Below are 72,089 nucleotides of genomic sequence, written 5' to 3'. Positions count from 1 at the left end.
GGTTGCATTCATCCCTCGTTGAATTTTTCAATCGAAACCTATAATAATGTATGGTCGACTATCGCTTTGATTCTGCTTGTGCATATGCTTAAAACGAACTATTTTATTTATTATTTTCCTCTCCCATATTCGAGCGAGATCTTTGCTGGTTCATGAAAAACGCACAGATGGTCCTTGTCTCATATTGTCAACTTGTGAGAAAATTTTTCATTGCGGAACTATTCGATGGACATGCAACGAGAAATTCTTCAACGTAATTCACGATAAATTTTTAATCATATCGATAAGCTTTTCCTTATCATTATCGCACAAAATGTCTAGCCAACGCGTCGCCAACCACGAACATAATCATCATAACTGAATTGAATTCCCCGATGGAAATGAGTCCAGCAAAGTGCAACGGCATGAAATTCCGGGAAATGAAGGAAAAAAAAACAAATCTATAATTTATTTCACAACTCGCGCATTGCATTTTGTTGCATGGAACGACAGGACTCGTCAAGTTTTTCATGTCCAACGACGCTAAACACGTTATTTATGGAGCCCAAATTAATTTTGAATGAGATTGTGGCTTCTATGTTTGAACGACACGAAAGACATTTACAATTTCTACTACGTTCGAAATCCCTCGTGAATAACTTTTTGTAGTTTTTGTGGAAAAATACCTTTGAACGAAGAAGAAAGTAATCGAACAATCGCGTGGCAGAATCAATTTGTAGAAAAGAATTTCTTGTCATCATCTCTTCGTCTTCTAATTGATTTCATTCGTTTTGTTTTTATCGTTAAAACGTAGTTAAAGCAATCGATTTTGGAGCAGGTGAAAATGAAAGGGAAAACAATTGTGAGTCATGTTTGTTCAACATTTTATGATTCATTTGTACTAAATTTAGTTCAACGCAACGCGGAAAATTGCACGTGATGAATCATCGGGACCGAAAATAGAAGTTCATATCGAAAAGTGATTCATTTTTTTTTTTGCACATTTCTTATATGGCAAGATTTTTTACGAGATAAATGTTTGATTGATGATGATTTTTTATGCTCGGACAGAAAATTGAAAAGGTTTATTGAAGATATAAAATTTGTTTTCAATTTCCTGTCAATTTTTGATATTTTTTTAACATTCAAAGGTTTTTTGGAAATCTTAAAAAATTTCGTAAAAATAACTTTTTTAATAAAATTTTAAGTTTTAAAAAATTTAAAAAAAATAATTAAAGTTATTTTAAATAAATTTTTTATGTCAAAAAAAAATTCGAAAAAATATTAGAAAAAAATTATTTTGAACTCAGCCTCTTAAAAAACAAAAAAAAAACCAAAAACATGACTTCAAAAAAGATTTATAAAATTTTTTATAAGTCATTTTTAATTTTTTTTTAACATTTTGAAATTTAAAGAAATTCAAAAAAATTATAAAATTATAAATCATAAAAAATTATAAAAGTCATTTTTAGCTTCTGGTTAAATATTTTAAAATATTTTTTTTTAGCCAAGGCCCTAACTAAAATTTAAAAATTTTGCTCTTAAAATTTTTAAAAATTTTCAAAAAAAAAAAAATAAAATAATTAATTTTTATTTTTTCTAAAAATCTATAAAACTCTAACTCAAAAAGTTAAAAAATTTGAAAATCGCTTTATCGCTAATTCAACTTTAAAATTTGAAATTCGCTTTCTGCTAATTCAAACTTTTCTTATTGACTTTTTGTATCGAAGATGAAAAATTATCAAAGAAATTCTGTTACAAATTATTGTCAAGATTCAATTGAACTCGTAATTAATGACTTTCGAAATTTATCGGATGTCTTTGTACGCTTCGTCTGTTTCTGATGTCTACAAAAAATGACAAAAGTTGCCAATTCTTTATCCTCCTCCGACATAATGACATTTTTATCAAAGACTGTAACACAATTGTAACCCTAACAAAATTTTTCTCCTATTTCGCTTTGCTTTGTTTCGGAAAACAAAAATCTAAATCCCGTTCAATGTTCATTCAAATATATGCAAGCGGCAATTATATTTCTCGTTGATCATTATGATTGCCAATCTCTCACAGAATTTACTCCTCATGAGAGGATAATTGTCGTTGTAGAATTCAATTATTTCACATGAATTGCTTCAAATGGGTTCTCACTGGTCGTTTTTCCTCCCTCGCAAAAGAAATGACAGTGAAATGCTTCAAAAAATGAAGAATAGATCACAGAACCGCTTCCGGTATCCTTAAACATCTGCATTTCTCACCGTTTTTTTTATTTCACGCAATGCATATAATTACGATAGGTGAGCTAAAATTTCGTTACACGCTCAATAATGCATGTAAACGGAAATGGAACAAAGTGGTTTTCATCATTAAAAATTTTTAATAATCATCGTCATCATAACCAGTAGTTTAGTTGTTGGTTAGGTTGGTTATAAATTCATCAAAAAACTACCCTCGCAATGTTCGAACATTAATCAATTTTTCACTATCATCGCGTCGCGTTGCATCATCGGACTTTGCATTTATCTATGGGAATTGTGTCCCTTCGTTTTATTTGTTTTTGTTAACGGTTTCCTGAAAATAGTTCACAATTTCAGGCGAAAAAATGATACAAAAATATTTTCACCCCTTTTTCTGGTCGAGTTTTGTTTGAACTTAATTACGAAATTGTATCAAATTACTCACATATGATCTCGGTATTGATTAAAACCGAACGAAATTCTATCACATGCGGCGTTATCACATTAAAAAAGGGGAGAAAATGACCGATTACTGAATGTGACAAGCCGAGATGTCGGTTATGTGAAGCACGTTCGAGACATGAATCAATGCAGCAGTGTTTATGCAGTTTACGGATGGTCTTGAATGTTAATGAACAAAAAAGTAACTGTTGATCTATTTCTAATTCTGCGATTTAATGAAGAGCATTAACGATGAGAATTTCAGTCAAGGTTGAGTTCTTGAAACGATCGAAGCTTAAAATGAAGTTGTTTCAATTCACAGTTTTTTTGATCGTTTTTGTCTTATCAGTAACTTTTGGAGACAAAGTCGATGATAATTTAGCAGCAGAAGTTACAGATGCGAGTTTTGAAGTTGATCTTCCTCCCGAATCGGATAAAAAATCAGTTTTAGGATGCAGTGCTGAGATCTGTTTCGGCGTTTGTTTGTTGCAGGGACGTTATGGAGGTTGTCGACGTGATAAGTGCAAATGTAAAGGAAAGTTTCCTTAAATTGTGAAGACTTGTTTGACAAAAAGTACAGAATAAAGCAATGTAAAATTTTGTATCCAATTTGTAAAAATCACAGCAAAGTTTTTTAATCTACTTCTTAAGCCTTGTTTCTTTGTCGAAGATTCGAGAATGTCTTCATGTTGAGTAAAAGCCTTAAGTTGTCGAAAAATCTTGAGATTGTACTTCAGATTCCATCAAATTTTAGTTGTTTTTAAATTTCTCAGATATTGTTGAATTTTGAGCCTCTTTGATTTTGTAAAATATTTCTGATGCAAATAAATTTGGAATTTCAATTTTAAAGCTCCTGAAAAAAAATTAAAACTTACCTATATAAAAATTTTGATATGAATTTTTTGAATTGTCTCTTACGTTTTTTTCCTACAAAAAAGGTAAATTCTTAAATTAAAAAAAAAAAAATTTTTTCGACTACTTTTAATTTGAAAGCTTTGAAAAATGAATTTTCGTTTTCAAAACCTTAAAGAAAAAAAAAAATATTTACCTTTGAATGCTTTGATCGATCAACTTGCCAAAAAATTTCATTTCAAATTTCTACTTTAGAGCCTTAAAGCTTCACATTCAAACCATTAAAAAGCGAAAGTGACACAGGTGCTTTTTTTCAACTTGTCTTAACCAATTCTCCTCCAATGGTGTCAAAGTTCTTCTTCTTCGAGAAACCTACAATTGAAAAAGAATATAATTAAATAAAGAAACGACAACAAAAACTTACACACAATAAAGCGGCGTTTCAACGAAGACACGATAATTTTTAGGGGTGAAAACTATTTCCCTTTTATTCCGACACTAACACAAACGAATCCTTAAGTACGGGAACGTATGCCGTAATAATAAATAAATATCGTGCACAATATAAAAATGTTTGAAGTAATTCATGTGTAACGAACTTTTTTTTTCGCTGCCATGCTATTTGTTACGCTATACAAGACGTGGTTGTTTAAAAATGTTTGTGATTTAAAAATGAATCAAACGCATTCAGGGGTCGTTCATGCATTTCCATCGGCAGGACCTTTAAATGCATCGCGTGGTTACGAAATACCCTAACACTGCGACATGAACGAACGAACAGTTGTTTTGTTGATTTTAGAAAGGGGTGCATTTCAGATTTATTTTTATAAAATAATGTTAATTCAGAGTTCTGAGGAAAAAAAATGCATAACAATTATTATACTGTTATCATTACTGTTTTAAATTTTTATATAAATGCATGACGACGATATGCATTATAATGCAGTTTATGTGTCGCCAGTGAGTTAGAGAAAACAGGGAATGCAGCGATAGAGGAATGAATATTGTAATTATGATAGTTTTGTATGTAAATTATTCACGAAAGTCTTTTGATGGAACCCCTTTGTAGGATTTTTTGTTGTTGTTTGACATGAGGATTTTCACGTCGCCGTTGGAAAAGTGTGACAAACTGGTTTTTTAAATGAGCAGATGAGATTTTAAAACTCTTTTGATCTTTTTTGATACGAATTGAAGCAAATTTTGATTTGACATGTTTGATCTAAATCTCAGTTTTGAAAATTTTTTGATTTTTTAAGTTTTTTTTGACACCTGTCAAGATATGAATTTCCGAATATTTTTAAATTTTTCTTTATATAAAATGATTTTTAGTTGTTTTCTGAACAATTTATTCTCAAAACAAAGAAATTTTAATAATTATCACAAAACAAGATAAAGAAGCGCGAAAATTTTGACATTAGGTGACGTTTTCCGCTAAAAATAACTCACAAATTTTAAATTTTTTAATAGATGAAATTTTAAATTAAAATTTTGAACAAATATCTACAATTTTTTTAAATTAAAATCCTAAAATAAAATTAAATAAATTTAAAAAAAAAATCATTAAAACTAAATTGATTAAAATTGAATAAATTAATTATTAATTAATAATAAAATAATAATTATAAAAAAAATAATTATTTTATAAATAATTAAAAATAATAATTAATTTTTTTAAAAAATTTGGATCAATTCAAACAAAAATTTAGTTAAAAAAATTTAATCTATCAAAATCTCTTAAAAACTTTACCTAAAAAGTCCCATTTGGTCAATTAAGCATTCTCTTAATGCCAAATCCATTCATTCACTTTAATGTGCCATTTAATTTCGTCTTGTGCCAAAATTAACCCTTAAGGTAGACATTTTTCATGAATAAATAAATAAATTAATATCCTCCTTATTCCTGCTTTTTTCCTTGTTCGTCTCCATGCGAAGAGCTTAAGTGAATTACCAAAAGTACATGCCTGTAAATGACTCTGACATGACATTGAGAATAACATCAAGAACACTAATCATAAACATTCGTGCATGCAAATCGAATGGCGCCCCTTCTTTTTCAAAGAACGAAAAAAAAATTATATGGCCAAAAAATTTCCATTTCCAAGATTTTACGCACCTTATGTCTTGTTCGTTCAGCGGGTGTAAATATTTTTATATAGTATGAGTCATTGAAGAAGACGACGACACGACGACTCTTCTACTGGAATGTTGAATGACTTTGTATTTGGGTTTATTTTGTGAATGAATGTCCTTCCTGTGTACACAACTCCCCGCATAGATAGAGAATCGTCTTCCGATATGTCTACTTCATTGTTGTTGTTTTCAGTGTAAAAATTTCGTAAGAAAAGGGGTGCAAACTTTCTGTACGTAAGCTTCTGACTCAACTAAGTAGTAAATGGAAACCTTAACCTTTAAAATCGTGACTAATGTATATTTTCTTATCCTTCGAAATCTACAAGGGAATGTTAGGCAGTTCAGTTTTTCATTTCAGTTCAAAAAAATTATTAAGAAAAGCTTTAAGAAACGCTTCCCTCTGTAAGTCTTCCCTCATAAAAATAAAAAAAAAAAAAATAAGAAAGGGGATTTTTATTTACGACACTTTGCTTACTTACACACATTTAAAGTAGTTGCGAATGAATAGCAAAGTTATTTCTTTGTAAGGTTGCGTAGTAATGTTTATTGTAGGAACTTGTTAAGACATTTAAGGGGCAAAGAAACGTGAAATTAATAAAGGTACGCATTCGTGTGCAAGGTGCCAGTAAGGTGCATTTTTGTTATTTTTTAATGATTTTCTTAAGTCGGTGCGGTGCGTAAGAAGAAGGGAAAATGACATTAAAGAAATAAAGGGTTGAATTCTTATAAGAAATGCGGGTGAGTAATTAGCAGTTTCGTGGATTGTTGAAAGAGATCTTTTAATAAGATTATGGGGAATTTTGTTGACAATCGATTTATAGATAAGAAAATGTAACTGACAGATTTTTTTTTAATGTTTCAAATTCCCTTTTACATTTTTACATTACTTCAAAAGCTTTTTTGAAACCTTAAAAATTTAACTTTTACAATATTTTCAATTTTTAAAGATTTAAATTTAACAAAAAAAAATGAAATCTAAAAAAAATTATTTAAAGGAAAATTTAGTTCAAAATTTTTTGAAATACGAATTTGAAATGTCAAAATATCGAAATTTGTAAACAATGTGAGTCATTTTCGATGGAAAATATTGTTTTTTATCAAATTTTTCGCGGAAATTTTTGAAATTTGTATAATTTTATTTATTTCTTTAAATTTAATACTTCCAAATATAAAATCAAATTCATATCAAAATCAAAATATATTCGATTTTTAATATAATTTTTATTCGATTTTAAATTTTATTTAAAATTTTTTTTTATTAAAAACAAATTAAAAAAAATAAATAACATCGATTAAAATTAAAATAAATTTTTATATAAAAAACTTTTTTTTTTAATTTTCTAAAATTAATTTTTGATAGTTTTTAACTTTTTAAAAATTAAAAATAATAATAAATTTAAATGATAAATATTTAAAAAAAATAATAAATTTCTTGAAAAAAATAAGTAAAAATTAAATTTTTGCTTAAAATAATTTCTATTTAATTTTAAAAATAAAAATTCTTTTGATGAAAATTAATTTTCAATAAATTCTAATTTTTTTTATTTTATTTTTCGTTAATTATTTTGAATAAAAATTTAGTAAAAATTTTATGCGATTTTTTAAATTTTTCATTTAATAATTTATTTATTTTTTTTTTAGAATACAAGCAAATTATTTTTTTATAATTTTTAAATCTAAAAATAAATTAACCTTATTTGACCTTAAATTAATTAAATTATAAAAAAAAATAATCATAAAAATAATTTATAATAAATTTTAAAAATTATACAAAAAAAAAAATTAAAAAATAAAGTTTGAAAAATAATTTTTATGCCTTTAAATAAATTCTGTTTTAAGAAACAAATTAAAACAATAAAACAATAAACAATTTTCTAAAATTATTTTTTTTTTTGAAAAATTATTTTTTTTAAATAAAAATTTTCCGTAAAATTTAATTTCGAATTAATTAATAATAACATTAAAATTAATTATTAAAATTCGTTAAAAATTATTTTTTCTCTAAAAATTTTCCAAAAAATAAAAATTAATTAAAAAAATTTGAAATCTGAAGTTTTTTTGAATAATTTGAATTTTTTTAACAAAATCCAAGCAAAAAACTTTTCAGATTTACAAATCATTGACCTCTTGAGCGTTCGTTACCTGATCGTCAAGCTGCAGAAAAAACCTAAAATCATCATTATCAAACCCTTATTTATTTTTACTCTTTTTTTTATTTATTTTTATTATTTCAGATCCGCACCAAACTACAACCAACTAACGCAACGCCGTTCTTTCACGCACACAAACACAAACACACGCAATAAATGTCACACACAGGACTCGGAATATTCCAATGACTGTTACTATGTTACGATACTATCGAACGCATTGTAACAAAAAAAAATTATTAAGGTAGGAACGATGATTCATATTTTTCTTGTTCGAATACGAAACGAAGATAGTTTCCCTTTTTCTATTCAGACGAGTGGAAATTTGTATTACGAACGAGAACAAAAGCGATCGTAAAAAAAGGGAATTTGAATGAACCGCACGTGCTTGCATCGAGAGTCGCGTGTCTTATATACTTAAAATGTTCATGCATTTGTTCCATAAGGCACACATGCGATATAGGAGGGACGCAGTGTCTATTCCGGTACGCATGCGTAACACCATTGGCTGGCTGGCGCATCGCATAGGGGAGAAATGAACACTTGTTTGTGCACAAAATGAGCTTGGTTTGGATTAATTGGTATAAAAGCGGCGAGTCCTGATTTGTATCGAGTCATTCATTACCTGGCAGTTGCCGGTAGAGGACCTAAAAAATAATTTTTTAGTATTAAAAATAATATTTATACAAATTAATATTAAAAATTTTATATAGAAATATTTAATAGTGTTAAAAAAATATTTATAGTGTGAAAAAAAAATTATTTAAAAAAAACAAAAAAAATTTAGAGTGAAAAAAAAATAAATAAAAAATATTATGAGATGGCATCATCCCAATATCGAGTACAATCAAAGGTCGTAGGCCTTCTTACAACAATAAATTCGCTACCACCGAGTTACAAATCGCATTACAACACTGCCAATAGCCAACAAACCAGCTCCAATTCTGCCAACAATCATCATTTCGTCACAGATCATTCGTATTCCGAATATTCGCCGCTCGATCTTTCGCGCAAACCAATTTTCCAACCTCTTGTTCCTCTCATCACGCCGCCAAGTACGCCTTCGCCTTTGAAGAAACGTTATCGCGAACTCGAATTTCGCGACGAAAACACAGAAAACAAACCAAAAATCTTCAAAGCCGAATGCCAAGTGACAATAAAACCTGAAAAAACGGAAGAAATTCCTATTCAAAAGAAGGAATTAGAAAAAACTCCGAATAAGCCGGTGAAAGGAGTAAGTGCTCACAAAAGCAGTAAAAATCCTCCGCTACCGACGAAAGATTCGAATGGCAAAAAGGCAAAGGCATCGAGAAAACTCAAATTTGATGAATGGCAATCTTCGCCAGTTTCGGGCACGATAATTAGACCGTTGGAGGAAATAACGGGAAATACAGATCATCAGTCGGGTGATATTGATCCGGAATATAATATTGTTGAGGCTACGGATGAGGCTCGTGCGGAAATTGCTACGATTCCGAATGTTATTGGAGATTACAAATGCAAATTGTGTCGCACGGATTTCGAGGATGTTTTTGAGTTGGCGAGACATCGGTGTTCGTGCATTGTAAGTACAGATTTTTTTATTTCTGAAGGATAAAAAAAATAATTTTTTAATTAAAAAAAAATATTAGTGAAATTTTTTTTTTTTTAATTAGGTATTTAAATTTTATTGTCAATTATTTAAAATTAAATTAAAATATATTTTTTTTAATTAAAATTTTATCAACAAAAAAAAAATTAATCAAAAATTATTTTAAAAAATATTTTTATTTGAAAAAATCATAAGTGAAAAAATTATTTTTAAAAATATATAATTAATTTTTTTTTTAAATTATTTAAAATTAAATTAAAAGAATTTTTCATTAAAATTTTATTTACAAAAAAAAAATTATCGAAAATTATTTAAAAAAAAATATTTTTATTAAAAAAAAGTAAAAGTGAAAAAATAATTTTTAAAAAAAAATATTTAAACTATTTTTTTTAATTATTTAAAATTAAAAAAAAAATCTATCAACAAAAAAAAATAATCGAAAATTATTTAAAATATTTTTTTAATTAAAAAAATCATAAGTGAAAAAAAAAATGATTTCAAAAATATTTAACTTATTTTAACTTAAATTAAAAAATGTTTTTTATTTAAATTTTATTAACAAAAAATATTAATTAAAAAAAAAATTATTTTATTACAAAAAAATCATAAGGGAAAAAATTATTTATTTTTTTTTTGAACTTTAAAAAATATTTTTTTTTACAAATTTAATAAATTATTGTGAAAATTTTAAAATTTTATGAAAAAATTTATTTGAAAAAATGAAAAAAAAAAATATTGTTTTTTTTTTAATTTGGAAAAAAATTTATAATTTTCCAATTTAAAATATTTGAAAAAAAAAAATTATTTAATTTTATTATTTATTTTTAAAGTATAAATATTTTTTCAATATTAAAATTTTCACAATAATTATTTAAAATTTAAATTTAAATAAAAAATAATTTTTTTTAAATAATTAAAATTTTATTAAAAATTTATTAAAATTTTTTAAAAAAAATAATTTTTTAAAAAAATATTTTTAAATTTAATTTAAAATTTTTAAAAAAATTATTTAAAAATTCATTAAAAAATACTTTTCAATAATAAAAAAAAAAATATTCTTAAAAAAATTTCATAACTTAAAAATATTTATTTTTTTAAAGGTCCTTTTGGAATACCGTTGCCCCGAATGCGGCAAAAAATTCAACTGCCCCGCCAACTTGGCATCGCATCGTCGTTGGCACAAACCACGCGATCAAGTCTCGAAGAAAAGTGAAAGTAGCAGCGACGAAAACCAATTTCCCTGCACGGAATGCAACAAAAGCTTCAAACGCATGGCATACCTGAAAAAGCATCAAGCAACGCACAAAAACCCAAAAAATATCAAACTGAAAACGGATCCCGCACGTCAACGTCTCATATCGCACAGCGACGACTCCTATTCCAAAGACTCAAATTACAGTACAACGAGCAGTAGTGTTAATAACAATAATTACGGGCAATTCGGTGCGAAAAGTATCCCGACAATGTCTGACATCGTGTTCAATTTTACAAAAGCCGCGGCGCAACAAAGAATCGACGAGGATGAAAGTAGTTGTTCGAGCGAAGATTCGAATCGACTACAGATCATCGCCGATCGATTCACGGAAGACGAAAATATCGCCGCTGCAGCATTAGCACATTTGAGACATGGATCTTCGGTGATCAAACACACGACAGCCCTGCACGCCGTGTGATTAAATGTGAGATTTTGAGTTTAAATTTTCTTTTAGTTTTAAAGTTTTTGAGGCACAAGCAAGTGAAAAATTTTAAAAGTGATGAAATTTTTTCAAAAATCGCAAAATTTTATTTTTAAATATGAATTTTCGCGAATTTAGTTGAAAAATCGACAATTATTTGAACAAAAAACATTCAAATAACGGTCTTAGGCAGTAAGTTATCAAGTAAGGCTGTAAATTTGCGACAAAAACCCACAGGAAGACATTCCAAAGAAAGAGATGAGTAATTATCTAGTCATTTTAGCGCGTAAGGACAAACACCAAAGATGGTCACTTAGTCAATAGATTTAAGGTTAGGGTACTGTGCTTTGCTAGTCACGATGCTTTTGCATCAAAATCTACGAATTTTACGTAAAAAAATTTTTAAGGCAAATTTTTTTCAAAAAAAATTTCCGTTGATCAAAGACTTTTTAGACGTAAGAGTCAAAGACTCATTTTGATAGAATTTTTATACACAAATCTAGTCATTTTAGTCGAGTGTCAATTCTAGTCAAAAAAGGAATGGCAATAATGTAAGAAAAAATGGCGAAAAACGCGCCTTTTTTTCGGAAATCATAAAATTTCGCATTGGGATTCGATCAAAAAATTAAAAGATCGAATCCCAAGGCAAATTTTGATCATTTCCGAAAAAGGCGCGTTTTTTCCGCCATTTTGTAAAGAGGGATAGCGTGCAACTTTTTCATTTATTTGAAATTGGGGCAATTGGGAGAATGTTAAGTAATATAATAAGAAATCGAGAAAAAAAAAACAAAAAGTGCCATACTTTTAATTAAAATTAAGATTTTCATCTGAAAAAAGCAGGAAATAGTTTATAGGAAATATTGCAGTATTATTTTTAAGTCAGGAGAGCCAAAAGACGAGAATACTTAACTACTTTAAGAGTTTGAGTGAAAAAAGAAGAAAATAAGACTGCAATATATCAAATATATAATTTAACTCATAAGATAAAAAATAAAACAAACGAATAGAGGTTAGAGGTTTCATATCCAAGGAATTTTGTGCCATAGTTTTATGAAGCAATCTTTTGTCTCTATATTTTTTTTAGAGACGCAGCTTTTCTTACATTTTTTTCTACTAAATATTAGACAATAACGCACAATTTTTGCACATGTATATTGAAAGGACTTAAGCCTCGTACTTAATGTTTAGTTATAATCACAATTTTCACCATTCATAGTCATCAAGATCTAGTCATGCTAAATTTTAAAAAAAATAATTTCATTTAAATATTTTGACAGTTATAAAATTTAAAAAAATAATTTTAGGTTTTTTTTAATTATTAAAATTGAAAAAAATTAAAATAATTTAAAAAAAATATAAAATTAAAAAATAACTTGAAAATTAAGTTTAAAAAATAATTTTTGAATTTTTTTTTAATTAAAATTAAATTTATTAAAAAAATATAAAAAAATAATTCAATTAAAAATTTTTATTCAAAATCGATTTTAATTTTTTTTAAATTTTATTAAAGTTGTTCAAAAATTAAGTTTAAAAAAATAACTTTTGAAATTTTTTAAAATTAAAATTAAAATGAAAAAAAAAAATTAAAATTTAAAAAATTATTCAATTAAAATTTTTTCGATTTAAAAAAAATTTAATGTAAAAATTATTAATTTTATTAAAATTATTTAAAAAAATAATTTTTGAAAATTTTTTAAATTAAAATTAAAATAATTGAAAAAAAAAATAAAAAAATTAAATTTTTGAAATAAATAAAAAAATAATTTCATTAAAAATTTTTCATAAAAATCGATTTAAAAAATTTATTAATGTGAAAATTTTTTTAAATTAAATTAAATTTAATAACTGTCAAAAAATTTAAATGAAACAACCAAATCTAGTCTAAAAGTCAAATCTAGTCATTTTCTAATCATATTTATAAGTTATATTAGTTTGTACATATAAACAAAAGTCCGACAAATAGGGTATTATAGCAGTTAAGGTATCATCGAGCTTTCAACTTGATCTCATTTCATACCAAAAATTCATTTTCATAATTTTCATTACTATCATCATATTCATTATTCATTATCATTACTAACAAATCATTAACATCAATTTTCTTGATTTTTCGTTCAGTTTCTATTTTTTTTATGTCAAAAAAGTTTATTGACATTGTTTGGAATTTTCTATGGTTTCCCGTTTATGTTAACAATCGATAATTTTTTACTCAGGTCTTTTGATTTTTTTACATTAACATTTTTTTTCATTATATATAACTTGTTTATTAACAACATATATGTTTTCATTCATTTTAACTTTTTTGTTAAATCGAGCATCAAAACGCTTTAATTTTTTAAATATTTCATGTTCTTATTCATTCCATTAAATAAATTGTTTGAAATCCATGAGTATTCCAAAAATGTATATGTTAACATTATTTTATATAATTTTTAACATATATATTTTATATTAACTTTTAATGTTTAATGTTAATATTCGTTCATTTTTATAAAAAAAATATTTTTTAAACAGTTTTTCATTAAATCTCACTTAAATCAAGATTCCATCCATTATTTCATTAAAAATTTTCATTACATCATTATCATATATCATCATCATTCAACTAACATTACTAACAAACAATCGTCTTTCATACTAAAACTAACTTTAATAATCACATTAATTTTAAGAATCAAACTTTGTACATTTAAATGCACCTAGAAGCTTAACAAACCAAAGAAGTCACTATTTATAATAAAATAATATAATATATAACATATATTTATTTAATATAACTTATTCATATACATTAAAAATCATCATCATCAACAAAAAATTCGCAAAAATTCATATTTCATTATAAAAATTTAACATTTTTGACTAACATTCATCACTTTTGTCATTTTTTTCATTATTTCATTAAACATACATATTATTCATAAACAATCATTATCATATACAATAATTCATAATCAAACTTTGTACACAAATAATTAAAAATAACGGTTGAATCAGGAACAATTTTTAATAGTTATAGAAAATTAATTATTAAAAAAAGGCCCATCTTGGAAAAAAATATATCAAATGTTAAGATTTTTGTGCTTATTGCTGCAGGCTTTTAACTTTAATTAATTAAAACAAAAAAAAAATACTAATTAATAATAATTAATGATTACCTGCTATTATGCCTTGAAAAAACAATAAAAAAAATAAAAGTAAAAAAAATAATTTAAAAAAAATTAAACAAAAGGCCCAAAAAATTAGTTTGGTACGTAATAAAAAAAAATAAAAATTATTAATTTAATTTAAAAAAAATATTTGGTTTCCTTCAATTAATAAATAAAATTATAATTATAACTTTTGTACTTTTTATATAATTTTAATAAAATGTATTTTAATTTGAAAAAAATTAATTTAATAAAATAAATTATTTTTTAAAAATAAAATTATTATTTTTTTTGTATTAATTTTATTATTTTTTTTAAAGTAAATAAATTTTATTTTAAATTATATAAAAATTTAATTTATTTATATAATTTTAATAAAATATATTTTAATTTAAAAAAAATAATTTAATAAAATAAATAAATATTTTAAAAAAAAAATAAATATTATTTTTTTAAAGTAAATAAATAAAATTATTAAAAATTTAATTTATTTTTTTAAATAAATAATTTTATTTAAAAAAAATTAATTAAATAAATAAATTTTAAAAAATAATTATTTTTTTAAAAAAATAAAAATTTAAATTAATTTTTTTAATATAAAAAAAATGAAAATTAAAATTTAAAAAAAATCAAAAAATTTCATTTTATTAAAAAAAAAGAAGAAATTTAATTTAAAATTAATTTAATTAAATAAATTATTTTTTTTATTTTTCAAAAATAAAATTTTAATTTTTTGTATTAAATTAATTTTATTTTATTTGATTTAAAAAATTAATTTATATTTTTAAAATTATTTAAAAAAATAAATAAAATAAAAATTATTTTTATTTAATAAAAAAAAACAAATTTTGTACCAAATTATATAAAAAAGGCAAATAAATAAAGATATATTTAAAGATTTTTAATAAAAAAAAATATTGACTTTTATTTAATTTAATTTTTTTTACATAATAAACAAATCCGAAGCTCCAAATAAAAATTCTTTCCTCCTCAAAAAAAATTCTCTCTCTCGTTTTCATATGTTTCCATACATTCATACGTCTCCATATGAGTAACTATGAGAGATTTTGCGCATGACTCAATTTCAGTCGGCAAATTTTGAAACACACTTCACATTATTCCCTCATTAAAAATAAAAATTTCTGCACTTACCTCATCCAATAATTCTCGAATTGAGGAAATTCCTTCCTTTTATCCACTTTTGCCTTCATCAAACTTCCTCATCGGCTCCCAACATTGCGTGAAATAACAAAAACGAACACGTAGAAGCAACGCAAAACAAAAATCATCATCAAAGTAGCAGCAGAGAGACATTCCAACTTTATTGCAGTAGATATCGCTTTGCCTCCTACAGTGCTTGACGTTTTTTCGGTGTTGTTACAAGAAATTTACTCAAAGCATTTAAAATCCAAGCAAAAATGGGCTTGAAAGACTGTCAAATTGTTCTCGACAATCAATGGAACACTTACTACGCTGGACAAACCGTCAACGGGCACGTTGAATTCACATTCGATAAGCCCAAAAAAGTTCGAGGTGAGAATTTTTTTCTATTTTTCTACGTGTAAATATGCTAATGAGCCACAGAAACCGAAAACGAAGATGAGTTCAATCAAACATAATGAGATGACGTCATTTTCCCAAAACGAGAAAAAAAATTTTTTTTTGAACTTTTTGTCAAGGTTAACTAACTTGACTCGTTGCATTCCACACGCGTACTTATTAAAAATGTATACAATGATGTTCCAATTTATTTACCGTTCATTACTTGAAATTTTTTTTACGAAATAATCGTCACAATGTTGTTGATGAAAACATAAAATGTTTTGAAACCGGTGTCTATTTTAAGAATCTGTCTTTTGAGTCGCGTAGTTTTTAGTTGTGAATGATGATCTAATCAGCAAAAATGTGTCTTTTGCGGTTATCTTATTGTTTGTTGCTTGGTTTGGATTAAAAAGTAATTGTTTATTTTTGTCTCTGAGATTAAGTCTCATAATGAAGCGAAATTACTAAATTGCATAGTAAGAGTTGAGTTTAAATAAAAAAAATTTAAATATTTAAAAAAAAAATTTTTTTTTTCGTAATTTTTTTTTTATTTGCTATTTTTTATTTGTCATATAAAATTATTTTAATTTTTTTTTTTCAATTTTTAACAAAAAATTATTTTAATAAAAAATATTTAAAATTAGAGTTCAATTTTTTTTTTAAATATTATTTATAAAAAAATTATTTTTCATAAATTAATTTAAAAATTAAATTTAATTTCAACTATTTTTTTAATTAATTAAATTAATTTTAACTTTTTTTTAATTTAATTAAAATTTAATTTTAAATTTATAAAAAAATTTTTTTTTTTCAATTTTTTGCTAAAAGAACATGATTTTTTCTATTATTAAACAATTATTTTTAAATTATTTCTCTATTTATTTTATTTTAATAAAAAATATTTTCTACTCTATTAAAAGTTCAATTTTTTTATACTTAATTTTAAAATTAAAAATTATTTTTAAAAATTTAATTTTAACTATTTTTTAGTCAATTAAAATTTAATTTTAAAGTTAATTAAAAAATATAAAAAAAATAGAATTTTTTATTAATTTATTGAAATTATTTTTTTAAAGCTTCTTAAAAGGGAAAATTTTAATTTTTTTAACGAAAATTAATAATTTTGATTAATTTTAATATTTTTTTAATAATAATTTTGCTTCTTTTACAAAAATTTTTTTTTTTTGTTAAGAAATTAATTTTTTTTAAATTTTTTATTTTAATTATAATAAATAAAATTAAAATAATAAGTATAAAGTAAATTATTATTTTTAATTAATTTTTATAAAAAATTATTTAATACGCGTTATTTTACGAATTTATAAATTTTTTATTTTCAAAAATATTTTTAAAATATAATAAAAATATATTTGACTTGAATTTTCATCGTGAAAATTACTTATATAATTTAAAAAATTTAAGAAAAAATTAATTAATGAATAAATAAATAAATTTGTTTTTTTTTTAATTTTTTAATTAATTTTAATATCAAATTTTAATTGATTTAAAAAAAATTTATATATTAAATTTAATTTTAGTTATTTCTTTTAATTAAAGTTTAATTTTTAAATTAATTCATTTTCTTTTTTTTTTTAATTATTTTTAAAATTAAAAAAAAATTAAACAAAATAAAATAATAAAAATTAATTGAAAATAATTAAAAAATTTAAATTAATTAATTAATTTATTAAAAAAATATTTTTTATGAATTTTATATTAAAAAAATAAAAATTTAATTAAAATAATTAAAAAAAAATTGCTTAAAAATTCAAAACTTACAATTTTTCCTTTCAATTTCAGGCATCATCGTAAAATTCACGGGCGAAGCGCACACGGAATGGTCCGAAGAGGAAACAAAAAAAGACCAAGAAGGCAAAGAACACACGGAAACGACTGCCTTATCGGGTCACGAAGAGTATTTTACCATCCAATATTACCTACTTGGCAGCAAAAATGCCAAAGAAACGGAAATCGAAGCTGGCACGCACACCTACCCTTTCACGTGTGCTCTTCCTCCGACTCTGCCATCCTCATTCGAGGGCAAATGGGGTCATGTTCGTTACACAATCAAAGTAACACTCGATCGCCCTTGGAAATTCGATCAGGACACAAAAATGGCCTTTACCGTAATTACTCCCGTTGACTTGAACAAAACGCCAAAATGTCAAGAACCCGCAAAACTCGATTTGGAGAAGACTTTTTGCTGTTTCTGCTGCAAATCGGGCCCATTGAACGTCATTGTGCATCTGCCAGTTACGGGATTCGTGAGTGGTCAAGTGATGCCGATCACGGCGGAAGTCGATAATGCAAGCAACGTCACTGTGGATGCCTTAAAGCTCTGTTTGCGGAAAAATATCAACTTTATGGTGCAACAACCGCGAAGTGCGCGCAAACGTGAAGTCGAAAAAATCGACGAACTCACCATGGGCCCCATAGAGAAAGGCGGATCGCGAACATGGGAACAAAAGATCGAAGTGCCTGCTTTGCCGCCAAGTAATTTGGTCAATTGTGGCATCATCGACTTGGATTACGAGCTTTTCGTTGAAGCACAAGTGAGCGGATTGCACAAAAATTTGAGCGGCGTGATTCCAATTACCTTGGGAACTGTTCCGTTATCGAGCTGGAAGCCTCCCGTGCCTTATACCGACAAACCAGCTGTCATCGATATGCCGGATCAAGATCCCTCGATGTTACCAACGCTTCCTGCGAGTCCTTTGACGCCCGAAAATCCTCCGCAAGGGGGCGCTATCGGATGGGGCGTGCCTGAAGGAAATAGTTTGTATCCACAAATTCGTAAGTTTTCTAAAAAAAAAATTTTTTTTTCATTAAAAATATAAAAAATTTTTTTTTTAGCTCCTCCAACCTTCGCTGAAAGTCAATACAAAGCCAAAATCCTCGGAAAAAATGATTCCGAATACACACGCACTCAAGATTATGCTCCGCGTTATCCAACGTACTCGTTTACGCCAACAGCACCGCCAAGTAATTATTAAAGGACCTTTCTCGAATATTGCTCTTAGACGCACACGACGACGATTCAACATGAAAAATAAAGAAAAAATAACCACAATTTATAGCTTTTGTACGTCAAATTGCTAAATTTCTCAGTAGTAGATGATTCTCCGTAGACAAGTTGCTTCTTCTTCTCTTTAATCTCCTTATGAGTACGTTAAGTTTCGCTAAAATTTAATATTTGTTACAAAAAAAAATGTGTGATTTTATGAGAAAATTGAGTTTTATTAATTTAAATTATTTTTTGAAAATGTACAGAAAATATTTTTGACGGTTATATAAATATTTGATAAATTATTTTTTGTAAAGATTTAAAATAAATTTTTTTTTCATAAAATAAAGAAAAAAATAAATTATAAAATTTAATTAAATTTTATAGAATTATTTTTTGTTATTTTAAAAAAAAATTAAAGAAAAGAAAATTAATAAATAATTTAATTTATTTTTTTTTTAAATATTTTTTATTATTGAATATATTTTTAACTTATTAATAATTATAAAAAAAATTCAAAAGGTTTTTTTTTAATTTTTTATAATTTTTTTTTTTTTTTTTTTTTTTTTTTTTTTGAATAAAATTTAACTGTCAAAAATTTTTTCATACCTTGAAAAGACACAATAAAAAATTTTTCATCAATATTTTTGAAAATTTTCTCATAAGATCACACGACAGCTTTGTTGCTTCTTTTTTCTAGAATACAAAAGCTAAATAACAATAAAAACATGAAAATTGTTAAAAATAAATAAAATAAAATTTTTTTATTTAAAAAAATTCAAAGAAAATCTCAATTTTTGATGTCGATAAATACTCCTGCTTCGTCTCAATTTTAAAATTTTCTCGTAAAAACTCGAATTTTCGCTTTGCTTTTCTTTAAAATTATTTTTTTAAATCCCATATTTTGAATTAATTAAAATTAATTAAATTATTTCATTAATTAATTAATTAAAAAATTATTTTTTGATTTAAAATCATGAATAATATTTGAACAAAAATCGTTTGGATTATTTTTTATTTTCAAAAATTTAAAAAAAAATCTAATTTCTTATCAATTATTATATTATATTATTATTATATTTATTTTATTTTGAATTAATTAATTTTTTTATTTTAATTTATTTATTTATTTTATTAATATTTTTCAAAAATATTTGATTTTTTTTTAAATTTTTTATTAAAAAATTTTTTGAATAAAATTAAACTGTCAAAATTATTTTCATACCTTCAAAAGATATAATTTTTTTATCTTATAATTCATTAAATTAAATTTTATTCATTATTTTTAAATTAATTAAATTAAATTAAATTTTTCTCTTAATACTTTTATACTTAATACTTTTACTAATACTTTTACTTAATACTTAATACTTTTATTTTCAATTGAAATTCTCATAATTTTATTAAATAAAAATTTTAAAATCTCTAAAATTTTAAGACTTATACAAAAGCTAAAAAATCGTAATAAAAATATAAAATAAAAATAAATCTGTAAAAAAGCAGTACAGAGTCCGCTAGGATAATCAGTATTTCATGTACATATGTCTATAATTGTCTCGATCATTTTATTTACTAACAACTTCAAGGTCAATCACATATAATAACCAAGCGGTGAATTTTATTAAGAATCTAGCGAAAAATAAACATTATCAGTTGTACAGTTTGTCAGGTTCAAGCACAAAAAAACTTCCTAATTTTACTTTCAAATAAAAAATTGAAGGTAATTTTATTTTTAAAAAATCTTTGAGATTAAAAAGATTTTTTTTCTTTAAAAAATTATTCATATTAAAATAACGGCTTCAAAAAAAAAATCGGTTGAAAAAAAAAATAAAAGTAATCTCAAGTTGAATAACTCTTGTATTGTTCGTTTCAAAATATTCTATATAAGTAGCAATGTCTTAAAAAGAACATGTTTATTCTTTGTAGATACTTTGAGTTTTAGATTATCAAATAATATTGCATCTTTAATAAAAAATTATTAAAAAATGAAGATTTTTATATTTTTGCTTTTACTTTGTTTATTTGGAATTATTCAAGGATCGCCAACTGCATCAGGTATATTTTTTAAAAATTAGTTTATTATTTTTAATTGACATTTTTTTTCAATTTAATAAATATATTTTAATAAATAGCGAAGGAAAGAAGACGAAAGCAACGATATAATGACATATGCCGTTTAGTAAACCTGAGTTCATTTAGTTTTCCGAATCAAGTACCGGCAAAAGCACACTGTCCTTATTAATGGAATACTAAAAAATAAATTTAAAATAATGTAACATTAAAATTTAAATAATTGCTTAATTAATAATTTAATTAAATAAATAAAAAATATTTTCTTATAAATAATAATTTTTTTTGAAATAATTTTTTTTTCAAATTAATTAAATTGATTAATTAAATAATTTAAAAAAATAATTAAATTTAAATATTAACAAATTTTCGCCCCAACTAACATTTTGAAATTTTCCCCAATGCACATTAAAAAATTTTGCCCTAATGCACATTCAAAATTTTTTAAAATGAGCCAATTTTGAATTTTTAATCCAATTTACATTTAAAAATTTCTCTTCAGTTGACTTTGAAATTTTTAACCCAATGCACATTATTAAAATTTTCCCAATGCATATTTTAAAAAATTGCCCTAATGAACATTCAAAATTTTTTAACATGAGCCAATTTTGAATTTTTAACCCAATTTACATTTAAAAATTTCTCTTCAGTTGACTTTGAAATTTTTGACCCAATGCACATTCCTGAAAATTCATGCAAAATTTTATTCTTTTTCTTTGCAAAAATAAATAAAAACATGAAAATTAATCTTAAAAATTAAATTTATTCAAAAGTTTTAATCAAAATTTCAATTTCTGAGTTTCCTAAATAATTTGCTAAATGTCTTGTTGATCCATAATCTAACGTTATTTCATCTTCGCTCGCTTTTTTCGCATAAACTTGAATTTCATCCACATTTCTTAAAAGTTCTTGTCTCTCGTACGCCATTTTGAAAGCTGCTTCAATAATTTCCCCGTAATTCGGAAACTTTCTCGCCATTTCTTCGAAACGCTCTTGATGACAAAGCGCAATTTTATCCAAACCCGTTTTGTCTTTCATCACAAAATCGTACAAATTGACTCCTTTCAGTACAATTTCTTGCTTCATTTCTGTCAACTCCGATAAACACGTGTTCAAATACTGATCGAGAGTACCCGTGTTGCCACTATTGAACCAACAGATCATTTTATGCCAGGCAACTTCGTTCACAAGTTTTTGATAATTATCCAATTTGTCGCGTAAATTCATCATGAGCTCATATTTCAGCTTGACTCGATATGCGGAAATGTGTTCTTGCAAGTCGTATTCTGTCTTTGTATCGAATTTGGCGGGATCTTGCAACCACATGCACGAAGCGACGCCATTACGGAATACTTCCTTGATCAGATTCCAATTGTAGAGGGCGCTGTGATCGATTTTTGTGATATTTCGAATACTGATGAGACACTTTTCGTTGGTTTCGTCGACAGAAATTACTTTTTTGAGTTTCGTGATGATTTCTTGGACGATTGGATTGTCAACTGGCAATAGTTGGAAACACTTGAGATTTTCTTTGGGAAAATGGGCGCCACAAATTTGACCCCAGATGTCAGCACGTAATGACCTTTCCATTTTTTGAGGTTAGTTTTTTTGTTTGTTGTTTACTTTCGAAAGTTTTCTTATCGAATGATGATAAAATTTTGTAATGCAAGAGTTTTATACTTAAATGTGAGTCATAGCGAATCCCTAACTGACAAAAAAGGGAAAAATAAGGAAAAACCAATTTTTTTCTTTAAATACTTTTGTCTATTTATTTTTCAATCCTTTTGCTAAATTTGAGCGGCCAAATATTTTTCGTGAAATTTTTTTTTTCGTAATTTTACCGCAAATTCACTAAAAATTTTAACTAACAGAGCTTTCTTATACTTTTTTCTTCTTTTTCTGATATATATTAATTAATTAATAATAATTATATTTTTTTTGTTCAGATAGATTATGTTAGATAGAAGTCAACTTTGATCTCGAGAGTACTATTTTTTAGTAGTAGAAGGTCAAACAATTCAGCTAAATGTCAATTTTTGTGCGTGCGACGACTAATAATAGGCTCGACGGGGATTGTTCTGTAAGAAAAAAGATGAGAAAAGATAAAATTTAATTAAATTTATTAAAAGAAAAATTCGTAAATGGCTATTTTGGAAATAATTTTTTAAAAAAATTAAGTTTTTAGAAAATTTTTAATCAAAATTGAGAATTTAAAAAATTATTTGAAGCAAAAATAAAAAAAATTAATTTTATTTATTTTTTTTAAATTAATCATTCGTAAAATTTTAGAAGCAAATTATTTTTAAATTGCTCAAAAAATAATTTAAAAATTTAAAATAAATAAATTTAAAAAAAAATAATTTTAAATTTATTAAAAATTTATTTAAAAAAATCATTCGTAAAATTTTAGAAGCAAATTATTTTTAAATTGCTCAAAAAATAATTTAAAAATTAAAAATAAATAAATTTAAAGAAAAATAATTTTAAATTTATTAAAAATTTATTTAAAAAAATCATTCGTAAAATTTTAGAAGCAAATTATTTTTAAATTGCTCAAAAAATAATTTAAAAATTAAAAATAAATAAATTTAAAAAAAAATAATTTTAAATTTATTAAAAATTTATTTAAAAAAAATTAATTTTAAATTTATTTAAGAAAAATATTAAAATTTTTTTAAAATTGAATTTTTTTTTTTATATTCGAAAATAATTTTTTTCTTCTTAAAAAAATAAAATTAAATAGGTAAATTTTTATTTAATTAAAAATTAATTTCAAAAATATTTTGATGATTCAACTTGAAAAAATAAAAAAAAAAATTTTTGGGATTTTTTAATTTAATTTTTGACACATTTTAAATAATTTTGAGTAAAAAATCGCATAAAAAAATTCAAACTGATTTTTTTTATAACTTCAAAGGTCAAAATTTTATTTCTTCAAAACACGTTGCATCACAACGAACACTCAACTCACCAATGGATTTGGTCGAAATCGATAAGCAAGCATCATTCTCTTGCGATAAGCATCGTATTCGTTATCATCGGCTTCCGGTGCATCGACTTGTTGCACGCCTAATCCCTGATTTTGTGAACGTTGAGTCGCTCTAAAAGGCAAAATTTCATTAAAAAATTGAAAAAAATCACAAAAAATCAAAATTTTTTACTTGTTAATGGGCTCTTGAATTCCGCTGCCCGACGATCCAAGTCCCGTTCCCTCTTTCCAGCCGAGTTTTTGCAACATTTGAAAGCCCACGTTGTCTTCCTTGAGTTTGTATTCTTTGTAATCGCTGAGGTCCGGCGTTTTATTCTGCTTTTGTGCTTCGTACTTTTCCATGAATTTCTTCAGTTCTTCGGGCGGTAAAAAATCGCCGATGTGATGTTTGCCTTGCGACGACTTTGTGAGCGCATCGGCCCACAATTGCGTCGCTTCCATCTCTTGTTGCCTGAGTTTGTGTTCCCACGTGCCTTGCGTCGTGTCTTCGTCGCTGTCATACTCGTATTTGTTCTTGCCTTGTTGATGAAGGCGGTCGATTTCCTGCCGTTTTCGCAACATGTCTTGGTACAAAAGGTTGATTTTGTAATGATCTTCCGCCTTTTTCCAATCTTCTTCACTGAGATTTGTCGTCCCGAAGTTTTGGATTGCGTATTGGATCAGAACGGGATCGGTTCTTTTGACTCCTGATAGTTGAACGGGAGCCTAAAATAAAAAAAAAAAAAATTGACAAAAAAGGCTTTTAATTAAAAAATTTTTGGAGAAAATTAAAAAAAAAAAATAAATTTCGAAAAAAAAAATTTAAAAATAAAAAAAATTATAAAAATTTAAAAAAATAATTAAATTTTTTTAAATATAAAAATTTTTTTTTTAGTTTTTGAAATTATTTTTTAGACCTCAAAATAATTTTTTCATCTCAAAATTAAATTTTTACATCTCAAAAAAATTTTAAAAATTTCGAAATTAAATTTTTGCATCTTGAAATGAAATTTTTTGTTAAAAAATCTTTTTTTTTATCTTGAAATATTTTTTTTTCCGATCTCGAAATTATTTTTTAAAATATGTTTTCAGATTTAAAAAAAAAAAAAATTTCAATCTAGAAAAAAATTTTTAGATTTTTTATATTTAAGATATCGAAATGAAATTTTCATTTAAAAAAAAAATATCTTGAAATTTTTTTTACGATTTTAAAATTATTTTTTTTAAATAATTTTTCAAATTTCGAAAAAAAATCTATCTCGAAAAATTTTTTTTTTAAAATTAATAATAACTCGAAATAATTTTTTTCATTTCAAAATTTTCAGACCTCAAAAAATTTTTTTGGATTTTGAAATTAATATTTTAATTTAAAAATTCAATTTTTAGATCTCGAAATGAAATTTTTATTAAAAAAATTATCTTGAAATATTTTTTCCGACCTCAAAAAAATTGCCTTTGTAACTTATTTTCAGATTTCAATAAAAAAAATCGAAAATAATTTTTTAAAACGAAATTTATTAATTTAAAATTGATTTTTAATTGAAAATATTTTAAAAAATTACCGTTTTCGCTCCAACCTGCGGCGTCGTCGTTTGCGACGAATTTGGTTTCGGAAGAATGGGCTGCAAATCGCCCCATCTCGATTTTCGACACTTTTTCGCGGGCGGTTGTTGCTGACTCGTACTCGATTCCGATTGCAACTCCGACTTTGAATGATTCGAACTTCCCGACTGACTTTCATCCAAATTTCCTTTCCCCTCATTACCTCCCGTACTCGACTGATGATTCGAACAATCATCATCCGACGAATCTGTCGAATCCGCACTCGACTTCACTTGTTTGTTCGGATAGAGCGCCTTCCGTTTGAGCGACTTTAGATTTCGTTCCTTCGCTTCGCGCCAACATTCCGTATCGCTATCGGAGCTATCTGACTTGTCGATGGATGCATAAACCATTTTCTCGCCGGGAGGCAACGAAATGGGGGCTAACGGCGGGGGAGGCACGTTCAAAATGGATTTTTGGGGATTTTTTTCGATTTCCTCGAACTGGTTTACCGGATCGTACTTGTTTGTGTCCTCTAAAAGTCCCTTTTCGCGACGCCGATCCTCGACAGCTGCACGATATCGACGATACTCGTCGGATTGGTGGTCGAACAAAAACCTATAGAGACAAAAAAATAAACAAAAAGGAAGATAAAAGGACGTTAAAATGTAAAAAAAGAATTTTTTTTGAATTTTTTTCAAATTTTTGGTGAAAATCGACGAGCGAAGAAAAAAAAGTGGGCGTTGGAGTAAATTACCAAAATGCTGAAGGTACGTCATTTTTTCTTAAACATATTTTCTCTTCGTAAATGTCGCCAATCGCAGCTACACTATCGATTAGCTGTGACAGAGTTGTGGGTAATTGATCATCAATGTCTGAAAAAACTAGATGAAAATTCATCAAACACAGCTCAAAAGTCGAAAAAAATCGCGTCTCGTACGAAAATCGAGCCTCGCGCTTCTCTACTGACCTTTGATGTTCCGGATATCGAGTTCAGGTAGCAGGGCGTTGACTGTTTCCGGCGGCGGAGGAGGCACATGTGTATTGAAGATATTTACATTGGGGATTGTGGCGCCCGCAAACGCAGGCGGAGGCACAGAAAACTGCGGCAATTGCTTTGCTTCGTCCCCGACTTCCGCCGCAACGACATCCGTTTGCTTCATTTTTGCCTGCACTTGTTCCGAAATCTTCTTGAAATTCTCCAGAAACGAGCCGTCGTTGTTGAAATTGTTCAGTGCTGTCGTCGAATCAACTGCCGAACTGCAAAAAAATTCAAACAAAGAGACGAAAGTGAGAAAAAAATGATGTAACTCTGCAAAAAAATTCAAAAACTCACGAATTACTCGCAGCTGCTGCCAATTGTTTCGTCATTTCCTGCTTCCGTTGCTTCTCGAGAATCTCTTGCTTCTTTTTCTGGATAATTTCTTCCTGCGATCGCATCTGCTCGATTTTGCTGTGTTTTATTGGGCGAGCCATTGTAAAAATTACCCAAGACACAGTGACGAGACAAGATGACGAGAAAAGATTTCGGGCGTGCGAACGATTTCAATTCACGTTTTTTTTTTTTTTGGTAGAAATTCGCCGAATTTTAATACTTTTTCCACATTTAGTGTGGATTTGAGGGAGTTAGAAGTGCACAAAAGTAGTTTTTTTGTGAGTCTACGATTTTTTTAAAAATTGAATTAGCGAAAAGGCAATTTTTAGGAAATTGATGTCAACAAATTTTTGAAAATGTGCACAAGTCCTGCAATGATGAGTCGTTCAAAAGTGATATTGCCCATGTCACAATTGGAAATTTGTTCACGACCCAAGGCACAGACGGTAAAAATTTTCAATTGTGCACTGGGCAATCTGTAATTTGCGGGAAATTTAAATTTTTTAACAAAAAGGGGAAATTTTATTTTTATTTTTGTTTAAAATTTTATTTTGATTACTTTTTTCAAAATTTTTTTTTTTATTTTTCAATTTTAAAGCTTGAGAACCATCCAAAAGTCATCCAAAGACATTTTTTATGACTTTGGTTCAGTTTGAAGCTTCAAAACCATCAAATGGGCCTTCTAAATAAAAATTACGTATTTTTTATTTTTTTTTTTAATTTTCAAGCTTGAGAACCATCCAAAAGTCATCCAAAGACATTTTTTATAACTTTTGTTCAATTGAAGCTTCAAAACCATATTTATAAAAAAAGACATTTTATATGACTTTTGTTCAATTTGAAGCTTCAAAACCATCAAATGGGCCTTCTAAATAAAAATTACGTATTTTTTACGTATTTTTTATTTTTCAATTTTCAAGCTTGAGAACCATCCAAAAGTCATCCAAAGACATTTTTTATGACTTTGGTTCAATTTGAAGCTTCAAAACCATCAAATGGGCCTTCTAAATAAAAATTACGTATTTTTTACGTAAAAATTACGTATTTTTTTACGTATTTTTTATTTTTCAATATTCAAGCTTGAGAACCATCCGAAAGTCATCCAAAGACATTTTTTATGACTTTGGTTCAATTTGAAGCTTCAAAATCATCAAATGTGCCTTCAAGATAAAAATTACGTATTTTTTACGTATTTTTTATTTTTCAATATTCAGTATTTTTTATTTTTCAAAAAAACCATCAAAAGTCTTCCAAAGACATTTTTTATGACTTTGGTTCAATTTGAAGCTTCAAAACCATCAAATGGGCCTTCTAAATAAAAATTACGTATTTTTTACGTAAAAATTACGTATTTTTTTACGTAATTTTTATTTATCAATGTTCAAGCTTGAGAACCATCCAAAAGTCATCCAAAGACATTTTTTATGACTTTGGTTCAGTTTGAAGCTTCAAAACCATCAAATGGGCCTTCTAAATAAAAATTACGTATTTTTTACGTAATTTTTATTTATCAATTTTCAAGCTTGAGAACCATCCAAAAGTAATTCAAAGACATTTTCCGTAATTTTTGATGAGTTTCAAGCTTAAAAATTATAAAATAGACTCTCAAAGTCAAAATTACGTTTTTAATTTTTTTTTAAATTTCCCGCAGCTCATGGGCGAGTTCCTTCACAAAATCTTACTCCTCAAAGTAACTCAGAAAAATGTAAACAAACTTTAACTGTAGAAAAAATTTTTTTTTTGTATCAAATTTTAAATTAATTTAAGCTCATGGAAACCGAAGACGGCACAATTGTCGTCGAAATCGAAGAACAAACCACTGACGAGCCTCAAGTAAATAAAATTTTACCATTTTTCGACTAAATTTCTCATAAAAATCATTTTTTTCTTCTAGGATGTCGAAACTTTGGAAACATTTTCCGAATGGCATCAATGCCCGCTTTGCGAGGAATATTTCCGCATATCCAAATCCCTGCTCGAACACATGATCCTCAAACATCGCAGCGAAAAACAATGGAAACTCTCGGAAATGCTGAACATCATCGAGTCCCGCGAGACAATTTACTCCTCAGACAGCGACTGCGACTACGAAATTTCGATCGAAATCACAAAACGACCCGTTTCACGAGCAGTTTTCAAGGAAAATCTCCGAAAAATGCAAAAACAAACGGAACCTTTGCGGATAATTGACAGCAATGAACGCTCCGACGACGATTTAAGTGACGAAACGCGCGTCAAATGCCCAAAATGCGACGTCACATTCACAACTCGCAAAATTCTGCGATCTCACATCAAATTATTTCACGTCGAGGAAATGGGAATTGTGGATTACGAGCTCGGGGGACGCGAAAAACTCGAATGTCCCGAATGTACGAGAGTTTTGTGCGATCCGCGAAATTTGCGGAAGCACGTGAAGCTTTGTCACAACAAAAATATCCGGTTCAGGGACGAAAAAACGGGAAAATGGGGCAAATTGTTGACTTTCACAGCGGAAAAAATGAAAACTTTACAAAATTCATCGTCTTCAAAGGACTTTCCCATCGTTCGAGGGACAGATAAAGACACGGGACGAATAATTTTCAAATGCGGTTTGTGCGGTTTTGGTCCATTTTTGTGTCCGCGAGCGATAAAAAGGCATCAAACGAAGGAACATGGCCGAGAACCGTTGAAAGTCGATACGAAAGACGAGATTTTCCGCTGTGATCAATGCTCGAAGGAGTTTTGGAACAAAGATAACTTGATGCGTCACATGAAACTTCACTCCGATGCCAAAAATTACGTTTGCAACTTTTGTGGGAATGCGTACAAGACTTCGGCGGTGCTGCGGAAGCATCGTTTAGCGCACGTTCATATCAAATGTTTGCTCTGTGGCGAAGAATTTTACCTGAAATCCGATTATAAAGCGCATCACAAGGCGCGGCATGACAACGAAGAGAAAAGTTTCGAGAGCAGGGAGCCAGATATTGAACCGATTCAGAAGAGGATGCCGCATATCCCGAAAAAAGTCGAAGATCCGGTGAAATGTGAGCGATGCAAACGAATTTTTGCGGCAATGTGCGGCTATAAAGTGCACAAATGTGTGGAAAATGAGAAAAATGTCTGTAATGTGTGTGGAAGTAAATTTCGATCGAAAAAACGGTATCAGGCGCATGAATGTCCGGGAGTTTTAGGAATTAAAATTGTAGAAGACGAAGAAATAGAAATAGAAGAAGAAGTACTTTAAGCAAACTTTAAGATAAAAAATAAATTAGAATTTTAAAAAATATTTTTAAAAAATAATTAAAAAAAAATTAAAAGAAAATTATATTACAAAAAATTTTACATGATTTTTTTTTATGTTAAAATCTCACAAATTTTAAATTTGAAAAGGTAAAAATTAATTTTAAGCATGGAAATTTTTTCAACTTAAAAAAACTTAATTCATTAAGTATTAATATTCAAGTTTTTTTCCTAAAAGTATTAAAGAAATAAAAAAAACAAATTTAATTTAAAAAATCAAGTAAAATAATTAATTTATTTAAAGAATTAAAAAAAAAAACAAATTAAATTTTTTAAATTTCTTTAATCTTAATTCTTACAATTTTCAAAATTTGGTTGAAAAGTGACTTGAGAAAAAAAGTACGATTTTTGCTCCTCATATGATAAAATCGTACTTTTTTTTATTTCATCAAAAATCGATCAGATATCAATGGAAATCATCTTTAGAATGAATATTTATTAATTTTTAGCTTTGAAACCCATCAAAAATTGACTTGAGGAAAAAAGTACGATTTTTGCTCCTCATATGATAAAATCGTACTTTTTTTTATTTCATCAAAAATCGATCAGATATCAATGGAAATCATCTTTAGAATGAATATTTATTAATTTTTAGCTTTGAAACCCATCAAAAATTGACTTGAGAAAAAAAGTACGATTTTTGCTCCTCATATGATAAAATCGTACTTTTTTTTATTTCATCAAAAATCGATCAGATATCAATGGAAATCATCTTTAGAATGAATATTTATTAATTTTTAGCTTTGAAACCCATCAAAAATTGACTTGAGGAAAAAAGTACGATTTTTGCTCCTCATATGATAAAATCGTACTTTTTTTTATTTCATCAAAAATCGATCAGATATCAATGGAAATCATCTTTAGAATGAATATTTATTAATTTTTAGCTTTGAAACCCATCAAAAATTGACTTGAAAAAAAGTACGATTTTTGCTCCTCATATGATAAAATCGTACTTTTTTTTATTTCATCAAAAATCGATCAGATATCAATGGAAATCATCTTTAGAATGAATATTTATTAATTTTTAGCTTTGAAACCCATCAAAAATTGACTTGAGGAAAAAAGTACGATTTTTGCTCCTCATATGATAAAATCGTACTTTTTTTTATTTCATCAAAAATCGATCAGATATCAATGGAAATCATCTTTAGAATGAATATTTATTAATTTTTAGCTTTGAAACCCATCAAAAATTGACTTGAGGAAAAAAGTACGATTTTTGCTCCTCATATGATAAAATCGTACTTTTTTTTATTTCATCAAAAATCGATCAGATATCAATGGAAATCATCTTTAGAATGAATATTTATTAATTTTTAGCTTTGAAACCCATCAAAAATTGACTTGAGGAAAAAAGTACGATTTTTGCTCCTCATATGATAAAATCGTACTTTTTTTTATTTCATCAAAAATCGATCAGATATCAATGGAAATCATCTTTAGAATGAATATTTATTAATTTTTAGCTTTGAAACCCATCAAAAATTGACTTGAGGAAAAAAGTACGATTTTTGCTCCTCATATGATAAAATCGTACTTTTTTTTATTTCATCAAAAATCGATCAGATATCAATGGAAATCATCTTTAGAATGAATATTTATTAATTTTTAGCTTTGAAACCCATCAAAAATTGACTTGAGGAAAAAAGTACGATTTTTGCTCCTCATATGATAAAATCGTACTTTTTTTTATTTCATCAAAAATCGATCAGATATCAATGGAAATCATCTTTAGAATGAATATTTATTAATTTTTAGCTTTGAAACCCATCAAAAATTGACTTGAGGAAAAAAGTACGATTTTTGCTCCTCATATGATAAAATCGTACTTTTTTTTATTTCATCAAAAATCGATCAGATATCAATGGAAATCATCTTTAGAATGAATATTTATTAATTTTTAGCTTTGAAACCCATCAAAAATTGACTTGAGGAAAAAAGTACGATTTTTGCTCCTCATATGATAAAATCGTACTTTTTTTTATTTCATCAAAAATCGATCAGATATCAATGGAAATCATCTTTAGAATGAATATTTATTAATTTTTAGCTTTGAAACCCATCAAAAATTGACTTGAGGAAAAAAGTACGATTTTTGCTCCTCATATGATAAAATCGTACTTTTTTTTATTTCATCAAAAATCGATCAGATATCAATGGAAATCATCTTTAGAATGAATATTTATTAATTTTTAGCTTTGAAACCCATCAAAAATTGACTTGAAAAAAAAAGTACGATTTTTGCTCCTCATATGATAAAATCGTACTTTTTTTTATTTCATCAAAAATCGATCAGATATCAATGGAAATCATCTTTAGAATGAATATTTATTAATTTTTAGCTTTGAAACCCATCAAAAATTGACTTGAGGAAAAAAGTACGATTTTTGCTCCTCATATGATAAAATCGTACTTTTTTTTATTTCATCAAAAATCGATCAGATATCAATGGAAATCATCTTTAGAATGAATATTTATTAATTTTTAGCTTTGAAACCCATCAAAAATTGACTTGAGGAAAAAAGTACGATTTTTGCTCCTCATATGATAAAATCGTACTTTTTTTTATTTCATCAAAAATCGATCAGATATCAATGGAAATCATCTTTAGAATGAATATTTATTAATTTTTAGCTTTGAAACCCATCAAAAATTGACTTGAGGAAAAAAGTACGATTTTTGCTCCTCATATGATAAAATCGTACTTTTTTTTATTTCATCAAAAATCGATCAGATATCAATGGAAATCATCTTTAGAATGAATATTTATTAATTTTTAGCTTTGAAACCCATCAAAAATTGACTTGAGAAAAAAAGTACGATTTTTGCTCCTCATATGATAAAATCGTACTTTTTTTTATTTCATCAAAAATCGATCAGATATCAATGGAAATCATCTTTAGAATGAATATTTATTAATTTTTAGCTTTGAAACCCATCAAAAATTGACTTGAGAAAAAAAGTACGATTTTTGCTCCTCATATGATAAAATCGTACTTTTTTTTATTTCATCAAAAATCGATCAGATATCAATGGAAATCATCTTTAGAATGAATATTTATTAATTTTTAGCTTTGAAACCCATCAAAAATTGACTTGAGAAAAAAAGTACGATTTTTGCTCCTCATATGATAAAATCGTACTTTTTTTTATTTCATCAAAAATCGATCAGATATCAATGGAAATCATCTTTAGAATGAATATTTATTAATTTTTAGCTTTGAAACCCATCAAAAATTGACTTGAGAAAAAAAGTACGATTTTTGCTCCTCATATGATAAAATCGTACTTTTTTTTATTTCATCAAAAATCGATCAGATATCAATGGAAATCATCTTTAGAATGAATATTTATTAATTTTTAGCTTTGAAACCCATCAAAAATTGACTTGAGGAAAAAAGTACGATTTTTGCTCCTCATATGATAAAATCGTACTTTTTTTTATTTCATCAAAAATCGATCAGATATCAATGGAAATCATCTTTAGAATGAATATTTATTAATTTTTAGCTTTGAAACCCATCAAAAATTGACTTGAGAAAAAAAGTACGATTTTTGCTCCTCATATGATAAAATCGTACTTTTTTTTATTTCATCAAAAATCGATCAGATATCAATGGAAATCATCTTTAGAATGAATATTTATTAATTTTTATTCAAAAATTTTTAGCTTTGAAACCCATCAAAAATTGACTTGACTTGAGAAAAAAAGTACGATTTTTGCTCCTCATATGATAAAATCGTACTTTTTTTTATTTCATCAAAAATCGATCAGATATCAATGGAAATCATCTTTAGAATGAATATTTATTAATTTTTAGCTTTGAAACCCATCAAAAATTGACTTGAGGAAAAAAGTACGATTTTTGCTCCTCATATGATAAAATCGTACTTTTTTTTATTTCATCAAAAATCGATCACCTCATATGATAAAATCGTACTTTTTTTTATTTCATCAAAAATCGATCAGATATCAATGGAAATCATCTTTAGAATGAATATTTATTAATTTTTAGCTTTGAAACCCATCAAAAATTGACTTGAGGAAAAAAGTACGATTTTTGCTCCTCATATGATAAAATCGTACTTTTTTTTATTTCATCAAAAATCGATCAGATATCAATGGAAATCAACTTTAGAATGAATATTTATTAATTTTTAGCTTTGAAACCCATCAAAAATTGACTTGAGGAAAAAAGTACGATTTTTGCTCCTCATATGATAAAATCGTACTTTTTTTTATTTCATCAAAAATCGATCAGATATCAATGGAAATCATCTTTAGAATGAATATTTATTAATTTTTAGCTTTGAAACCCATCAAAAATTGACTTGAGGAAAAAAGTACGATTTTTGCTCCTCATATGATAAAATCGTACTTTTTTTTATTTCATCAAAAATCGATCAGATATCAATGGAAATCATCTTTAGAATGAATGATAAAATCGTACTTTTTTTATTTCATCAAAAATCGATCAGATATCAATGGAAATCATCTTTAGAATGAATATTTATTAATTTTTAGCTTTGAAACCCATCAAAAATTGACTTGAGGAAAAAAGTACGATTTTTGCTCCTCATATGATAAAATCGTACTTTTTTTTATTTCATCAAAAATCGATCAGATATCAATGGAAATCATCTTTAGAATGAATATTTATTAATTTTTAGCTTTGAAACCCATCAAAAATTGACTTGAGGAAAAAAGTACGATTTTTGCTCCTCATATGATAAAATCGTACTTTTTTTTATTTCATCAAAAATCGATCAGATATCAATGGAAATCATCTTTAGAATGAATATTTATTAATTTTTAGCTTTGAAACCCATCAAAAATTGACTTGAGGAAAAAAGTACGATTTTTGCTCCTCATATGATAAAATCGTACTTTTTTTTATTTCATCAAAAATCGATCAGATATCAATGGAAATCATCTTTAGAATGAATATTTATTAATTTTTAGCTTTGAAACCCATCAAAAATTGGTTGAAAATTGACTTGAGAAAAAAGTACGATTTTTGCTCCTCATATGATAAAATCGTACTTTTTTTTATTTCATCAAAAATCGATCAGATATCAATGGAAATCATCTTTAGAATGAATATTTATTAATTTTTAGCTTTGAAACCCATCAAAAATTGACTTGAGGAAAAAAGTACGATTTTTGCTCCTCATATGATAAAATCGTACTTTTTTTTATTTCATCAAAAATCGATCAGATATCAATGGAAATCATCTTTAGAATGAATATTTATTAATTTTTAGCTTTGAAACCCATCAAAAATTGACTTGAGGAAAAAAGTACGATTTTTGCTCCTCATATGATAAAATCGTACTTTTTTTTATTTCATCAAAAATCGATCAGATATCAATGGAAATCATCTTTAGAATGAATATTTATTAATTTTTAGCTTTGAAACCCATCAAAAATTGACTTGAGAAAAAAAGTACGATTTTTGCTCCTCATATGATAAAATCGTACTTTTTTTTATTTCATCAAAAATCGATCAGATATCAATGGAAATCATCTTTAGAATGCATATTTATTAATTTTTAGCTTTGAAACCCATCAAAAATTGACTTGAGAAAAAAAGTACGATTTTTGCTCCTCATATGATAAAATCGTACTTTTTTTTATTCGATCAAAAAACTATTGCTATAGAATGAATATTTATTAATTTTTAGCTTTGAAACCCATCAAAAATTGACTTGAGGAAAAAAGTACGATTTTTGCTCCTCATATGATAAAATCGTACTTTTTTTTATTTCATCAAAAATCGATCAGATATCAATGGAAATCATCTTTAGAATGAATATTTATTAATTTTTAGCTTTGAAACCCATCAAAAATTGACTTGAGGAAAAAAGTACGATTTTTGCTCCTCATATGATAAAATCGTACTTTTTTTTATTTCATCAAAAATCGATCAGATATCAATGGAAATCATCTTTAGAATGAATATTTATTAATTTTTAGCTTTGAAACCCATCAAAAATTGACTTGAGGAAAAAAGTACGATTTTTGCTCCTCATATGATAAAATCGTACTTTTTTTTATTTCATCAAAAATCGATCAGATATCAATGGAAATCATCTTTAGAATGAATATTTATTAATTTTTAGCTTTGAAACCCATCAAAAATTGACTTGATTGGAAAAAAAGTACGATTTTTGCTCCTCATATGATAAAATCGTACTTTTTTTTATTTCATCAAAAATCGATCAGATATCAATGGAAATCATCTTTAGAATGAATATTTATTAATTTTTAGCTTTGAAACCCATCAAAAATTGACTTGAGAAAAAAAGTACGATTTTTGCTCCTCATATGATAAAATCGTACTTTTTTTTATTTCATCAAAAATCGATCAGATATCAATGGAAATCATCTTTAGAATGAATATTTATTAATTTTTAGCTTTGAAACCCATCAAAAATTGACTTGAGGAAAAAAGTACGATTTTTGCTCCTCATATGATAAAATCGTACTTTTTTTTATTTCATCAAAAATCGATCAGATATCAATGGAAATCATCTTTAGAATGAATATTTATTAATTTTTAGCTTTGAAACCCATCAAAAATTGACTTGAGGAAAAAAGTACGATTTTTGCTCCTCATATGATAAAATCGTACTTTTTTTTATTTCATCAAAAATCGATCAGATATCAATGGAAATCATCTTTAGAATGAATATTTATTAATTTTTAGCTTTGAAACCCATCAAAAATTGACTTGAGGAAAAAAGTACGATTTTTGCTCCTCATATGATAAAATCGTACTTTTTTTTATTTCATCAAAAATCGATCAGATATCAATGGAAATCATCTTTAGAATGAATATTTATTAATTTTTAGCTTTGAAACCCATCAAAAATTGACTTGAGGAAAAAAGTACGATTTTTGCTCCTCATATGATAAAATCGTACTTTTTTTTATTTCATCAAAAATCGATCAGATATCAATGGAAATCATCTTTAGAATGAATATTTATTAATTTTTAGCTTTGAAACCCATCAAAAATTGACTTGAGGAAAAAAGTACGATTTTTGCTCCTCATATGATAAAATCGTACTTTTATTTCATCAAAAATCGATCAGATATCAATGGAAATCATCTTTAGAATGAATATTTATTAATTTTTAATGAAAAAAGTACGAATATGATAAAATCGTACTTTTTTTTATTTCATCAAAAATCGATCAGATATCAATGGAAATCATCTTTAGAATGAATATTTATTAATTTTTAGCTTTGAAACCCATCAAAAATTGACTTGAGGAAAAAAGTACGATTTTTGCTCCTCATATGATAAAATCGTACTTTTTTTTATTTCATCAAAAATCGATCAGATATCAATGGAAATCATCTTTAGAATGAATATTTATTAATTTTTAGCTTTGAAACCCATCAAAAATTGACTTGAGGAAAAAAGTACGATTTTTGCTCCTCATATGATAAAATCGTACTTTTTTTTATTTCATCAAAAATCGATCAGATATCAATGGAAATCATCTTTAGAATGAATATTTATTAATTTTTAGCTTTGAAAAAAAGTACGATTTTTGCTCCTCATATGATAAAATCGTACTTTTTTTTATTTCATCAAAAATCGATCAGATATCAATGGAAATCATCTTTAGAATGAATATTTATTAATTTTTAGCTTTGAAACCCATCAAAAATTGACTTGAGGAAAAAAGTACGATTTTTGCTCCTCATATGATAAAATCGTACTTTTTTTTATTTCATCAAAAATCGATCAGATATCAATGGAAAGGAATTTTTTTCAGTTTTAATTTTTTAACAGTTTCGAGTTGTAAAGTCAAAAATTAGCAAAAAAAATTTTTTTAGGAATAAAAAATAATTAAAAAGGCAACAAATTTCAGGGTTAATTTTACGTTTTTATTGAATTATTTTGTTTTTTATCATTAGTTAGCATCCTAAAATCTACGAGAGAAATAAAACAAATACATAAATTTTATGACAATGTCATACAAAAAAATGCTTCATTTCCGATTTTTTTTTTGTTCTTTGTTCGAGCTCATTCTCCTCATTTAGAATCTTCCTCCATTCATTCCTCCATATCTATCTCCGGGTCTGACGCCTCCGCTGCTCGGCATGAACGATTGCGGTCTCGACTGATCCATGAAACCACTCGACTGACTTTGCATCTTGCGCTCGTTGTACGTTCGATCGTAACGATCTTGCCCATTGTCAACGGCGCCCCATCCTCGATTATCGGGCATACCCCCAACAGCAGATGCCATTGAACCAAATGACGTTTGTTGTCCGGACCAAACGTTAGAGCCGGAGGAACGATCCGAGTAACTTGCTTCCATGTAACGCGATTTGCTCGAGGCGTTTCTGTCGTCGACAATTCCGCGTGACGATGAACTGCTTGACGTGCGATAATCCGAGGAACGGTTGTCGTAACGGGAATCTTTGCTGGAAACAATTGGGGCAACCGCTGCGTTGCGATCATATGAACCGCCTGAAAATTAAAAAGAAAAAAAATTATTAAAAATGTTAAAAAAAATATATTTAAAATTTTTTTGAGATATTTTTTTGACACAAGAAAATTAAAAAAAATTAAAAAAAAATTTTAAAAAATTTTAAAAAAATTTCAAAAATATTAAAAAAAAAAATTTTTAACATTAAAAAAAAATTAAAAAATAATAATTAAAAAGAAAAATTGTTTTGAAACGTTGAAAAAAATACTTTATAAATTTTTTTGAGCAATATTTTTTTTTGTGACAAAATAAATTTTTTGACATTAAAAAAAATTCAAAAATTAGAAAAAATCAATTTAAAGAAAAATTAAAATTTTTGACATTTTGTCTGAAAATAAATTTTAACTTTAAAAATTATTCAAAAATTATATGAAAAAAAATTGCTCAAATATAGAAATTTTTTAAAATTTTGACAGCTGTCAAAAATTTTTTAAAAATTTTTGAATAAATACTCAAGATGCAAAACTTATGTAAAAAAAAATAAGAAAATTAAAATTTTAGAAAAATTTTGACATCTGTCAAATAAAATGTCAAATTTTTTATTTTTATTTTATTTTACGATGAGCCTTGAATAAATTTAAAATTTTCTTTAAGGAGATTTTTTAGAAAAATTTTAAATATTTTTCTTATAAAATTGCTCAAAAATTAAGAATTTAACAAAAATTTTGACAGCTGTCAAATTTTTATCTGTCAAAATTTTGACATTTTGAATTTTTTTTTTGAGCAAATTTAATTTTTTTGCTTTTTGAAATTTTTTAAATCATAATTTTAAAATAAATTGCAACAAAAACATAAAAAATCCTCGAAAAATTAAAAAATTTTCGTTTAAAAGAAATTAAAAAAAAAAAAAATTCAACTCACTCGAATGCCGCGAAACATCCATATCGCGTTTGTACGAATCTCTCTTGTAATCATCTCGTTTCACGACTGAACTTGTCGTATTTCCGCTGCGATACGAATCACTGGGACGCGTTATTGCGCTATCAAATCTCGGGGGAGGCGGCGCCTCAAATCGCCGATCTGTCGTCGACCGCTTTCGATCAATTTCGTCATAACGATCGTCAGACGGGCGCTTAATTGCCCTCTTTGCTTCTTCGATCCTACAAAAAGGCACGGAAAAAAAATAAAATTAGCAAAAATTTAAAAGTTTTTACGCTAAAAAAGCGAATTAACGCTGAATTATTTCAAAAAAGATAAAGAAAAAACTAAAACTAAGTGTAAAAAAGAGAAACATCATCCACGGTAACAGATTTTTTTTTACATTTGATGCGCTTCTTATTCATCTGATTAGGCGAGAGGGATGGAAACTGGTTCAAATTGGGATAAAAAGGCAACGAAGGAACTCTGAAAAGGGCTTCTCTCGTCTTTTGGGCTTCTTTGGATGGCTTCCTTCCTTCAATTTGGCGATTTTTGGGCATCTTTTTGATGTTTTTCTTCATTTTTTCCTGGATTTCAGCTCGTTTTGTTGTCACAAGTTGCTCAGAGTTTCCGTCGTGGCCTTTCCCGTGTCAAAAAATCAGATGAATAAGAGCTTTTGTGAAATTTGAAAATTTTTTTTTTATGAAACTTATCACGTTCGATCAATTTTTCGTGTGTTCTGTGGGGGAAAAAGCATTATTTTTTTGATCAACCGTACTTTCTTTGTTGCCTCTTGAGCTCCAGGCGTTCCAGTTCGATCTTCTCGCGTTCCAGCTTTTGCCGTTCTCGTTCGAGACGCAGCAATTCGGCCTTTTCCTTCTCGATGCGTGCCCTCTCGAGTGCCAATTTTTCGCGTTCGCGTGCCAAACGATGCTCCTCGTCACGTTGACGGCGTGCAATTTCCCTGCGACGACGTTCCTCTTCGCGCAATTCTCGTTCCTTCTCCCGCAAGCGTTGACGTTCTCGTTCCTCGCGGATTTTCTGGAAAGATAAAACATCGCGGGGTCTCGAACGTGGTCTGCGATTACGATCGCGTGACGTTGTGCTGCGTCGATCATCTTTATCGTCCTTTTTACGACTTACGGAACGACCTCCGTCTCTCGATGACTTGACAGATTTTGTGTCGCCGTCAGTTTTGTTGCCATCTTTGTTCTCGTCGGACGACTTTTCCGCAGGTTTTTCGCCATTTTCCGCCTTTTCGCCGGATTCTTCGGTTTTTTTCGCCTCATCTGATGCCTTTTCGTCGGATTTTTCCTCCTTTTTCTTGTCATCTTTGCTGCTGCTGCTCTTCGACTTGTCGGATGATTTTTTGTCGCGATCGCTTCGACTTTTGCCCGATGAGTCACGACGATCCGAACGACGATCCTTGCTGTCTTTCGACGACGACTTACTTTCGTGCTTCGAATCCTTCGAACTTGATTTTTCTTCCTTGCCCGAAGACGATGATGATGAATTTTTCGGCGGCCCAAGATCGGATTTTGCTCTTTCGACGGAAATCATGCGCCCATGCAACTCGGTGCGATGCAAATGTTCGATGCATTCCGTTGCATCTTTCGCCGAGGACATTGTGACGTAGCCATAGCAGCGAGTTCCGGGCGTTCGGGTGTTGGTAACGACTTTGGCGCCAACAACTTTGCCGTATTTCGTGAAAAGTTGCTTCAGATCTGTCGCACGTGTTTGCTGCGAGAGCCCGGAAACCCACAAATTGCGACCGTGCGATGAGGATTTCGATGCTGCGCTGCTCGATGATGACTTTGTGGCGGAAGATGACGATGTCTTTGATGCGTCTATAATATCAGCATGAAAATCCGAACAAAATTTTGATTAAACTTTGATAATTTTTTTTTTTACAAATTTTTTTTTTATAAAATTTTTCTATTTTTTTTTTAATTTCTTACCACGACAGCTCACTCTCGAAACTATTTTTTTTATTAATTTATTTTTTTTATGGAAATATTTACAGGAATTTATAAAAGAAGAAGATTCAGAGACGCGGGACACAAAATCGACCTAACACACTTTTAGAAATTTTGACAAAAAAATGTCGAAAAATAATTTTTGTGGACTAAATTTTAATTACCTTTGTTGTCCTTGTCAGTGTCGCTGTAAAAAAAATAATAACAAAAAATTATTTAAGTTTAAATTAGGATAATTTTTTTAAATTTTACCCATTTTCTCCTTCCTTCTTTTCGTCAGAGGCTTTTTCGCCATCTGCAGTTTCAGATTCTTTTCCTTGGTTTTCCTCCTTTTGGGAATTTTCTTTGTTCTCAGAAGCAGCATTTGCTTCGACAGTTTCTTTTTCATTGGATTTGTCGCCCATCTGTAAAAAAAAATTAAATTTTAGATTTAAAAAATTAAAAAAAAATTAATTAAAAATATTTTTTTTAAATTTTATATTTTTCAAATTAATTTTTTTCAATTTTTTTCTGAATTATAAAATTATTTTTTTTATCTTTTTTAATTTTTTTTAAATATTTTAATTAATTTTAATGTTTATTAATTTTTAATCTTCATAGTTTTTTTATTTTAAAAACAAAAAAATTTTTTTAATTTTTCAATTTTTTAAAATTTTAAATTTTTTTAATTAAATTTTTATTTTTTTTTAATTTTTTAAAATTTATTTTTTTTTAAATTTAAAATTTTATTTTTTAAAAATTTAAAAATTTTATATTTTTCAAAAAAAATTTAAAAATTAATTTTTTTTTTAAAAATAATTTTAAATAATTTTTTTCGATTTTTTAAATTTTTTCTTAATTTTTAAATATTTAAAAATTTATAAAATTAATTTTTTTTTCATAATTTTTTAATGAAAATTTTAATTAATTTTGATAAATTAATTTTAAAAATTCAAAGAATTAAAAAAAAAAAAATTTGAAAAATAAAAAAAAAAAAAAAAAAAAAAAAAAAATTAATTAATTTTTAAAATTAAATATTTAAAAATTTAAAAATTTTTAAAAAATTTTTTTTTTTGAGTTTTAAAATTTTTTTTATTTTTTAAATAAAAAAATTAATAAAATTTTAGAAATTTTTCCGAAGCACTTTTGATTTTATGTTAAATATTTTTTACTTTTCATTAAAAAACTTGGAAGAATTTTAATTTGAAAAAAAAAATAAAATAAAATTGAAGAAAAAAAAAATCGATAAAAAATCGAGAAATTTCCAACTTACATCGTCATTAAAGAGTTTCTCATCCTCCTCTCCGATAGTCAAATTCAAGGAATCCTCTTCTTCCTTGTCATTTTTATTATTTTCCGTGGCAGCAACAGTTGCTGGTTCAACGGGTTTCACAAAAGTTTCTTCTTTTTTCTCCGTTTTTTCCTCCTTTTTGGTTTCTTCTTGCGTCACAGGCACGACGACAGGTTCCTGCGGAGGCAAATCTGTCTCCATTTTCTCGACGGAAACATCGCTCTCGTTGCCCGTCGATTGTTGGCTGGATTTCTTCACGGGCGTGCCTTTCGTTACCTCGAAGAGATATTCCATGGGATCGTGCCCGTCTTCCTCGAGAGCCTGAAATTTTTACAAAATTAAATTTTTTGACAAATGAGGCGAAAGCATAACATGGCGGACAATTTTTACCTTTTGCAGACGTTCAGATAACACGGATTTCACGCCAGTCGTGGGCAAACTGCGCTTCTCAAGTTCATTCTTGAGATCTACGACTCGTAAGTCGGTTAATTTACACATTTCGACGTCACTTGCCATCCTTTCGCTTTCGTTATTTGTTGATTTATGATTTTTTTTCCAAGACCCACGATTTTTGTTCTGATGTACGATGCTCGTATGGTGTACGATTTCTGTAGGAAAATGAATTTGCCTTTATGTTAATTCAATTTTTGGTAAATGAGGAGTAAGAAAATGAGAAAAATCACGTGAGGAGGTTATTTTTGTGAAATCAGCTGATTGGGAGAAATCCATTCCGGGTAAGTTACTAACCTCCCGAAAATTAAAAAAGGCGTCGTTCATTAGCGATGTTTTTAAATTAATTTCTAAAAATTAAATAATTAAAATAAAAAAATTAATTTAAAATAATTTTTTTTTAAATTTTTTGCTCGTTTTTGAATTTAAAAAAAATAAAAATTTAAAAAAATATTAATATTAAAAAAAAAATTAATAATAAATTTTTTTTAATAAAAAATTTTATGTAAATACCTAATTTTAATTTTTTTGTCATATTTTTAAAATTTTATTTTAAATTTTTTGAAAAATATTTTTTATAAAATTTAATTTTTTAAAAAAAAAAAAAAAAAAAAAAAATTTAAAATAAAAAAAATTAAAGAATTTTTTTAAAAATAAAAAAAAAATTGAAAAATTAATAAAAAATTATTTTTTTTTACCAAAAAAATCTCAATTTTCTCTTTAAAACAAAAAAATATTTTTAAAAAATAAAATATGAGAGTAAAAAATTTCCTAATTTCATTAATGAACAACGCCATACAAAACTTACGTGGTTCAAAGTTTGTTTTGATGTTGCTGATTTTTTCCAACGCCGCAAATTACTCCACTTTTTAAGTTCACAATTGCTCTTATCAACACGTAGAGTAGCGTACCCCTTATTTACATGAGAGCTCGCAACATTGGTTGTCGTTCATTGGATCGTTGGACTATTGTAAGCTGCTGATTGTGACGTGTCGCTAAAAATTCTTTGTTTTTTCGTGAAATTTTCGTCTCGTGATGGTTGGAAAGGAAGCTGATGGCATGCGAGCCTTGATTCTCGTGGGCGGATATGGCACGAGATTGCGCCCATTGACGTTGAGTCAACCGAAGCCTTTGGTTGAGTTTGCCAACAAGCCGATTTTGTTGCATCAAATTGAGGCGCTCGTGGATGCCGGAGTCAAAGAGGTAAGAATTTGATTTTTTTGAGGGGTTTCTTTGTTTGTTTAAGCAACATCATCAGTTTTTATTTTGTTTTTCAATCTAAAAAAAAGAAAAATAAATTTATTTATTTTTATTTTATGATAAGATAAGATTTTAATCAAAATTTATTTTAATAATTTTTTTTATTAATTTTAAATTTATTTAATTAATTTAATTTTTATTTTTAAATTAAAAATTATAAAAAAAAAATAAAAATCAAATAGTTTTTTATGCATTTTTTTTTAATTTTCTTTTATTTATTTTTTTTTATTTTATAAATTTTTTAAGCATAATTTATTTTTAAATTCATTTATTTTAATTTTAAAATTATTTTTTTTTATTTTAAATATTTTTGTATACCTGTAAATTGAAATATTTTTATTTTTTTTTTTATTATTTTTTTTTTTTTTTTTTTTTTAAATTTTTTAAATTTTTTTTATTATTTTTTTAAATTTTATTTTATTTAAATATTTTTTTATATTGAAATATTTTTTTTTTATTTTTTTTAAATTATTTTTTTAAGATTATTTTTTTAAAATTAAATTAAATTAAAAAAATTATTAAAAATATTAAAAAAAAAACTTAATTCAACCAAATTTATTTTTAAAAAATTTTTTTTTCATTTTTCACAAAATAAAAAAATTAATTACATTTAAAAAATTATTTTTTTTAGGTAATTCTGGCTGTTTCTTACCGCGCCGACCAAATGGAGAAAGAACTCAAGGAGCAAACGAAGAAAATGGGCGTCAATTTGGTATTTTCGCACGAACAAGAACCCTTGGGAACAGCAGGTCCTTTAGCTTTAGCGAAAGATATTTTGCTGAAAAGTCCCGAGCCATTTTTCGTCTTGAACTCTGACGTCATTTGCGACTTCCCGTTCAAAGATTTGTACCAATTCCATCGCAAACACGGCAAAGAAGGCACAATTGTCGTCACAAAAGTCGAAGAACCCTCGAAATATGGCGTCGTTTTGTACGACGAGCACGGCTGCATCGAAAATTTCATCGAAAAACCGCAAGAATTCGTCAGCAACAAAATCAACGCCGGCATGTACATTCTAAATCCCTCAGTTTTGTCACGCATCGAACTCAAACCGACTTCCATCGAAAAAGAAGTGTTCCCCGTGATGAGTGCCGAAAAGGAACTTTACGCTTTCGAACTTGCCGGATTTTGGATGGATATCGGCCAGCCGAAAGATTTTCTCACGGGAATGTGTCTCTACTTGACTTCGTTGCGTCAACGAGATCCCGAGCAACTCGCAAACGGCACGTATGTCGTCGGGAACGTTTTGATCGATCCAACTGCGAAAATCGGAAATGGATGTCGCATCGGCCCGAACGTCACAATTGGACCAAATGTCGTTATCGAAGATGGCGCTTGCATTAAACGATGCACTGTGCTGAATGGAGCCATCGTCAAAAGTCATTCGTGGCTCGATAGTTGCATCATCGGATGGCGAAGCATTGTCGGGAGATGGGTTCGTTTGGAAGGAATCACAGTTTTGGGCGAAGATGTGATTGTCAAAGATGAAATTTACATCAATGGAGGACAGGTTTTGCCTCATAAAAATATTGCGGTTAGTGTGCCCGAGCCGCAAATTATCATGTAAAAAAATTTTTGTGACTGAAAAAAAAAATTATTTTGTGTTCTTATGATTTTTTGTTCGATGTGAGATATTTTTTTGGAAATTTTGCTCTAACCAACGACTATGTGTAATATTAAATTTAAAAATAATCAAAAAAATTTAAAAAAAAATATAAGGAAAAAAAACTTTTGTATTTATGATTGAATTTTGCATTCCGATACGATACATAAAAAAAATTAAGAAATAAAAAAAATGTTTAAAATATTTGAAAAAATGTGTTTTTTTATTTTGTGGCGAAATTTATTTTTTTTTTAATTTATTTTTTTAATATAAAATTTTAAATAAAAAAAATTAATAAAAAATAATTTATTTAAAAAAATTAATTAATGTTTAAATTAAATTAATTTTTTTTAAACTATTTTTTTATTTTCAAGAAAAATTATTTTTTTTTCAAATTTTTTTATTTTTTTTTAAATAAAATTCTCAAATAAGAAAATCATAAAAAATTGAGTTCAAAAATTGCTTTTTTAATTTAAAAAAAAAAAATTTAATAAAATTTAATGAAAAAAATTAAATTTAATTTTTTATGAAAAAAAAAAATTAAATTAATTAAGTCAAATTAAAAAAAAATAATTTTAAGTTTAAATTTAATTTATTTAATTTATTTTATATTTTTTTTTTATTAATAACAATATTTAAATTATTTAATAAAAGACTTATTTTTTTTTTAATTTTCCAAAACTTAATTTTTAAAATTTAAAAAATTATTAAATTTTTCTAAATATTTTCTAATATTTTTAAAAATTTATGCAAATTAATCTTCTCTTTTAACCGATTTTTAAAAAAAAAAATTAAATTTTAATTTTAAAATTTAAATTTTTTTATAAACTATTTATTTTTTTTTTATTTTACAGAAAAATTTTTTTATAATGCAAAAAATGCTATGAAAGTAATGAAAAAATATGAAAACACTTAAAAAATAAAATGGAATAGTGTAAACCATTCCATGCCGAGAGTCACGTAGATCATGAACGTGTTGTTAAAAAATTACTTAAATACGTGTGACCATTACACTTTCATGTCGAGGAAATAAATCTAAAGCCGCCGTCGAAGAAATTTTGCATGAAAAAAAAATCTAAGAAGTGGTTAAGGAGCAAATTAATTGGAAAAAGTAATGTCTGGAAAAATATTTTTAGCATTATTTGCATTAAAAACTGAAATTTCTTAAAAAGAACATTAAAAATTATGATGTTAGGCGTAAAAAAAAATTAATGAAAAAGAAAAAAAATTTTGATCGCATTTTTGTATGAAAGATTTTCTAAAAAATCATTTTTTAAAGAAAACTTCCGTTATGTCAAGAAATTTATTTCCGAGCCCTCTTGTCAAATTTTTAAAATTTGTTTCCGAACCTTTTTGACAATTTGACAAAAGGGCTCGGAAACAAATTTTAAAAAATTGACAAGAGGGTTCGGAAAATAATTTTAAAATAAAATTCTTGTCAAAACAGACAATTTTCCATATTTTAACATTTTTTCTCTCCCAAACGCCCCTTTTAAAAAGTAATTTTTATCAGTCGTTTTGCATCGCTTTGCATATCGCATCAAAAAAAGCAAAAAAAAAACGAAGAAAATGTGAGCTTTAATGCATTCTCAATAAGCAGTTAAATTTGATTTTATTATTCGAATGATTTTTATTGCACTTATGTGACTTTTTCTTCGCTTCAAATTCAAAAAATCGCTTTTATGGCGAAAAAATTTTCCTCCCGAGGAAATCAACTGAATGACATCGTTGTCACTGTAAATGCGCGACTTCTCATATCACTGTCAATAAATAAGTGGATTATCGCGAACACCATCTGCTCGCAGACTCGCAGGCTCATCTTGACAGTTGACAAAAACGAAACGAAATTTACATATCAACACTCAGGCAGTTTTTTTCGTCGTCGTCATGTGTGGCGATTAATGTGCTTCAATGGACTTGAAGTTTAATAAAAATATTTTTGCATTTCGCATTTGAAGCAAAATCAAACAAACGTGCAGTGTGGTGCACGTCTGAAAAAGTATGTTGGTGTTTTTTAATGCGTTCCAGTAAAAAAAAAGGATAAAAAAGTTAAAATGTGAGAAAATTTTTTTGTTTTTGAAAAAAAAATGAAATAATTAAAATTAAATTTAAAGATTCTTGAAATTTTTGAATTAAAAAAATTTAAAAAAAATATTTTAAAAGAATATTTTTTTTAATTTAAAAATTTTATTAAAAATAAATTAATTTAAAAAATTTGATAAAATAATATTATTTATTAATTTTTTATAAATTTAATATTAAACATTAATTATTTAAAAATAAAAAAAATTGTAAATCCAAAAAAAAAAGAGTGAAAAATAAAAAATAAATTTAAAAATATTTTTTCAAATTTTAAACATGAAAAAAAATATTTTTTTTTTTAAATAAATTAAAAATAAATTTAAATAAATTATCTTTTTTGCCAAATTTATTTTTAATTTAATATTTTACGAATTTTAAAAAATAAAAAAAAATTGTTAAAACTTGAAAAAAATTAAAAAATATTTGAAATAAAAATAAGTAAAAACTTTGAAAAAATATTTTTTTTATTTAAAAAAAAAATTTTAGATATTAAAAATCATAAAAATTTAAAAAAAATATTTAAAAAAATATTAATTAAAAAAAATTAAATTTATAAAAATGAGGTAAAATTATTTTTTAAATATTAAAAAATATTTAAAAAAGTTTAAAAAATTAGAAAAAATTAATTAAAACACGCTAAATTTGTAACAATATGAAAACTTTCATTTTAAATAATCTCACTCCCGATAATTCGGTTTATTCGTTTCGTTCGCACGTCACACAAAAAAAATGGCAATGAGAAAAAAAAAACATTAAACAAACTTTGCCATTGACTGCTTTATTTTCATCACACGAACTGAACTTAAAAATTAAAATAAATAGTGACCCGGTCGACGTTGCTTTCCTGCGTGCGCTATATCAATTTTTGTTTATCATATAAATAAGTTGAAACGTGGTTGCATAAAAGGAATAAAATATTGTTTGTGATGTGTGATGTGAACTTTAGCAGAGGGTTTTTATTACTTGTTTTGTTTGCAGGTGCGATGCAAAAAGCGCTTGTTGTGTGAATTTCGCTCGACCAAAGTATTTTTTTTTCGTATTTTTCGTGCTTTTGCCAGTTTTCGTATTTTTTCCGAGCAGAAAAAAAAAATAATACTTATTTTATTTTGGCATGACATGAGTTTGCTCTTGAGTTCGGAGTAAAAAAAAATGCAGAAAAATAAAATTTCATGGAGGTGATATGCCGCCGCCGTCATATAATTATCAGTTGATAAATAAATAAATGAGGCGTGCTTGTCATCGAGAAATTATCCGAGACAGAGGAAAATTGCATTTTATGTCGCTGCAGGACATCGTTTGACCTTCATGAAAATATAATTTTAATTGTTAAATTTTCGCCGTGAGCCAGAAATGAGCACGTGTAAAATGTAGGGCAATAAATTAATTAATTTTATTAAAGAGGAGTTGATATGATGCCAGAAATTAGTTGGTTTAAAACTTTTTAGAAGAAATTTTGTATTTTTTTCATTATTTTAAATTTTTATTTTATTTTTATGAATTTTTTACCAAAATTATTTATATTTTTCTTTTTTTTTTAGGCCACTTCAAATAAAATTTCAAATTGAAATTTTTAAAAAAGATTAATATTATTTATAAATTTTTAATAAATCAATTTTATTCAGAAAATTATTAATTTTAATTTGTTTTTTTATTTTTTTTTATAAAATAAAATAAAATAATTTTTTAAATTTATAAATAAATTTAATTAATTGCTATTTAATTTTTAAATAAATTTTAATAAAATATAAAACTATATTTTTTTTTTAAATTAGTTAAATAGTATTTTTTATTCAAATAATTAAAATTTAAAATTATTTAAAAAAAATTCAAAAATGAAAAAAAAAAATAAATTTTAAATAATTTAAAAAAAATTAAATTAAATGAAAATAATTTTTTAAAAATTAATTTTATATTTTTGATATTAAAAGAAAATTAAAATTTTATGTACCTTTTAAATTATTCATCTGTAAGTAAAACAATTTAAATAAATTAATAATTTATAAAAAAAAAATTGAAAATTAATCAATAAATTAAATTAGTTCTAACTTTATTTATAAATAAAATAATAAAAAAATATAAAAGTACATATTAATCGATTTTTTTTTAAATTATTAATTAATTAATTAATTTTATTTTTAATATTTTAATTTAATTTAATTAATTAATTATAATAATTTTATTAATAAAATTAAAATAAATTTTTTTAAATGAATTATTTAATTAATTTATTAAAAAAAATAAAAATATTTCAAAACCCTTTCCCAAGTTAATTTTTGTTTTAAATTTCTTTTGCATGCCTCATTCAAGCTGAAAACGACCATCAACGTTCGAAAACATCAAACTTTTCCTCCGTTTAATCGGCTTACGATATTAATCTTCTCATTATTGAATATCAAATCAAGCTAAAAGTTAATGCACCTTCAAATGCGCATCATGTTCTGCATGCCGCCGCCGCGAAGGCAATAAAAAACTTTGCATATACATCAATTCCATTTAACGCTCTATTAATCTCTTTAGCAAACTTTTCTTACACAACCGCACACAACATTCGCAAAAAGGCAAGGGAAAAACTTTTATCAAAGCTCGTGAATCAATATTGGCTTTCAATCTGCATTCATTTGATGTTGTTTGTGTTTTTTACGATTTCTCTTGATTTTTTGATTTAAAGACTTGTTGAATTAAATTATAAAGAAAAAAAAACCAGGCGTCTCCATTTTTTCTGAAAAATAATTTTTTTTATTTTTTAAAAAAAATTTTAACGAAAAAAAAAATTTAAGAAAAAATGACGAGGAAGAGCGACATACATATGTCAAAGATTTGTCCGTATGTTTTTTTCTTGTTTTAAATTGCAAGTAGGAGAAATTGGTCGTTAACGAAAGTCATCCAATGGAAAAGTCATGCGCACTCGTTCCCGCTGGAAAATGCAATTGTCGTAATTTTTATATGTTTAAAGCAAGCAACAGCGTATTGTTTTTTTTCCTGTCCATCCATACAACAACTAAAGATTGTGCTATTCTGATAAAAATAAATGACAAAAAGAATTATGCCCGTACGGAGGAGCGTAAAAGCGAGAGAAACATGTCTAAAGGAAATTGAATATAACATTTATTTGATGTAATAACGCGAGCAATGCAATATTAATCCACGGACGTACAGGTGCTGCAAGTCGTGTGTCTGATGAGGAAAATATGAATGATTACTCTTGACTTTTTCCGTATCGCAAAGCACGAAATGAATTTTTTTTCTACCAAAGGACGTTGGAAGAAAAAAAAATACGGAATTATTATGATGTTGAAAGTCGGGTCTAATAATAATTACTGTGACATATCCATCAGGCAAAAAAGGATTTTTTGTGAAGCTTTTGAAATTTCTTAATTAAAAAATTGTATGAGCTTTGTTGCTATTATTATGTAACGGAATGCAATGAAAAATTTAGAGACAAAAGCGTATTTATTATTTTTTTTTAATTTTTTTTAGAAATATTAATATTAGACAATATTGAAAATATTAATATTAAAAATTAAATATTAAAATAAATATTTTAATTATGTTTTTTTTTTTAGTAATTTTTAGATTTTTTTTTAAATTTATAAGTTTATTTTTTTTTAATTTTAAATCTATTTTTTTATTACTAAATTATTTATAAATAAATTATTTTTTAATTTAAAAAAAAAAATAAATTATAATTTTTTAATTTTTTTAACTTCAAATAATTTTTATTAATTTTTTTTTTGATTTTATATTCTTAAATGTCAGTTTTTAGATTTTTTTTAATTATTTTTTTTATTACTTATTTATTTTATTTTGAATTATTAAATTTTAATTTGTTTTTTTTTTGATTTTTTAAAAATATAAAATTAAATTAATTTATAATTAAATTATTAATATTTAAAATAAAATAAATATTTTGATTATTATTAATTTTTTTAACTTTTATATTTTTTATTAATTTATTTTTTTTTTAATTTGAATTATTTATTTTTTTTAATTTTTTTTTGAAATAAAAAATCAAGTTAATTAACTTTTTTTAAAACGAATATATTTAAGTTTTAATTTTACTTTACTTTTTTTCTTTTAAACTTTAAATAATTTTGATAATTTTGTTTTATTTTAATAAAATTTTAATATTAATTTCAATTTTAAAATTTTTAATAATTTTTTTTAAATTAATTTTTTTATTAAGTATTTTTTATATATTTTTTAAACTCAGATTTTAATTTTTTTTGTTTGAATTTTTACAGTTTTTATTTTGCATTTTTTTTTTATTTTAAAAAAATGCGAAAATTCTATAAATAGCTCAAAACCGAAAAGAAGACACAAAAGTAATAATTAATTACCCTCACATGTGTAAAAAGTAACAAAATAGAGCAGATTAAATGAACGAAATCGACCACACCTGATCAGAACACAAAATTGGAAAAGAATCATTAAAAATGTCAACTCATGCAAAATTAGAGTAATTGCGTCATCGTCCATGAATTGAATAAAATTATCAACTTTACTTCTTCCAAAATGCACAAAAAGGGCTGGAATAGCAAAAATTCTACCAAAAGTAAGACAGTAAAATATTGGCGTGTTACCCTTGATTACATTCGCAAAAAAAAATTGTCGATTGCCGGAAAAGATAGAAAGGCAAGAAAAAAAAACGAAAAATCTGAGAAACCCACAAGAGAGTAATTTTAAAGTAAGTAGAGATATTTACAGAGAAATTTAAGCGACACACACAAATCACGAACTGAAATTGATTACGTCCACAAGGAATCATTAAGTTCAGCAGTTTAGCAGTAGTTAACGTAGTGTTAGATATTTTTGGGTAGAATTTTTTTTTTCGTGTATGATGAAATTTGTTAGAGGATTATGTCATCGATTTTTTTATTTTTTAAAAAGTTGGTAAGATTTTTTTGAATTTATTTTTTAAAGTTTTAATTTATTTTTAATAAAATTTTATATTTTTTATTAATTTTTTTCTTGATAGCCCAAAAATAAAAAAAAAAATAAATAGCGAATTTGTGTTATTTTAATTAAATACTTTAATTATTTTTATTAATTTAATTAATTAAATATTAAATAAATATTAAATAAATTGCTCATTTATCAGTATTTTAAAATCGACCTCAAAAATTTTTATTTTGAAAAGGATTTTTTTCTTATTTTAAAAAAAAATTATTAAAAAAATTAAATAAAAATTTATTAAAATGAAAATTAGATTTAAAAAAAAAAAATAAAAATAAATAAAAATTAAATGAAATAAAAATTTATTTAAATAAATTAATGAATAATAAATTAAATTAAAATTAATGATTTATAATTTTGAAATATATTTTTGTTAACAAAAAATTATATATTTAATTTTTAATTTTAATTAATTTATTATTTTTTTATTTAATTTAATTTAAAATTATTATTTAATATTTAATCAAATAATTATTTTTTCTAAATTTTTAAATAATTTATTTGTTTGATTTGAAAAATCAATTAATGAAAATTATTTTAAATAAAATTCAAATTCAAATAAAAATATTATTATTAATAATTTGGTAGTATTATTTATTAGTACACTTATTGTAGAATTTTTTACAATAATTTTGTTTATGATTTAATTTATTTTTAAATTTATTAACTTTATTTATTTTATTTAAAAAATAAATTTAATTAATTTATTTATTTAAAAATTAATTTATAAAAAAATATTTATAAAAAATATTTAAATTTTTTTTTTAATTAAAATATTAAATTTAAAACTTCTTTAATTTAAAAAAATCAAGAAATCAAATTTTCCTTCCAAAAACTCTTGTGAAACTCCAAATTAAAGTAACTTTCTCTTCTATCTCATTAAAATCACGAAAGTCTCTCAAAACAATGAAACATTCAACTGCCTATTATTTCGCACAGCATATACAAAGTTAATGCAAATTGCATAATAACAACAAAGACGACGCGAACATTCTACCCCCAAACACGTCCTCCAATCTACGTTCCTAACACAAAATGTGGTGTTAATGTTAATATGTAAAGTTCTTCAAATCCATGCACTTGTCTTGACACTCCGCAATCACATGTCTTGTTCGCCGCACACACACACAGTCGCACACAACAATTTCATGTCAAGAAAAAGTTTTTGTTATATCTAGATTAAGAGTGACATTTACGAGAGAGGGAAACGCGGCTCGGCAGACGAAATGAATGTTTTATAGTTTCTCGTTATTTTTTGTTGTTCTTTTGCGGTTTATTTTTTTTTTTTTACGGAAAAAGACTCGAAACGAGAGTAAAAAAAAGGTAAAGACAAATTTTTATTGGTTCTTTCTTTAAAATTTCACCCAAATAAAAAAAAAGATTTTTTTTATCGAATTTCGTGAAGTCGTGTGTGTGCCATAAAATAAAATAAAATCATAAAATTTAAATGCGGAACAAGACGTCTCCATCGAAATTGTAATCTCAAATAAAAAAAAGAAAAAAAAAATAATAATAAAAAAAATTAAATGGTGCTCATGAATGCAACGAATTACCAACAAAAGCGAAACAAAAGCTACTTTTCCGCTATTTTAATCATTTTTTCCGTAGTTTTTTGTTCGTGCAACGCGCTAAATAGTAAATAAAGAAGGCGCACGTATTATTCCGATTGCATGAACATGAACAGAACATCATTCAAGAATAACTCAAATAATTCTGCATCAACAATGAGAGATGAAGTATTTTATTTTTTTGCTGCTTTGTTGTTGTAACAAAAGAACTTTCATAGAAAATTTGAATAACTCTTGAGTGATTTTATTTTTTTTTTTTTTTTTTTCATTCACTCATTTTTCGGGGAATTTTTTTTTTAATTTTAATTTCGTGAGTGGTTTTTTGTCAATTTTTTTTTTTTTTTGTAAATCGAAATGGAAACGTTACACTCGCCTGACTGGATGCGTGATAGTTTTCACATCATTTATCTTCCGGCTTGCGATAATATTTCATGCCAAATCTTCAATTTAATTTCAGCTCATCTCCGTTCATCTCGAGTAACGCAAGCAAAATAAATGTAAAGGATTTAAAAGGTGTTGAGTTTTTGAACCCTTATAGCAAATGTCTTTCGTCGTTGCGTCGTTGAAATTGGAACCCCAAAAAAAACTGTAACAACACACACGATTTAGATTAGATGTTACCTGGCTGACGACGACGACGAAAAAAATGCTCGAGTAATATTTCTTTCTTTATATTGTGCGCTAAAATGTCATGAATGATTGTGAGTGAGGTAAACTGCGGAAAAAATGGGGATTTGGATTCCTTTTTGATGTTGATGATGGCTCAATGCATCACGTGTGTGTGGGTGAAAGTGCTCTGTGAGAAGGAAATAGATGAGTTTTAGCTTTGATCTTGTCTTCGGGGGTTCAGAGGGATTTTTAAAAATTATTTTAGGGGAATTTTTTGGTAAGAATGGATTTTTTTAAGATATAAAAAAAATTTTATTTTTTTTAATTTTTAATAATTTTTAAGTTATTTTTGATCGTTTTTAATTTTCTATTATTTTTTTTATTTTATTTAAAAAAATTCTTTTAATAAAAATTTTAAAATAAACTTATGTATTTTTTTTAATTTTTTTTTTATAATTTTTTATTTTTTTTATAATAAGAATTTAGATTTAATTTAAAATTTAATTTTATAATTTAAAATAATTTATGAATTAATTTATTAATTTAATATTATTTAAAAATTTAAAATTAAAGTATTAAAAATTAATTTTAATTTTTCTTAAAGTTCTTACAAATATTTACTATTTTTTTTTAAATTATAATTTATTTATATTTTTAAATATTAAAAAAAATTAAAAATTTGTTTAAAAGTTTATCGCTTCAAAACTAAAATTTAAATTTTATTTCAAAATTTTGAAGCTTTAAAAATTTTTCTGATTTTTTTAAAGTTTATTTATTAACAAGAAGCTTAAATTGCGTTTTTCTTTTTATTTTTTTTTATAAAAATTTTCATTAATAATATTAAAGTTTAAAAAAATATATAAAATTATTTAAAAAAATTAATAAAAAAAAAATTAATTAAAATTAATGAATTTAAATTCACATTAATTAATTAAATAAATTTGATAAATTAATGAAAATAAAAATTTGATTTTCACTTAATATTAAATAATAATTTAAAAGTTTCTTAAAATATGATATTTTTAAAGTAATAAACAAAATTTAAAAAAATAATTTATTAATTCATGAATTTTTAAGTTTCATGTTTGGTTTGGATTTATTGGAAAAATTTATTATTATGAATTTTTAAATTTTTTTCAGTTAAGTTAAAAATGAAAAATAATAAAAAAATTAATAATATTCTGAAAAATAATAAAAGTTAGTTAATTTTATAAAAATTATTAAAAAGTTAAATTTACCTCCATTTAATCCATTGCGACGATTCCTGTCTATTCCATTTTACAACAAAAGGCAACAAAAAAAATCGATGTTAAAAATAAGATAACGTGATTTTTCTGCTTGCCCAAAAACGAAGAAGAAGAAAAACGAACCTCGTCCCAACAAATTGTCCATTTAAGCGTGTCTCGGTGCCATCCTGTAGCTGAAATGGATCCCGAGAAAAATATACACCGGAAATTTTGTTTTTCCTGCCATCCTCCTTCCTTTCCATCAATCCATCTTATTGGCAAAGAATTTTTTTTACCTTTACGGTTTCGAGGAGATCATCGAAAGGTATTTACTTTTCTCATAAAAATTGATTGGTGACGAGACATAACAAAACAAAAAAGAAAGAAAGAAGGCAAATACCGACGACGACGACAACAAACAAAAATGTTGCAATCTTTTTTTAAAGGGACCTAAAATATCACATGAAAACATAATATAATAAAGATGAATGAATAACTTTCTGTTTACGTGATTTGTTTGAAAATTTTATTAGTACTCGATGAACGAAAATAAAAAAAAGCAACGAAGACGATGACGATGAGAAGTAAATGGGATATCAATATACCTTCCTTCTCCTTTTTTTTTTTAGAAAAGAAGAAAAGCAAGTTGGAGTACCGTAAAGTAGATAATTTTAAGAGAATTTCATATATTTTTTTAAATCTAAAATTTTTTAGTTAGAATTATTTAAATTTAATTAAATTAAGAATATTTTTAATTAATTAATTTTTTTTTGTAATTTTTAATAATTACAAATTACTTATTACTATAATAATAATAATAATAAAATACTAAATTTATCAATTAATTGAATTAAAATAATTTTAACTAAATTAGTTTTAGAATAAAAACATAAAATAAATTACAATTAAATAAATTATTAATTAAAAAAATAATTAATTATTAAATTAATCAAAAAACATCAAAAATTAAAATTTATTTATAATTATTTTTTTTATTTTATTAAATTTAATTTAAAATTTAAAACTTTCAAATTTTTATTTAAAAAATATTATTTTTCAAATTTTTGAAATATTTTAATTAATTAAAAAAAATTTTTATTAATTTTTAGTGGAAAAAAATAATAAATTAATTAAAAAATGCCAAAAATTTAAAATTTATTTATAATTATTTTTTTTAGATTTAATTTATTTAATTTTAATTTTTTGTTGTTAAAAAAATAAAATACTAAAAATTAAAAAAAAAAATAAAATTTTCTAATTTTTTAATCATTTTTAATTAATTTAAATTTTTTTTTTATTATTTTTTAGTTGTTGAAAAATAGTTTTCTAAATTTATTAAATAAAAAATTAAATTAAATTAATTAAATTAAATTATTAAATTAAAAAAATAATAATTAATTTTTTAATTCAATTATTTAATTTAAATAATTTAATTTAATTATTTTTTTTTATTTATTTAATTTTTTTTTTAACTTAAAACTTAATTTATTTATACTTTTTTTTGTTTTATTTTTATTATTTAAAAAAAAATTCTTTTAAAATTATCAACATTACGGTAATATTGAATCGAAGACGACGAACATTTTATCGATTTTTCGTTTAAATGATGTCGGTAAATTATTACACACACACACAGATTTATTTTCAATTGAGATATTACGCTTTGTTGTTTCTCTCGACGTATGCGGAAGACGGCAGGCATACGCTTTAAATCAATCAGTGTGTCAAAAGGATAAAGGGGGAAATTGTTTGTTTGCTTTGATTTGATAAATAAACGTCCTCAAGGATAAATCACGACAATGACAAGAAATTTTTTTTTTATTTTCTTGAAGCGAGAAAAACACCTGAAATTTCCAAGAAAGAAGAAAAGTCAGTACTTGGCAATAACTTTTCAATAAAATTATTATCCTCAACTTTTTTTTGCAACTTTAGAAAAAAATTCAATGGAAACTTTTTACAAAGTTGCATTTTTATCACGCAAAAAAAAACCAAAAGTTTTTCAATAATAACAAAATGCTCTCGTTCGGCAAACTTACAACTTTATTTTTATCAGAGCCGTTCCCTGTACGCCTTAATATTTTATTTATTTTGCAGATACACACGAAAAAAAAACGCATTCGAACAAACAGAAAATCCGACAGCAAACAAGACGAGGAATGCACAAAATAATGAAAAAGTCGGTATTTAACGAAAGGAATTGAGAGGAAAAACTTTTTTGTTTTTGATTTTAGAGAAAATTGAAAATCATTTTTCTTTATTGCATTATTATTATACAGGCAAGCCATATTTTGCTGCAAAAACAAACAAAAAAAAAACAAAAGGCTGAACTGCAATCAGTGTGAGTTTTTCTATGCGATTTGCGGCAAAAAAACAAAAAAAAATCAAGAAGCAATATTAGCGCAATAAAGAAGAGGAAATTATGGTGAAAAAAAAGTTAAATAATAAATAGTAAACATCATCTTGGCATTCCCGAGGAAAATATGCGGAAAATGTCTGTCTACCGAAGGAAAGGAATTTGGCATATTTCGCAGAAGAATAACGATGACGGCACGCGAGGATTTTTTTTTGCACGCGCGCCATTCTCTGACTTTTTAAGCTGCTTTATTATTTATATTATCGAGGTAGAGAGAGAGGAAAAAAACACCATCATCGCGGTTTTTTAGTTTTCAATAAGATCATAAGAGGAGGAGATTATTGAAAAAAAAAATAGAAGAATGGGAGAAGAAAAACTTAAGAGGACTTTGGGGTGAGTAAATTTGAAAAAAAAAATAATATTTGAGCGCATTTTAAATATTTTAAAAAAATTAAAGTTACTATTTTTTCAGATTTCATAACAAAAAATTATTAAAATTATTTATTTTTTTCAAATTTGATTTTTTTTTAATTTATGAAAATTTTTGTAATTTTTATTTGAAATTTATTATTTTATTTTTTTTTAAAATTTATTTTTTTAAATATTTTTTAATTTTTTTAAATCAATTATTTTTTTATTTTTAATTCTTTAATAGTTTTTTTTATTTTAAATTTTATTTTATTTTTAAATTTAGTAAAAATTATTTTTATATTTTTTAAATTTTTTATTTTATTTTTAATTTTTATTTTAAAAAATAATTTTAATTAAAATTAAAACCATTAATTTTTTTTTTAATTTTTTTAAAATTTTTATGAATTTAATTTTTTTTTATTTTTTTGATTAAAAATTTTGTTTTATTTTTAAATTTCTTAAAATTATTTTTATTTTTTATATTTTTTAAATTATTTTTTATTTTAAATTTTTTTATGTTTAAATTTTTTTTTTAAATTTATTATTTTATTTTTTAAATTTTTTTATTTAATATTTATTTATTTTTTTTTTATTGTAAATTTATTATTTTAAATAAAAATTTAATTTAAAATTATTATTTTATTTAAATTTTTTTTTTATTTATTTTTTAAAAAATTTTTTATTTTAATAAAATTTTAAAAAAAATATTATTATTTAAAATTTTTTAATACACAAAAAGACATTAAATTCCATTAAAACGATTTTTTTTAATCAAAATAAGAATCTACGAAACACATAAAAAATAGAAGCGCAAAAATGCGGTCGTCGCAAACCAGCACTTCTTACACTTCGCCATCATCTTCGAGCGAAAACAAGAACGTGGTTCGACGATAAAACTTTATCAATAAAAGTTTCTTTAATCGTTGCAATTTATAATTTTATTTATTTATTTCTCTTTTTTTTCCTCTACTTAACCATACTTTCAAAAAGTAATATAAAATTAATAACTTTTGAGATTTTATTTATAAATATTGTTGAAATACTTCAAAAGTTTCGCAAAACTGCACAAGTAATTTTTGACAAATTGTCACGTGTTTTCTCTTCTTTCGTTCGCGCTCGGAGAATCCGAACAATGAACTCACGTATTTGAACTAAATTATGCATGCTAATTGCTAATTTCTCTATTAAACACGAGGAATGTGTGTGTTCGTTAGAAAATATTTAAATTTCAACGAATAAAGGAGAAACGAGGATAGATGTCATGCCATAAGCATATCATATTCCCTTTTACTTGTTTATTGTCATAAAAACGATTAAAAGCTCGTCCTTCACACAGAAAATTTCAATTTTCCCTCGTACACATGGAAAAATTATTATTATTACGGAAAATTGTGGTAATTGGATGCAAAAAAGGTTGTTTGGATGTAATTTTAATATCGATGTCCTCGTTTTAAGTGAGTGTCGCCTCCTCTGTAATTGCATCCTTTTGTCCTCTGTCATTGTTATGTTTCAATCGGGAAAAAATGGTTCAAAATTGCCCGTAATTGGCATTCTCACACGTGGCTCGTACCGACCTTATAAATAGACTCGAAATTAGTTTTTGTGCCGTTTTGTTGAGTAAACAAACAGAAAAAAAGGGATACAACGAGCAGAAATAAGTTAAAGGGCATAAAAAGTTGATTGTTACTGCAGTGCGTTTCTATTGTTATGTTCGTCATTCTTTTGCCCCAAGAGTCGGACAAAAGTGTGCGAAATAAATAAATATTAACTCCGTAACCGGCTGTTACTTTATTTTCACAAAATTGCCACGAGAGGGATGCCAAATAATTTTTCCCGCCAAAACTGAGATCGGTTAGATTCGCGCGCCAGTCCTCCATGTTGAAAGATTTATTATTTATAAAATATTAATTTTAAAAATGTTTAATTTATTTTTGATCGTTTTAAAGTTTATTTAAGAAAATTATTTAATAAAAATTATAATTTAAATTCATATTTTTTTATTTTTTTAAAATAATTTAATTAATTAATTAAAAATTTTTATTTATATAATTTAAATTAATTTATTTTATTAATAATAAATAATAAAAAAAAATAATATTAATTTTTATTAATAAAAAAAAATTAAAAATAATTTTTAATTTTATGAAATTCCTTTTGAATTAAAAAATTAATTAAAAATATAAAAAAAAATATATTTTTAAAAGGCTTGGCCATTAAAACAAGTTCAGCTGTTGTCGATTAAAAAAATTGATTTCAAAATTTTACATTTTAGGCATTAATAAAAAAAAAAATTAAAAAATATATTTAAGTATAACATTTCAAAACTAAAATTTAAATTTTTTTCAAAAATTTTAAAGCTTAAATTTTTTTATTTTTTTTTAAGTTTATCTAATATTAAGAAGCTTAAATTGATTTTCCTTTCAATAAAAAAAAAATTTTTAAATTTTAATTTTAATATTGCAGATTTTTATTTTTTTTTTATAAATGTTATGAAATTATGCATTAATTTTTTTCATAATTTAAATTTTTTTTCAAAAGTACTTAAAAATTATCCCTGAAGATGATAATTAAATAGCTAAAACGTTGAAACTTTTTTTTTTAACAAAAATTGCCACGAGAGGGATGCCAAATAATTTTTCCCGCCAAAACTGAGATCGGTTAGATTCGCGCGCCAGTCCTCCATGTTTGAAAGATGATGTTGTAAAAACTCAACTTTTTTTATGCTGTCCATCAAAGTGACCTAAAGAACGCTTAAAAACTATTCTCATTTTACTTTTAGAACAAAAATAAAAAAAGGATCCTAATGACATGACAAAACATGCGGAACTTTTTCATCGCCTTGGATTGGGACTCATCATATGGAAGAAGAACAAAAATAACAAACAAACAAACAAACAATTTACGATACTCTTGACGATCCACATTGGCGTAAGAAATACTTTTTCCTTTATTATTGCCCTTTACACCAATCTACCTTTTTTCCTTCTTCTTCTCCTTTGTCGCTTCTCAAGTCGTATCAACAAATAAATACGGCAAATAATCATATAACACACTCATGCGTTTCAAGTCGTTTCTTCATGATATGGCAACTGATGTGTGAAGAAGAAGAAGAAGAAGAAAAAGTCGAAGTAAATGAACGGAGGGAGAAAAAAAAATCTGAAGAACCATAATGTTTAGAAAGGGATTTATTTCGGTATTATTGTTGTGCTAATATTCACTCCGGAGCATGAATGGTGAAAAAAATAAATAAATTCGTGCAGTCAACACTGAAGGCATTCAATCGAAAACGAATGACTCTATCATTTGGAAATATTTTCTTTTTATTTGAAGATTAAACGAGTTTCGATTTTTTTTCTTCAATTCTTTACACTTTCACACCCCTTTTTCCTTCGACACGCTTTTTTTATGGGATCATCATGGGAAAAGTATGTGAAGAAAGTTATTGATACGGGACGATTTGTTTTGAAAGTCTTTTAAAGCGAAATATGGGTAAATGGGAGTAATTTAATTTTTTTTTATAGAAAACCATTAAGAAGGACTTTAAAAAATTATTGACTTAAAGTACTAAAAAAAATCGTAAGTATATAAAAAAATTTTCAATTAATCCAAACCAAGCATATAAAAAAATATTGAAATACCTTGAAATTACAATTTTGAGCTCAAATAAGTTGAAATACCGTAAAGTTGATAATTTTAAGAGAATTTAAAAATTTGTTCTCTTAACGAAAATAAAACTTAAAATTAACATTTTTTGTTTAAAATTTTTATTTTATTACGTATTTTCATATATTTTCATAATTTTTAATAATTATTTATTTTTTTAAAATTAAAATTAATTTTTAATTTTAATAAAAAAAAAATTTTTAAATTTAAAAAAGAAATTATTTTTTAAAATTGAAAAAAAAAAAAACGATAAATCAATAAAAAATTTTTAAATGTTGAACTTTTTTTTCATCAAAATTTAAAAAAAAAATCTTAAATAAAAATGTATCTTTTAAAATTAAAAAATAATTAAATTTAATTTAAAAAAAATTTATAAAAAAAAATTAAATAAAATATAAATTATTTAATCAATTTGGATTTTCGATAAAAATCAAAACTTAAAAAAATTATTTTTTTAATTTTTAATTTTAAAAAAATTTTCATCATTAATTTCAATTAGTACTAAAAATTAAAAAAAAAAAAAAATTTTTTTTTAAATTTTATTTAAAAAAAAAAAAAAATAAATAAATAATTAAATTGTTAAATAAATTAAATAAAATTAAAATTTAAAAATAATTCTCATAATTTCATAAAAATATAAATAAATAAATTCATTTTAATTTCAAAAATAATTTAAATATTTAAAATTTATTTAAATTAAAAATTTTTAGACAAAAATAATAAATAATAAACGAAGTTCAAGCAATTTTTCAAAAAAAAAAATTTTAATAAAATGTTTTAATTTTGAATAAAATTTTATTCAAAAATCATTTTTTTTTATAAATTATTTTTTTTATTTATAAATTAGGTACAGGTACTAAAATTCAACTTCCGGCTTCAGATTTTTCATTACAAAAAAAAAACTTTTAGATAGGAGCTAATTATCACAACAAACAACAATTTTTTCCCATAATTAGCGAGCGAAAGTTCATTTCCTCCCACGTTCCTTCTCAAGTTGCATCAACATTCAACAAGCCATACAATATTCATTCGCCATAAAGCCTTTTATCAGCGCGCGGACTTTAAAATTTTTATAATAATTTCCATTTACGTAAAATTTTTACACTGAGAGATGCTCTCTCTCTAAAAAAAAGTTTACAGTTTCCATTTTTTGTTGTTGTTGTCATATCATTTGCAAGCATCAGCGTACAAAGCAACCAGCACTTTTCCCATTATTTTATTATATTTGCTGAATTAATGGCCTACTTTACTCCGTTCGCCGCAAATATGTGTCTTTTATGCACTCACAAACCATCCATTATTATAAAGTTTTAGTTAATTTTAGTTTGATCTAATTTTAAATATTTTAATATGATAACGACGAGCGACGTTTTTTTCGTTGTTGTTTTTCCTCGTGCATGTGTAATTAAGGGAAATGTGATAATAATATCGCCCAAAGCAGTCTATAAAAAATAATTTACATGAAAACTTTTTTTTTTGTTTGTTTCTGTGCAAAAATGTGCAACTTTCGATATTCCGAAAAAAAAAATTCAATTTTCTGAGTCGCTGAATTTTGATTGCTGGACAGAAGACATCATTCACATTCCCATAAATATTGAGCGATTTTGTGCGCCCGAATAATTGTTTTCGACACATTTTTATTTTTTTTTTTTTTGCTTTTTTATGTCGAGCACGTTTTATGAATCAAACTTTACTTAAGGAATTTAAATACTGATAAAGGTTAAACTTTTTTTTTTGCGTTGCCAGAGGAGGACAAGCATTTTAAACGCAAATAAATCAGAAAACACACAAAATTAATACGGTAGACTGGATACACGTAAAACATCCGAAAAAAAGGAAAGAAAAATAAGAATATAATAAATACAAACAACAGTCAATGCAGACAACGAAGCGTTTGTAGCGTAAAGCTTTGCAGATTTGTGTGAGAAAAAAAAATAAAATTAAAGGAGGAAAAAATCGTATCACGTTTAAATTTTCAATTAAACCGTTTTCTGTGATTTTTATGCTTTTTAAACGCATTTCGAAAGAAAAAATTAATTTTTGAGAATTTAATTTTGTCCGTAAATTTTATTTTAAAAAATTTCAGAATATTTAAAAAATTTCAGAATATTTAAAAAATTTAAATTTTTAATTTTTATTAATTAATTTTATGTGTTTTTAATTATTTTAATCAATAAATTATTTTAAATAATTAAATCAATTTTTAAAATATGTTTTTATTTTAAAATAATTAAAAAAATTAAATGAATCAATTTAAATAAATTTTAAAAAAATAAAAATATTTAAAAATTTATATAATCATTTTTTTATTTTTAAATATTTTTAGTTAAAAAAAATTCTAATATTTATGAATTTTTAAAATTTCCTAATTACGAAAAAAATTTCATTTTTTTTAATTATTTTATTTTATTAATATTTTTTTTTTGATTTCCAAGAAATAATAATTTTTTTTAAAAAAATTACGAATTCATAAATTTTATGATTTGTTTAAGATTTTTCTTAAAATCATTTTTAAAAATTCATAAAAAAAATAAAACTCGAAAATATTTTAATAAAATTTAATTATATTAAAAAAAATAATTTAATAAAAATTTCAAATTGAATAAAATAAAATTCTTTAATTCTTCTTTCAAATCAATAAAAGTGAAAAATCAATAAAAAAATTAAAAGACTAAGAAAAAAATGAAAATTTTAAAGAACATTAATAAAATTATTTGAAAAAATAAAAACTCGAAAAAATTTAATGAAATTTTTAAATTTTATTTTAAATTTAATTAAATAAAATAAAATAAATATATTTAATGAATATTCATTAAAATTTAAATTTAAAAAATATCTTAAAAAATTAAAAAATAAAAATTTCAAAAAATTTTGTTTTAAACATCCCATTTCCTCCTTCAAATCATTAAAAAACAAAAGAAAAAAATTATTGTTTGCTTTAAAACTGCACGTGCTTGTTGTTTTGTATTCGAAACAAGGGCAGACAAGATATTTGCGTTTATTTGCATGTTTTTGCGTATTCATCCTCCTCCAGTAACGAAAAAAGGTAAAAGTCATCGAAGTGTAACCTTTTTTTTACAGAGCACTGTACAGCAAAAAAAAAATATTTAACATAAAAAGGCAAACAAAAAGAGCACAAAAAGGAAATTTCAATGTGTGAGAGGGGGAGAGAAAAGCAAAAATCGAATCGACTCGAAGAGGATAATGTACGGAAAAGTCAACCAGTTGTTAAATGTAACAGCCACTCATTTAATAATAATAACAATAATATTAATGTACACAACAAGGGATGAGGAGGGCAAAGAGACGAAGATGATGATAATACATATTTAAAAATAAAATTAGAGACGATGTTTGATCCATTTTGCTGCTGCTATTTAATAGACTAGAAAATTGATTTTCCTCGGGCAATAAAAATGGAATGTTCTTATTTTTTTTTTGTTTTTTCTTTTCAGAACAATTTACCTGACAACAGAAAAAAAGGTAAGTCTAATGAATTTTTTCTCATAAGATAAATTTTTGACGAAAACTAAAAATGATCTGCTTCTCAGATTTCATAAATAATTAAGAAAGTAAATATCCGGAGAGACTTCTCAAAAGAAATTAATATGGAATAAGACACAAAATAATAATAATAATAAAATAATTATCATGACATGTTTTTTGAACATTTGTTTACTAATTAAACATGTTTGTTATGAGAAAGTTTCCTTCGTTTCTGAGAATGAAACTGGGAATAAACAAACAAAAGAATTTTAGGCGTTTCTTTGTTTTTTTTATTTAAATTTATTTATTTTCATAAGCAAATAATAAAGTTTATGAAAATGTTTGTTTTTTGAGTGAGATATTAAATAATTTTGGTTTGAAAAATTATTTTTTCATCTCAAAATACCGTAAAGTTAATAATTTTAAAAGGGAGAAATTTTTTTACGAATTTAATTTATTTTAATTAATTTAAATTTAATTAATAATTTTATTTTAAATTTTTTGTTTAAATTTTTATTTCAGAAAATTTCTGAATATTTTAAAATTTTATTTAATTTCGTATTTTCATATATTTTTATTTTTAAATTATTTTGTTTTAATTAATTGAAATGATAAAAACTTAAAAATAAAAAAATAATTAATTTTAAATAAGTTTTAATTTTTATCGATTTATCCAAATTAATTAAATAATTTTTATTTTATTAAACTTATTTTTTTTTTTAATTTTAATTTTGTTTAATATTTTTTTTTTTATTTTTTAAATGTCGAAATTTGTCAAAAATATATTTTTTAAATATTTTAAAAATTATAAAAAAAATAAGAAAACAAAAAAACTCACAGTTGATCCTTTTTCCGCCATTTCCTTACGTGTCACACCCCATAAATCTCCCATAAGTCATTTTTTTCATATTTCAGCATGACAACAATTGACAAGAAAAAACTTGTGTGACGAACAAAAAGAGCTTTTTACAAATTTTTGCATCAAATACACCTTTTACGACGAAACGAACAACAACATATTTGTTAAACAATTGCAATAACAAGTGCGAGACGACAAAAAAAAACGAAAAAATGACACAAATGATGAATGTAAAATCATAATGTCTCATGTAAAAAAAAAACAAAAACAACTTTTGCGACATGCTTTTTCCATCATGATGAATTGTTTGTTGATGTGCATTTTGTTGTCTCGCATCCTTTCATGCTTCGTTTCATTTTTTTTCACGTCAATTCCAAGAAGGGGACAAAAAATGAGTTTAATCCCTAAAAAAATAGAAAAAAAATCTCAATTCAACTATTTTTTAATTAATATTTAAAAAAAAAGAATTTTATATAAAATAATAATAATTCCCCAAAGGACTTACCATACGAAATTCAATAAAATTTAATTATAAATTTTGCTATGTATTAATTTACTCTGTCATTTTCTGTGTACGAGCGTGGGAGTGTGTGTTATTTAGTCAGACATATAGATTTCTAAAGCAAATATTTCAAAACTTTCATAAAATATTATATTCAAGCATATTTTCATTTAAAACACACATTTTGTAGCTATGACCAAGTCACACATGTGTTTTTGTATGAAATTAAATTAAAAATTTATAAAGCAAGTAATTATTATTTTACCTACTTTTTCATCTTTTGATACTTTCTTTTCTCTTCTTTAGAATCCTTTTAACCTTCCTTCATGGAATTTTCCGAAATTTTGTCCCTTGAAGGAAAATTTAAGTTTGAATGGAATGAAAAATTTTCTCGATTTAAATTGATGAAATGCTTTAAATTTAAAAAGAAATGATAAAATTTAAAAAAGTTTAAGCTTTATTTTAAAAATATCAAAAATAAAAATATTTTTTATTAATAATATTAATTAAAAATATTTTATTTAAAGAAATTAAAAAAAAATAATTTTTAAAATTATTTCAAAAATTTTTAAGAATTTTTATTGTTCAATAAAAAAATTATTTGAAATAAATTTAATTAAAATTATAAAAATAATAATTTAAATAATTAAAATAAATTTAAGAAAAAATTAATAAAATAAAATAAAAAAAAAATAAATAAAATAATTTTTTTTTAAATTATTATTTTTAATTATTTTTATTAATATTTAAGAAATATTTTTTTAAGAGAATAAAAAAAAATAAGAATTATTTTTAAAATTTCTAAAGATCTTAAATTCTCAATAAAAAATTAAAGTCTAAATAATTTTTATTAAAATAAAATATTTCTTAATAAAAGAATTTAATAATTTTAAAAAAATAATAATAAATAAATAAAAATAATTAAATAATTTTAAATTTTTTTATAACTTTTTTAATTATTTTAAATTTTTTTATTTACAGAATTATTTTTAAAATTTAATCGTCACAAAATAATATTAAAATAAAATTTTTGTTGCAATTAAAAAAATTTTATTTAATTTTAAAAAAAATTTAATATTCTTAAAGAAAATAAAAATAAAGTTTTTTTTTTAAATAATTTAATGAAATAAAAAATTAATTAAATAAAAATAATATTTTTTAAAAATGAAAATATAATAAATACAATTTTATTTTAAAATTTATATTTATTTGAAAATATTTTTTTTAAACAAAAAATATAAAAATGTCAAACTCTTCGTCCTTTTTAATAAATTTAAAAAGAAAAATTATTTTTATTATTTTAAAAACTCACTTTTTGGGTTCATCGTGGGCGTTCATTTAAAAAAATAAAAAAAAATCGCAACGTCAGTCGTGGGCGTCTCAGTACCTTGATTGATTGTAAATTGAACAACGAACATTGTAAATTGTTAGTCATTTACACATTTTTTCCCCGAACTTTCTTCCCTTTTAAATAAAGTCCATTACGATAAAAACGAAAAAAATGTGCTAAAAACCTCAACAATATGTGCGTATCAAGTTCCTCCTTCATTCTGTTTGTCCGTATTTCCGAACAAAAGCATTAACACCTGCGTACAGAGACAGAGAACATTGTCCTGACAAATGAGAAAGATTAGATTTAAGCACAGAGTATTAATTCAATTTCACCTTTTTCCGACATTTCTCCCGGTTCGAGTCGTTATTGTCGGCAAACGAACTACGAAAAACAGAGTAACAGATGTCAGAAATAATCAATGCGAAAATGAGTCACGTGACCCAATCGATGACACTATACTATGCGTGCCATTAGACGAGCGATTTCAATCCGTGTCAAAAGTGATAACATTGATTTTTACACTAAATGACAGATTTCATGACCTCGTGCATGGCAAAAATTTATGACAACGTGCCATCATCAACGGAAAAGCAGCAAGCCGGAGCACCATTAACTGATAAAAAAAAAATTATACCATCCACACACTTTTTTTTTTGCTTCATGAAAATATATTATTTTATCATCGTCATCAGCAATTTAATCCATTTCGTTGCCTCGAACGAACGAACGATGCGAGAACTCGACTTGTTGTTATTGCGAGCTGTGATAGTCTGATGCTGTGACGAAACGATAGGACGAGAACAGACACTAATTTGACAAAATGCACTTTAAGCAGAATGTTGTTTTTTGGTTCTCTCCTGTTTTAAAAGATTTTCAGTTTTAGTGCATTTGAAGTTTTTAAAGAAAAAAGTTCGTTATTTACTAAAAAATTGTCCGTTAATTTTTTTTTTGACCCAATGCACATTTTAAATTTTTTTTTAGATTAAAATTTTGAAAAATAATTTAAAAAAAATAAATAATAAAGAATAATTAAATTTTAATTTTAAAAAAAATACCCAATGCACATTTGGAATTTTTTTTTTGTATCAAAAGAAATTTGCATGGGGATTAAATTATTAATTTAAATTAAATTAATTAAGTAAAAAATTCTTGAAGATAATTTTTTTCTATTAGGAAATAATTTAATTTTTAGCCCAAATCACATTTTGATTTTTTTTTCAAATTTTATTTCTGAAATTAATCTTTAATTTTTTTAATATTTAAAAAAAAATTTTTAAGCCCAATGCACAATTGAAAATATTTTATATTGAATTTTGGAAAATTTTTAAGATTTTGAAGATTTAATTTAATTTTTTATACTTTTAATTTAAAAAAAAATTTTTTTTTCATTTTTCATAAATTTTAAAATGTGCATTGGGATAAAGTAAAATTTTAATTTAAAATAATTTTTTTAAAATTTAAAAGTATAAAAAATTAAATAAATTCTTAAAAATTTTCAAAATTTTCCAAAAATCAATATAATATATATTTAATTGCGCATTGGGCTTTAAATTTTTTTTTTTAATATTAAAAAAAAATAAAAAAATTAATTTCAGGAAAAAATATTTGAAAAAAATTAAAATGTGCTTTGGGCTTTAAATTAATTTATTTTTAAAATGAATTTAAAAAAAAATCTTCAAGAATTTTTTACTTAATTAATTAAATTAAAATTTAATCCCAGTGCAAATTACTTTTAATTCAAAACCAAAATGCGCTATAGTTAAATTTCTCAATAAACAACAAAAATTTCCTTCTGATGAAAAAGATGAAATTTATGTGACAAAAGTGACGTGCGAAAACTGTCTTCGTGGCGGACATCTTATCACGAATATTATTTCAGACAATTTTTAAGATTATCTTTTTTTTTGCATAAAAATGTCTTCCTCTCGTCATTGTCATTAAAAAAATTTAAGTTACGATTCAGCATCTTATCAGAATATAAAATGACAAAAATAATTGTCTCTTTATTCATTTTTTTTGTGCATCCCTTTTTTCCTATAAAAAACTTGAAAGATGACCAAAAATAGAAGAAAAAATCGGATTTGCATAATTTTTTTCTGTTTCGGGGATTTCTTCCTCTTTTTGATTAAACATAAACAAATTTGGATTTAATGAATCAACTTTAATCGCTTTCAGTTTATTTACTCAGCTTATCACCACTCGGTCAATATTGATTCTTAAATTATGAAACATAAACAAACTTATCGCCACAAATTATCACGAATGTCATCAAAATCAATTAACAAGTCGTCTCCATTTGTTTTGTTATTAATTTATATATTTTTTTGTGTTTCATGCCGATTATTATTAAGATTATTGCTTATTATTATAATCAAATCATCAACAGTTAGCTCGCTGCATTCAGTGAACAAAAAATAATGATTCCAATAAATTTTATGTCAACCTCGGTAGAATTGGAAACTTTACTTCGTTGGCGGGTGTTATATTGATAAGCTATTAATAATTTTACGACGATCATCACGGTTTTTATGACTTATTTACTGCCACAAAGAACGCCACACAAGTCATAGAAATCAGAACGTGTGCAATAAAATCAATATCTAAACAACAATAACGAATAACGAGCAGCAACAACAACAAAAACTGATTAATCAGGTATGGAAACGACTACAATGCAAGTACCTATGGGAGGCAAGGGATAGTAATCGACATCATTATACATGTGAGCTTCAATTTTTTTAGTGAAAGGCGTTATGGATGGAAAATTAAATCGTTAGATGGGTTTTAAGTCTTTTTTTTAAATAAGAAAAAAATAAAATTTAATTATTTTTAGAATTTTAGTTTCTAACAAATTATTGAAAATTTATTCAAAAAAATGAAAATAAAAAAAAATAAATTAATAAATAAAATAATAAAAATTAAATAAATAATTAAAATATTAATTAAAAAAAATTAATTTGAAAAAATAAATATGAAAAAATAAATAAAATTTTAAAATAAAATTATTTAATGGATTAAATTAAATTAAATTAATCAAAAAAAAAAAAATAATTTTTTTCAAATAATTTATAATTTTTAATTAAATAATTTTTAAATTAAAAATTTAAAGTCTCTTATTAAAATATTTTCAT

General features: G+C 24.7%; 6 protein-coding genes across 6 annotated transcripts; 4 read left to right on the top strand and 2 right to left on the bottom strand.

The window, feature by feature from the left end:
• The first annotated feature begins 8,606 nt into the window (after positions 1 to 8,606).
• Positions 8,607 to 11,050, top strand: LOC134837897 (zinc finger protein 436). The gene is made up of 2 exons (XM_063853290.1): positions 8,607 to 9,350; positions 10,478 to 11,050. The coding sequence occupies exons 1-2, from the start codon at positions 8,607 to 8,609 to the stop codon at positions 11,048 to 11,050; spliced, it is 1,317 nt and encodes a 438-aa protein (XP_063709360.1).
• A 4,253-nt stretch (positions 11,051 to 15,303) lies between these two features.
• LOC134831338 (arrestin domain-containing protein 17) lies at positions 15,304 to 19,026 on the top strand. The gene is made up of 3 exons (XM_063845057.1): positions 15,304 to 15,735; positions 17,545 to 18,537; positions 18,598 to 19,026. Exons 1-3 carry the CDS (start codon positions 15,621 to 15,623, stop codon positions 18,735 to 18,737), a joined length of 1,248 nt encoding a protein of 415 aa, XP_063701127.1. The 5' UTR covers positions 15,304 to 15,620; the 3' UTR covers positions 18,738 to 19,026.
• A 3,568-nt stretch (positions 19,027 to 22,594) lies between these two features.
• Positions 22,595 to 26,992, bottom strand: LOC134835214 (SURP and G-patch domain-containing protein 1-like). Its single transcript, XM_063850087.1, has 7 exons — positions 26,665 to 26,992; positions 26,299 to 26,588; positions 26,086 to 26,212; positions 25,349 to 25,946; positions 23,980 to 24,512; positions 23,790 to 23,919; positions 22,595 to 22,896 (listed from the first exon to the last, which is right to left on the bottom strand). The coding sequence occupies exons 1-7, from the start codon at positions 26,802 to 26,804 to the stop codon at positions 22,870 to 22,872; spliced, it is 1,845 nt and encodes a 614-aa protein (XP_063706157.1). The 5' UTR covers positions 26,805 to 26,992; the 3' UTR covers positions 22,595 to 22,869.
• A 1,409-nt stretch (positions 26,993 to 28,401) lies between these two features.
• On the top strand, positions 28,402 to 30,013 carry LOC134838467 (zinc finger protein 99-like). The gene is made up of 2 exons (XM_063854004.1): positions 28,402 to 28,536; positions 28,598 to 30,013. The coding sequence occupies exons 1-2, from the start codon at positions 28,474 to 28,476 to the stop codon at positions 29,924 to 29,926; spliced, it is 1,392 nt and encodes a 463-aa protein (XP_063710074.1). The 5' UTR covers positions 28,402 to 28,473; the 3' UTR covers positions 29,927 to 30,013.
• A 7,861-nt stretch (positions 30,014 to 37,874) lies between these two features.
• LOC134827810 (SAFB-like transcription modulator) lies at positions 37,875 to 43,179 on the bottom strand. Its single transcript, XM_063840648.1, has 7 exons — positions 42,991 to 43,179; positions 42,583 to 42,921; positions 41,583 to 41,734; positions 41,495 to 41,517; positions 40,133 to 41,201; positions 39,358 to 39,596; positions 37,875 to 38,477 (listed from the first exon to the last, which is right to left on the bottom strand). The coding sequence occupies exons 1-7, from the start codon at positions 43,114 to 43,116 to the stop codon at positions 38,041 to 38,043; spliced, it is 2,385 nt and encodes a 794-aa protein (XP_063696718.1). The 5' UTR covers positions 43,117 to 43,179; the 3' UTR covers positions 37,875 to 38,040.
• A 669-nt stretch (positions 43,180 to 43,848) lies between these two features.
• Positions 43,849 to 46,097, top strand: LOC134827811 (mannose-1-phosphate guanyltransferase beta). Its single transcript, XM_063840650.1, has 2 exons — positions 43,849 to 44,253; positions 44,942 to 46,097. Exons 1-2 carry the CDS (start codon positions 44,086 to 44,088, stop codon positions 45,875 to 45,877), a joined length of 1,104 nt encoding a protein of 367 aa, XP_063696720.1. The 5' UTR covers positions 43,849 to 44,085; the 3' UTR covers positions 45,878 to 46,097.
• The last annotated feature ends 25,992 nt before the right edge of the window (positions 46,098 to 72,089 follow it).

This window comes from Culicoides brevitarsis, chromosome 1 (assembly GCF_036172545.1).
Source record: "Culicoides brevitarsis isolate CSIRO-B50_1 chromosome 1, AGI_CSIRO_Cbre_v1, whole genome shotgun sequence".
Lineage (NCBI taxonomy): Eukaryota > Metazoa > Arthropoda > Insecta > Diptera > Ceratopogonidae > Culicoides > Culicoides brevitarsis.
This window is presented reverse-complemented; position numbering and strand designations above follow the sequence as displayed.

Coding starts and splice junctions, on each gene's coding strand:
- LOC134827811 (XM_063840650.1), top strand. CDS start 44,086: ATGGTTGGAAAGGAAGCTGATGGCATGCGAGCCTTGATTCTCGTGGGC. Junction 44,254..44,941: donor TGGATGCCGGAGTCAAAGAG/GTAAGAATTTGA, acceptor TATTTTTTTTAG/GTAATTCTGGCTGTTTCTTA.
- LOC134837897 (XM_063853290.1), top strand. CDS start 8,607: ATGGCATCATCCCAATATCGAGTACAATCAAAGGTCGTAGGCCTTCTT. Junction 9,351..10,477: donor GACATCGGTGTTCGTGCATT/GTAAGTACAGAT, acceptor ATTTTTTTAAAG/GTCCTTTTGGAATACCGTTG.
- LOC134827810 (XM_063840648.1), bottom strand. CDS start 43,116: ATGGCAAGTGACGTCGAAATGTGTAAATTAACCGACTTACGAGTCGTA. Junction 42,922..42,990: donor TATCTGAACGTCTGCAAAAG/GTAAAAATTGTC, acceptor TAAAAATTTCAG/GCTCTCGAGGAAGACGGGCA. Junction 41,735..42,582: donor AGAAACTCTTTAATGACGAT/GTAAGTTGGAAA, acceptor TTTTTTTTACAG/ATGGGCGACAAATCCAATGA.
- LOC134835214 (XM_063850087.1), bottom strand. CDS start 26,804: ATGGCTCGCCCAATAAAACACAGCAAAATCGAGCAGATGCGATCGCAG. Junction 26,213..26,298: donor CGATATCCGGAACATCAAAG/GTCAGTAGAGAA, acceptor ATTTTCATCTAG/TTTTTTCAGACATTGATGAT. Junction 23,920..23,979: donor ATTCAAGAGCCCATTAACAA/GTAAAAAATTTT, acceptor TTTGCCTTTTAG/AGCGACTCAACGTTCACAAA.
- LOC134831338 (XM_063845057.1), top strand. CDS start 15,621: ATGGGCTTGAAAGACTGTCAAATTGTTCTCGACAATCAATGGAACACT. Junction 15,736..17,544: donor TAAGCCCAAAAAAGTTCGAG/GTGAGAATTTTT, acceptor TTTCAATTTCAG/GCATCATCGTAAAATTCACG. Junction 18,538..18,597: donor TAGTTTGTATCCACAAATTC/GTAAGTTTTCTA, acceptor TTTTTTTTTTAG/CTCCTCCAACCTTCGCTGAA.
- LOC134838467 (XM_063854004.1), top strand. CDS start 28,474: ATGGAAACCGAAGACGGCACAATTGTCGTCGAAATCGAAGAACAAACC. Junction 28,537..28,597: donor AAACCACTGACGAGCCTCAA/GTAAATAAAATT, acceptor TTTTTCTTCTAG/GATGTCGAAACTTTGGAAAC.